Raw genomic sequence first — 62,794 nt, 5'->3', positions numbered from 1 at the left:
AAGCCAAATTAATTTTGATTAACTCTTTAACGCATTTAATAATACGCCTCGATGTCTGGTCCGTTGCTTAGCAGGTGAATTGAAAAAACTCAGGCCTCAATGGATCGCGAAGCGATCGGTCGAGGCCCGAAGGGTGGCGCTTCGGGAGAAGAAGTCAAAGTCATCGCCCCTCCAAGGATGGGCAACGACTCCGAGGGGCTACTGTTGGGGGCGCCAACTTCGGCCATCGACCGAGGGCCCGCGCGCAATTTGAATGCAACGACAAGGTCTTCTGTCGGCTCGGCAAGCCGAGCTGTCGAAGGGCCTCAAGCTTCGGGCGAAGAGTGGCGAAGACCAAGGCGCCTACGGCGAAGACCGAGGCGCCAAAGGCGAAGTCGAAGATAAGCGAAGAGTGGCGAAGACCAAGGCGCAAACGGCGAAGATCGAGGCGCCAAAGGCGAAGACAATGATAAGCGAAGAGATGCGAAGACCAAGGCGCCTACGGCGAAGACCAGGGCGCAAATTGCGAAGTCGAAGACCAGGAAAGGAAGGCATCGGAGAGTAAGCACTTCAGAAGCCGTGAAGGGAATCTTGTTCACCGAATGGTGATGAGTGAGTCTGAGCCCAATGGGCTGTAATGGGCCCAATAGGCAGAAGAGGTTCGGATGTAATTTACCTAAGGATGTAAAAATACGGTTGTACCCCGGGAATATTCCGGGAATATAGTTGTTAGGGGGCATTACTGTATAATAACGGAGGGTGGTAGGTGAACCGTCACCTATAAATACCCGACCCTTGTACATTGATGGGAGAGATTGGAATACAGAGAGAGAATCCTTCTTACTGTGCGAAGCCCTGTTTCCGATTTGGAGTTGTTCTCTTCGACTGGTGCGCTCTTACCTCACTGTTGTGGTGTTTGTCTGTTCTGGAGGCACTCTCCACCAACAGATGTTGCTGGGTTCTAGGCGCATGCAACCACCGGTCGATTGCCTGTGAAGAGTGGAGCCATCGTTTCCAGTTGAAGCTGTGCATCTCTGATAGACGTTTTAATTGTTGTAAGTCTCTTTTACGTGACATTGTTGCTCATTATGTCATTATGACATCACTATATGTATGGAACTTGATTCTGAGATACATTTAGTTATGGATTCGGTTTTCTTTTAAAAACCGGGTGTGACATGCCCTGCTGGAGACTAAGAAAGCGGGAGTCTTTCTTGATGTAGTGCTTGAAATGTTGCGTGTCTTTTCATTTGTTGTACTTTTCATGTAAGGTGTAATAACTCTAATTTAGATCAAATTAATAGAAAAATTGTATTGTTTTGTAAGTTTAAGGTATGTGTGAGGTGACATACGGCAAGATCTTACTGTTTTACTTTTTTTGCATTATTGTTCAATTTTTCTCAAGTCTTCATTTTGTACTTGAAATGTATGTTTTTTCCTTCTTCTGTCTAGTTGGATTATTTGCTGATGGTTATTATGTTTTTGTCCATTTATTTTAGTTCCAACCCTACTTATACCTTAGAGATTTGCATATGTGATTCTTTAATTTTGCATCAGTTGCTTTATTTCCCAAGCTTCTTATAGCGGCATAGCACTTCTGCTGGGCCAGTTGTCAGGGCTAAGCTTCTTATTTGCATATGTGATTTTTGTTTAGCCGATCGATTCACTTCACCCAGTTTTCTATCTGCATACTGCCAGGCAGTCCCACATTATGCATGGAAGTGACCAAATAAACAAAAAAACACTCGAATCTTAGTCAGTCCCGAGTAATTATTTCACCGTCTGCTGCGGAGTGTTTCATCATCTTCTTGGAAGCCTAGTTCTGCCAAAGCAGCCCAACTTGCGGTCACCCAAGTGGAGAGAATTATCGAGTCCCACTTGGTAGACAGCTCCTGATGCTGCCAAATGGTAATTGACGTTGAAGAGCAATAGTACAAGCTTCTCGACCACAGAAGGGGACTCAAGTTGATGAATGAAGAACCTGAGTAGTAAAAAGGTTCTAATCTATTATCTTATTATTTGGCCAACAAACGGAGCCTTCACGTTTACTTTCAAGGTCTAGAAATTCCCACATTAATTAGAGAGAAAAAAAGAAAAATTAAAATTACCGACCACTGCCATTACAAATAAATTAGCCTAAAATACCCATATACATATTTATAAATTACTCACCACCAGTGCCACTAAAATAAATTTATAAATATAAATATATCCATTGTTTTGCATATTAAGCTACATATCATGAATACCTATATGATACTAACTGCATAAACAATTAATATGTTTTACCACATGTATATCTTATTATGTTACAAAAATTCCAAATGCACCTTCACGATTATATTATTATTAGTCAAAATAAATAAGATAATTCTAGGCTTTGCACTATATTAGACTACCACCCTTCAAAGGTTTGTTGCCGACATTGCGACAAGACACTACTGCACCTCACAATTAACATCACAAGTTAAAAAAAAATAAAACCACAATCAGATCAGGAATCAAGACAATATCGATCAGCCCATAATTGGTATAGTAATCTCATTAGGCTTGAACATGAACAAAGGTTGCTAAAAGTCTAAATGGAATCTTCTGCTCTACACTATTGAGATTTATTGGCTTTCAAAAAGCAAGAAACTTGCATCGATTATTCCTCAACAGAAACTAGGCCATGGAAGCATGGCGCCATACAACAGACGACAAAATTAAACATAATAGCAACAGACGACAAAATTAAACATAGTAGAGAATCATAAAGTAGGGAAGCTAGCAAGAAAACAACTGAGTCAGTTGAACTGAGCAGTGGGCAGCATTATTGCAAAGGCTGGCAGATAAGAAATATGTTACTACTACTACAACGAATGGTAGTAGCTAAGATCGAGAAGATAGGCAGTCGTGACAGGATTAGGATTCTGTGTTTGCCATGCGGCCACATCACTGACAAAGAAAGATGTAGACAAAAAGAGCCACCACTGCACTAGCAGTAGAGAAGCACTATTGATTACTGAAGCAAGTAGCATATGATGAGAAATATTTAATTTTATGAATAATAATTAAATTAAAAAATTTAAAATATATTTAGAATATCAATACTAGCCGCGCAAATATGCGGTTCACCTCACTAGTTAATCACCAAACAAGCTGCAATGACCAAAGAGACATCGTCCTTGCATACAGTGCTCAGTACAAACCTAGATGGTGAGGCAGCAACCAATTCCGATCCTCGGTAACATGCATAGGTAGGATCAATTAATTGGCAGCCACTTGCTACTGCCTTCCACCAATAGATGGCGATACTATGTGCATTCTATGATTTATAAGTTCATGAAGAAACTTCTTATTTGAGATACGCTATTTGTTACTTCCATGACTCTTGGTGCACTGAACTCTTACTCGGATTGACCTCTTTGGTACCTATCCACATGCTACTTGTTGTTCCATTGACCCAATGGCCGTGCCCTCAAAATAACATGCAATTCTGATCAATGAATTAGACGGAAGAACTGAACAAGTAATATACCCTGCTTTCTGCATAGTGTTTCACGCATCTGCCGTGTCTTCACAGAAACCTGGTTAACGTTGTGGTTGAGGAACGAGAGTACTCTATCCTGCTTGTGATGAGTGAATTGTCAACCGTGCAGTGTGATCGTGCACTTGGTCTTTTGATTGCAGGTACACGGGCGTCGAGTGTCGACGGGGAGCTGCCGTGGAGGTGCTGTGACTGATGGACCGTGCGGTGGGCGGCGGTGAAGGGCAGTCGGGACCGGAGCTCGGACCGTGCGGCAGCTGTGGCGTCCACTCCTGGATCGAGGGCGCAAGCGGTGATGGAAGCCGGGTTTCATGGTTTGCGCCATAAAACCAAGTAGGAGGACGGCAGTTGAAGACGCCAAGTCGTGGAAGCACGGGCGTCGGTCTCGAGACTGAAGGAGGCGACGGGCGTCGACGGCGTCTAGGGCCTCGCTGTGGGCGAGAAGGTGACGGGCGTCGGGCGGCGTCTAGGGCCGTCAGAAGGCCGAGGCGGGAACGGCATCTAGGGCCATGGCGTGGAGGCGGGAATCTTACTGCGCGTGAGGTTTTGGCGGTTTTCTCAAAACCGGCGACCTACCCGGGTTTCGCGGACCCCCCAAAACCGCGGATTGGATCTTCATCAAGACGGCGGCATCGCGGAGAAGACTTCGTTTTGAAGAAAGAACCTCGGCCGTCGGATGAGATCGTGTACAGGGGGTGCTGCAGGCCAACCGGTCTGACCGGTCTAACCAACCGGTCTGACCGGTCCAGCGTACCGGTCTGACCGGTCCCGCAGGTATAAATACCCCTTCACTTGTATTAGGTCAAGTGCGGCTTTTAGAACTTGTCTGTGAATTTTCTGCTTCTCCAGGCCGCCGCCCCTGCGTCTCCCTCCCTCTGTTCCTCTCTTTAGAGTAGGTTTTGATTATGGATTTGTGAGACTTTGTATTAGATTTGATTGGGAAAGGAGACCCCATCCTCCTTGTGCCCTCTGGGCTTTTGAATCAATCTAATTCCCTAGTTTTTGTGCCCTTGTGTGATGGATTTCTATTTCGTTTTTGGTGCTCATGATTGCTAGGATTCTACGAGCTCTTTGTTGTGATTCTCGTGCTTCTGATTCTGTCCCAAATCCTCTGGAATCACGAGCTCTTTTGAATTGGATTTCTTGAGTTTTTGAGAAAACGCCAATCCTACTTGATCTCCCCTCGAATTCTCGAGATTCTTTGATCTTTAGGACGAGATCTTTTGGGGATATGTTCACGGGGCAGGGGCGAAGCAATCCCCCAAGTTTCATCGATTTTCGTGGTCGTTTTGTCGAGATTCATCGTTTGAATCCAAGTTTTCAGGGGTTTTCTGGGTGCCACCGGTCAGACCGGTAGGCAAGACCGGTCAGACCGGTCTGCTAGTTTTTGAACAGACTCGACCGGTCAGACCGGTCCTGTGCACCAGTCAGACCGGTCCTGACAGATCAGTTCTGCAGCTTTCTCAATTCACTTCTGATTTACTTCGTGGTTTCGCTCGCTCGTTCGAGGCCTTTTGTGTTGGTTTAGCTTTTCCATAGCTACTCCATACTTTGGTCAGAACGTTTGAGGGTTTGGGTGATTTTCTGGATATTGGCCGACGATTCAAATTTCGAAGAAATTTTGATCGGCTCCCATTCACCCCCCTCTGGTCGCCGGCTTCGGTCCCACAATTGGTATCAGAGCTTGGTTGAGATTTTCAGTACCTTAACCGGTTCGAAAACCACTCGGCGACCATGGCGAGTCTTGGTAAGATCCCGGTGTTTTTCGGTGAGGACTATGCCTACTGGAAGGTTCGCATGAGAGCCTTCCTGCAGAGCATGGGAGCCGATGTCTGGGAGATTACCCCGAACTAGCTTTACGAGGTGCTTGCTGTTCGGACCACACCTCTCCAGGTGACCCAGGACGAGGCTAACGCCAAGGCCGTCAATGCCTTGTTCGCTGGTGTTTCTCGTGCGGAGTTCTCACGCATCCAGGGTTTTCAGGAAGCCCACAAGATCTGGACGTGCCTTGAGAACTACCACGAGGGTACACCTCAGGTGAAGGCCAGACTGTTCGAGACTCACCGGCGTGAGTACGAGAACTTCACACAGGAGCCGGGTGAGAGCATTGACTTGATGTTCAGTCGTTTTCAGTCGATTGTGAACAAAGTCAATGCGAACAGATCTGCTGGTGCCCTTGAGTACACAGAGCACGAGAAGGCTCTCAAGTTGCTCTACGCACTTGACCGCTCTGTGTGGGATCTCAAGGTGAACACGATCATTGAGTCTGCAGGCTATGAGACTCTGACCGTGAATGAGTTTTTCAGCAAGCTCAAGGCCACGGAGATGGATAACCAGACACGAGCCAAGCTCAATGGTGCCCCTCCTTCCAAGAGCGTCGCTCTTGTGACTGGCCCAGGTGCATCGAGCTCTAATGCTAACTCTGCTCTTGGCATTTCTCTTGCCTCTTTGCCTTCTGTTTCAGATGAGCAGCTGGAGACGCTGGGTGACGACGACTTGTGCGTCCTCATCAACAAGTTCCAGCGCGTCTACCACAACAGGCAGAGGAAGAAGAACCCCGGGTGCTACAACTGCGGCGATCTGAACCACTTCATCGCCGATTGCCCCAAGAAGTCCGGCGGTGGCCCGAACAACTCCTTCGACTACTACCGCCACCGCGACCGTGACGAGGGAGGCTCCAACAAGGAGCGTCGGCGCCACAAGCACCGCAGTCGTGACCGGGGAGGACGCTTCGACAAGAAGTCACTCAAGAAGCGCTTCCAGTACAAGGCCAAGAAGCGGGAGAAGGCCTTCCTGGCGCAGCTCAGCGACCTCGACAAGAGCTCCGACACCGACCGCTCTTCTTCACCGACCTCCGACGACGACGACAAGAAGAAGAAGAAGCGGGACAAGGAAGCCACCGGCTTCATCGGCCTTTGCTTGGCGGCCGGTTGGCGCAAGAGCTTCTGCACCATGGCGGGCCAAGCCGATGGTGCTCGTGCGTCTTTAGGTGAACATGCTACACCGACGCACTCCGGCTCTTCTCCTGGATCCGAGAGCGATTCAGAGGTAAACTCCACGATCCACCTGCTTGATACAGAGGTTAGGGAGTTGTACGCCGCTCTCGACAACCAGAAGAGGCTGCTTAAGGAAGCAGCTAGAGAGCTTAGAAAGCTTAGGGCTGAGCTGGCTAGTGCTTGGGAGAAATCTAGTGAGGATGAGTGCGCTGGCTGCATATCTCATATGAATGATCTTGTTGCTCTCTGTGCCAAGCATGATGATAACGTCGCGAACTTAGATGTTGCTAAGATTTCGCTTGCTGACGTGTCTCACAAGCTAGCCAAGGACAAGCATGAGCTTGAACTTGTCAAGGACGCTCCCATTGTTAGTGATGTACTTGAATGCGATGAGTGTCCTATCTTCAAGTCTGATCTAGCTTCTTTGCAGTCCAAGTTTGCTACTGTTGTTTGTAAACTAGAGGAGCTTAGATCTAGGCCTGCTTTGTTTGGCGCTTGTAAGCTTTGTCCCACGCTTAGGTTGGAGCTAGAGGAGAAGAACGCCTTGATCCAGTCTTTTGGAAAGACTAAGGTCGTAGAGTCTAGCCCACCTATTGACAGCTCTGTTTGCCCTGGTTTGATCTCTGATTTGGATAATCTTGCAGTAGAGAAAGCCAACCAGGAGAATGAGAATACCTATATTAGGGCGATTCTTAGTTGGATTTCTGCTAGTGAGCCGAAGTTGGGCATGATGATCAAGCAGTTCAAGCGTGGTGATGGGTTTGGGGTCGGTTACACATACACGAAATCAGACTTTGACAGGTTGTATGGTAAGATTGGCAAGGCTGCTGGAAACACTGCTAGCACGAGCACGCAGCCTTCGCTTGTTGACCCCGCGGATGGTGTGCTTAAAGAACCACCGAAAGCACCTCCGCAGAAGCAGATTTAGGTTCCAAAGCCCAATGTGCTGAGGAATCCCCTCGACACGCTCCCTGCTGCCACAGCCCAGGTTGCCCAGAAGAAGAGGGCTGCTCCTTCCCGTCCGCAAGCTAGGCCTCCACCTCCCAAGCATGAGGTGAGGTACCACTGCGAGTTTTGTGACAAGGAAGGTCACCTGGAGGAGTTTTGCTTCAGGAGGAAGCGGGCTGTGAGGAAAGAGCAGGAGAGACGGAACGCGGACATGTACTCTGCTCGGGTGCATGGTCCTTCTCGGCGTGGTGGTAGGCAAGATGCTAGGGCGCGCCGTGTAGGTGGAGGTCAGGGAGACGGTGGTGGTCATCGTGCTCCAGCGGGTGCTCGCTTTGCCGGTCGTGTTCCTGGTCGTTTTCAGTACGGCTATGGACCACGGGATCGAGGCTTTGGAGGAGGTTTTGAGGCTCCACGCTTTCCTCGCGGTGATGTTCGTCAGTCACGCGGTAGACGGGACGGGGGATACGCTTTGTCTGGTTTTGCTAACCCTTCTGTAGAGCAAATGGCTCGACACTGGTTTGCTTCTCACTTTGCTAACCCCAGTGTTGAGACATTTGCTCACCCTTTGTCTCACTACTAATGTGCAGGTTGGAGGCTTGGAGAACAGGTGGATCATGGACTCCGGTTGTACACGCCACATGACCGGAAATGACAAATGGTTCTCCAGCCTCACCCCGATGCGCTCAAAGGAGTACATTGTGTTCGGGGACAATGGAAGAGGAAAGGTACGTGGACTTGGCGCTGTTCGAGTTTCTGATCGCTTTACCCTGAGAGAAGTTGCTTTGGTTTCGAATCTTGGCTTTAATTTGCTCTCTGTCTTGCAACTTCTTGATGAGGGGTTTGAGGTTCGCTTCAAGGAGGGTTGCTCGCGTGTTTTGGATTCCAGGGGAGATTTGGTTTGCCGGATTACACCTCGCGATCGAGTTTTCTTGGTTGACTTCTCTGGAACTCCTTTTGGCCCTTCTCATTGCTTGATGGCTGGTCCTTCTTCTAATCTGTGGAAGTGGCATAGGAGACTTTTGCAGTGATCAAGGGCTTGAACACCAGTATTCTTCTCCCTACACTCCACAGCAGAATGGAGTTGTAGAATGGAAGAATCGGACGCTGGTTGAGATGGCGAGGACTCCCCTCGAATTCTCGACATTCTTTGATCTTTAGGACGAGATCTTTTGGGGATATGTTCACGGGGTAGGGGCAAAGCAATCCCCCAAGTTTCATCGATTTTCGTGGTCGTTTTGTCGAGATTCAGCGTTTGAATCCAAGTTTTCGGGGGTTTTCTGGGTGCCACCGGTCAGACCGGTAGGCAAGACCGGTCAGACCGGTCTGCTAGTTTTTGAACAGACTCGACCGGTCAGACCGGTCCTGTGCACCGGTCAGACCGGTCCTGGCAGATCAGTTCTGCAGCTTTCTCAATTCGCTTCCGATTTATTTCGTAGTTTCGCTCGCTCGTTCGAGGCCTTTTGTGTTGGTTTAGTTTTTCCATAGCTACTCCATACTTTGGTCAGAACGTTTGAGGGTTTGCGTGATTTTCGGGATATTGGCCGACGATTCAAATTTCGAAGAAATTTTGATCGGCTCCCATTCACCCCCTCTGGTCGCCGGCTTCGGTCCCACAGTGGTCACCCAACTGTTGATAATTACTGAGCAACATTATCATGTCCCATTTTGTACACAGCTCCTTGTGCTGCCAAATGGTGATTGACGTTGAAGAGCTACAAGGTAGCGTTTGATTTAGTCTTCCCGACCATAGAACGAGGGCACTCAAAATATTTTTCTTCTTTGCTGCCAAGGGATGTCACACATCCATGTTCTTTTCAATGCCCATAAATGCTGTTGAAATTTATAGCTAGAAGGCAGCTGCGTTGTCTGTGTGTGGGTAGAGTGCAAGGACCAAGTGGCGAGGAAATGATGGGTATGTATGGGGTCGTATTTCATCGAGTATCGATAACTGCAGCTACCTGCAAATACTGTGTGTGGGCACATCAATTCCAGGTTGTACCCAAGTATAACAACGTCTGAAATAAAAGAGGTAGAAATGAAATGTGAGTAGCAGCACCAGTTAGGCAGAGCATCTCTCGATCTATGCTTTCATGTTCAAGCAGAATGACGTACTTACACAGTTACACGCTGAAGACCTCAAATCTTCAGAGTTCAGACTACTATGTAAAGAGGATTGTCACTTGAAACTTGCCATTGGATTCTCTTGCCCTGCCTACTATTTATTCTGGCCACCTCCCATTGTTTCCATGCCACCCCAGTACCCCACCTCAGTCGCCATCTTCTTCCCTGAATCGATCACCCTTCGTTCCTCGACTCAAGCAGCCGAGCGAAGCCACTGCAGCCACCCGATTCATGGCTAGCTACGGCGGCTTTCCTCACTAACCACCTAAAGTTCAAACTACAAATCCGTTTCAACGAACCACACCGGCATCGGCTCCGGCTGTTGCCCAACTCGCCAGCCTCCAGGTCTGTTTCCATGACCGTTATTTGAGCAAATTTTCATGCATAGGCTCTACCTCTTCGCTCTTGCTGTTTAAATAGGGCTAGGATAAACCAGTCGATCGCTACAGGTTTATTTTATTCCAGTTATTTAAAGCACCAAACTGCAAGTTGCGACCAATTTTTTAGCGTTGGATTGTAGCTGCTACTTTTGTACTCGCATGGTCATTTTGATAAATCTAGATATATAGTTTTTGCTATATATTTAGAAATAATCTAATATACATCTAGGTGTATAGAAAAAATAATGTCTCTAGAAAACCTAAAACAACCTAAAGTTTGGAACGAAGGGACTATGGTATAAGAATATGCAATCAGAAAACATTTTGCTGCAAGCTGAACTCTGGATAGTCTATTTAATGGCCTAACCGTTCTGATATCTGTTCTAATTTTGTTACAGCTAAAAACAAAACTTACTAGCTGCCATTCATGGCGGGGGTCTTGGATGCTTTGGCATCCTACATCCAGAACATGCTTACTCATGAGATGGCAAAGGATGAGGTGCATATGCTGCTTAGGGTTTCCGGAGAGATTGAAAAAATGGACATCAAGCTCAAGGACCTCATGAACTTTCTCCTGGATGCTGACAAGCGGAGCATCACCGACGAGAGTGTGCATGCATGGGTACTAGAGCTTAGAGAGGCTATGTATGATGCCACCAACATCCTCGACATCTCTCAGCTCAAGGCCAGGGAGCAGGGTCCAAGCCACGATGCAGTGTGCTTCAACGCCCTACTGTTCTGCATGCGGAATCCCATCCACGCCCACAAGATTGGTAGCCGCATCAAGAACCTTAACCAGAGGCTAGAAGATATCAAGAACCGTAGCTTGGACTTCAACTTCATCAACATCAATTCGTATGAGAATCATAGCAAGAGGGTGGCTTCCTCTCGTCTTGGTAGTCGTGAGACATCGTGTGAGCTTGATGAGTCAAGTTTGGTCGGTGAGAATATTGAGGAGGACACAAGAAATTTGGTGGAGATGCTGACAACAGCGGAGCTATCAAAATGTGAGAACAACAAAATTTTGGTTTTTGCTATTGTGGGAGTTGGCGGTATTGGTAACACTACACTGGCCAAGAAGATCTTCAATCATGAGATTATCCAACAAGAATTCACAAAGAAAATATGGTTGAGTGTGAACCGGGACTTCAGTGAGATTGAGCTGCTGAGAAGAGCTATCATCGAAGCTGGGGGTGACTACCAATCTGCTCGAAATACAAGAGGCGCGCTTGAGCGAGCTCTTAAGGAAGTCTTGAATGGACAAAAGATCTTATTGGTAATGGATGATGTTTGGAACCATCAAGCATGGGAGGATGTGCTCGAAACTCCCTTGGTCACTGCTACGCTAACTCATGGTAGTTGTGTCCTCGTCACCACAAGGCATGACACAGTCGCGAGAGGGATGATGGCAACAAAGCCCTACCACCATATCAATAAACTTGATCCTGAAGATGCATGGTCACTGCTCAAGAAGAAGGTTTGTAACTCATAAACAAAAAAATCATTGTTTTTAGTTCACTCATCTTGCAGCTGCATCACACTAATGCTGCCGCATTAGTTTTTTCTGTTGCGCATATCAATTTCTACATCAGTAATGTTAAAGTTTTAGGGGGGTTATCGTAGATTAGTTTCGTAATGATAGAGGTGGATAATTATTTTTTTAGCAAAAGTGTGGGACACAAATGGGCGACCCGAGGGGTTTTAAAATTCTCCAAAAGAATAAGGCCTATGTCCCGACTTCAATCCGAAATACCTCTCTTCTAACCGCCAAGATGACACAACCTAACACGTGACGAGTTCACCCTAGGAACGATGCAAAGTGGAAGCAAAGATTAAGCAACGCCAAAAGCTCGACACAAAACGATAGTGAATATAAAGCGATCTTCTCGAGCAGAGCTACCAATAAATCTACTTAACAAAGCATGCAATGATTCAACAGTGATTAGCACAGCTTAAAATCAAGTGGAAGCAAAGTTTAACAAAAAGCCGATCATAAGACTCACAAAAAGATCCGAAATTTCAAATACAAAGAACTCCCTCAATACTCCATGGAATCAAATGAAATTTGAGCCAAAGATGCGCAACCAGTAAACCTAAACAGATCAAAGAAGAATTTTGCGAAACGATTGAGTAGAGCTCGTGAATCGAAAATTGCAAGAAAAAACCCAAAAATGCTTAAAAAGAAAAATGCACGGGATGAAGAAAAAAAGCACGGGAGAATACAAGACAAAAAGCACACAAAAATTACAGTGAACAAAATGAATCGAAACCCCAGAGGGCAAAAGGAGGATTCGGCCTCCATTCCTCGATGATCCACAATCCAAAAACTCATATCTCCATCTCTTGATTTCTAAACCTAGGTACAGAAGGGAAAAGGGGAAAGGATAAGTGAGGGAGAGGGTGAGCTGGCATAGGATGGCTGCCCCCTCTTCTCTTATTTTCCATCAATCCTCTGCCGAAAGACGGTTTTACCCCTACACTACTAATTATGCCTATTACACGCTTAGGAGCATTTTTGTCCAACTTTTTATAGAAGCATCGGACGGACACACCGCCTTCACGACTCTGCTTTGCTTCGATGCAAGCTTCGTGATGACATCAAGTGCCCTCTGCAACCACCATCTGACCGCACCGGGCGCGCCGCTGGTTTTGAGACCCAAACCGGTAAACCTACCTCCGCTCGCTTTTGAGGCCCAAACCGGTAAACCTGCCACCTCCAATGTCGACGCGTGTCCGACCTCCCGCCAAGTCCATCAGCATGAACCTTTCGCTTGACCTTCATCACATACCATCGACCGTCACGTCGCATCCTACGCCTGCACATCGTGGGCCAAGAGATATATCAAATACACATAATATTGTCAATCACAACATTGTTCCACCTTTGAACTTATACATTATATTTTCATCAAAGAGTTGACATTGTGAACCATGGGTGATACAATTTTGTGAATAGACTTGTTCATAAGTAAACATACACTAGTACAGAAAAAGGGGTTTGGTTAATACATTTAGTCCAGGCATAGTTGGACCTGGGACTAATCTAGGCATTAATCATGGATCCAACGGCTTGGTGCGGGGGCTCTTTAGTCCCGGTTGGTAGCTCTAACCGGGACTAAAAGTCCAAATATTTAGTCCCGGTTGGTACCAACCCAGACTAAAGGATCACCCTTTAATACCGGTTGGTGTTACCAACCCAGACTAAAGGGTTCTCCACGGGTTAGTTCAAAAAGATAGCATCCCTACTAGAGTTAAATGTGCTGCATAGATGGGGTGTGGTAAGGAAGATATGCGTGAGACAAGAGGTCTCAAGTTCGAGTTCTAGGTGCGGAGTGATTTTTCCATAATCGGGATTAAAGGGGTTACAAACCGGGACTACTAGCCGATTATGTACCAGTGATTAAAAGGGATTAACATTGGTGGACAGTGATATGGTATTATGGATGGGGATTTCAGTAATACGTTTGCTAACATGTAGTAGACCTAACACTACCGCATATTAATAGCTATGTGTAGGTGTGTGCGTGGTCAAGACACATTGTTATCATTTAATAGTCGTGAGCTGGTAGCGATATGCAAACTGCCACTAAGCTACTCAAACATGTTAGTTACTTTTGACATAATTAACTGACTTCTATGAGTATACGGTCAAAATTATGTTATTTTTCTCTTGGAATGGATGTCCTTACCATTTTGTTTCCTTGTTAACATATATCTGTACACAGTCACAAACTCAGGCTCCATGTATTTATTTTATTTGTAACAAAGGAATATCGTGATACTCTGGCATAAGTGATATATTACAAATTACTAATTGGCATGGGCTACCATGCAGGTAATTGGAAACGGAAATGACGAAGACCAGATTGAACTGCTCACGATATTGGAATGGAAATTATAACAAAATGTGATTATTTACCACTTGCTGTCAAAGTAATGGGAGGTCTCCTGCGTCAAAAAACAGCAAGGAGACGGGAGTGGGAAAATGTCCTAAATGACTCGATATGGTCAGTATGCCAAATGCCTGAAGAGCTGAACTATGCAATATATCTTAGCTACGAAGATATGAGTCCCAATTTGAAGCCTTGCTTTCTTCACTACTCCATCCTTCCCAAGAGCACAATGTTCTTGGCCAGTGACATTGTTGCCATGTGGATTAGCGAGGGATTTGTTCATGGAACCTCTCGTGATTTATAGGAAATAGGAAAAGAGTACTATGATGAGTTGATACAAAGGAACCTTATTGAGCCTGTTATGGGGTCTATTGAACAAATACATTGCAATATCCATGATGTTGTCCGCTCATTTGCTCAATACATGGCTAGAAATGAAGCACTAGTAGCACAGAACAAGGAAACTGATATTGCTGACAAAATCAATTCACATAAGTTTTTTCGCTTATCTTTGGAAACAAGAGGCTCAGAATTAGATGAGTTAGAGTGTTATTCAATACAAGCACAGACATCGTTGAGAACACTATTATCAGTTGGGCCTATAAAAACCAAGCCTGGTGATTCACTCCTTGCTTTTTCAAATTTATGGACACTACATGTAGAAGATGCAAATTTTGATGCATTAGTTGAATCTTTGAATCAACTCAAACACTTGAGGTATTTATCCATAGCAAGAACCAACACATCTACGCTGCCAGAAAACATTGGTAAAATGAAACTCTTGCAATATATTAACCTTTGCGGTTGCAAGAGTTTGGTTAATCTTCCAAGTTCCATTGTAATGCTGCAACACTTGAGGTTTCTTAACATTGCTGGGACAGGAATAAGTAACATACCCAAAGGTTTTCATGGACTAGCTAATCTGAGGAATTTATATATGTTTCCAGTTCAGATGGATGGTGATTGGTGTAGCCTTGAGGAACTGGGACCTCTCTCTCAGCTCACTAGGCTTCATATAAGTGGTCTGGATAATGTGTCTTCCCCCTCATTTGCAACAAAGGCCAGGATTGGTGAAAAGGTGCGGCTTAGGTATCTGTCCTTAGAATGCACATGTAGAATTGGACATGATGGTCAGTTGGTAATAAAAGATGAAGAAGGCATTCCTGAGTTGCAGCAGCAACAACTAATTGAAGAGGTACTTAATGAGTTCCACCCTCCACTTGGCTTAGAAAACCTCGAAATCATATGGTACTTTGGTCAGCGGCTCCCAAGGTGGATGATGTCGACAGCAGTTGTGCCGCTTGGAAGCTTGAGGATTCTATCGATGGAAGATCTGGCCTACTGCATGGAGCTTCCAAATGTCTTGTGTCAGCTCCCCTGCTTGGAATTCCTACAGATCATTCATGCCCCAGCGATCAAGCGTGTTGGGCCTGAATTCCTACAACCAAACCATCATTGTCTCAACAATTCCCACGTAAGGGTTTCATTTCCCAGACTGAATACACTGAATTTTAATGGCCTGGTCGAGTGGGAGGAATGGGAGTGGGAGCTACAAGTGAAAGCCACGCCCATCTTGGAGAAGCTTATACTCCAGAAGTGCAGGCTGAGGCACATGCCTCCTGGCCTTGCTTTCCACGCAAGAGCTTTGAAGAAACTATACATAAATGATATGAAGCATCTAAGTTCTTTGGAGAACTTTACTTCCGTCGTTCACCTTGACGTGTTTAGAAATGCTGACCTGGAGAGGATTAGTAATCTACCAAAACTACAGAAGCTCATCATCATCATGTGCCCAAAGATGAAGGTATTGGAGGGTCTGCCTGCACTACAGAGACTCGACCTGGAGGATTATGACATGGAAACAGTTCCTCGATATCTGCAAGATTTAAGGATATAAGGCACTTGCTGCTAAACTGCAGCTTATCGCTGCTCACTTCCGTAGCAGCAGGGAAAACTAGTCCTGAGTGGGACAAATTCAGCCATATCCAACAAGTCAAGGCATATGCAAATGATGCAGGGATTTTGAGGAAATGGTATGTGCTGTACACACGGGATCCTTTCCACTTTGAGACAAATATCAGCCGTTCCGTCATTGCCCGAGGTAAATTAACACTGCAGCTGCTTCATCAAATATATTTTATCTTCTAATACTCCGGTCGATTAAGGTCTTGTTTAGTTCGCGAAAAATTTTAGGTTTTGGTACTATAGCATTTTCGTTGTTATTTTGCAATTAATATCTAATCATGGACTAATTAGGCTTAAAAAATTTATCTCGTCGTTTATAGATAACCCGTGTAATTAGTTATTTTTTTAACTGCATTCGATGTTTCATATATGTATCTGAAGATTCGATGTGATGGAGAAAACTTTTGGAACTAAACATGCCCTAAATCTATTATCCACAGCCCGCAACAAGTGCAAGTGGCTTGCTTACAGGACCACATGCACCATTGAAGACGAGCGGCCGGTGGGACGACGTGCGTCTACCGACAAACATCAGCCCCTGTGCCAACGCTTCAGGTAAATTTGCCTCACTTGTTGTTCCGTTAATTTCAGTTGACTGCATGTGTCAATTCAAGTGATTCTCATGTGTAACGAAACATGGCACCGTTTATGCCATTTCGAGTGAATATGGTGATCGAATGACAACGCAATCAATGGGACTAATGGTATTGTTAAGTTAACATTTCTAGATCCCAGGGATAAAGTAAAAAGGTCATGCAAAGCAAAACACGAAGAAAGAACTCAAAGAAACGTTGAATTGGACGAGTTCTACTGAAATCAGTAGCACCGGTTGAACCGATGCTAAGCATCGGTGCATCCGATGGTTGTCGGATGATTCGACGCCCTGATGTTTGTAAGGCATCGGTGCATTGGGCATACTGTGTTCCATAGACGATGTCAAGTGTCCAGGAGAAGATCCTTCAGCACCGGATGAACCGGTGACGCATCGGATCAAAGCGCCGGTGTAATGACGTCAGCAGAAGAGAAGAAGGCCAACGGCTAGATAAATGCTGTGAGTGACCGGTTTAACCGACGGGCAAGCATCGGTTCAACCGGTGATCACTGTGTCAGCTGTCAGAAGTTCAACGGCTACTTCGGGTCTTAGAGTGACCGGATGAACCGACGCTACCCCTGCCAGAGGCATCGGTTCATCCGATGATACGCAGATTTCTGCTGACCGTTGGAGCAACGGCTCCACGACTTGGAGGCCTATATATATGGCATCCCCCGGCCATTTGAAGATTGCTGGTGTTGCTAGAAGTCACACACACACCCAAGATCATCTCTAAGCCATACAAGAGCATCAAGATCATATCCTTAGCCCTTAGCACACTTTGAGAGTGTTGTGTAAAGGATTAGCTCTTAGTCAGTGAGATTGCAAGGCTTCGAGCCTTTGTGCTGTGGTTCATTAGCGAACAAAAAGAAGAGTTTGGTGCGTCGGCCCCTTGGAGCTGTGAAGATCGCCGGCAACGTCATCGACCCTCCAACTTGGTGTGGAGCGGCGACGACACTTTGTGCGGGGGACGTGGAGACCCCCATCCTTTATGGAGAAGCTCCTTAGTGGAACCCGGGGCCAAGGTGACCGTGATTGTGTTCACGGAAGAGACTTGGTGGCCGAGTAGCAATACTCTTAGTGAGTGCTACAACAACGTGGTTGTAGGTGTGACTTTGTGGCTAACCGAACCACGGGATAAACACCGGCGTCAAGAGTTTGCTATCTCATATCCCACTCATTAAGCTTCCGTATTTCATCCTAGCAATTTGTATGTCTTTACTTTCATAGAGTAGTTTCTTGATAGGAAATGCTATAGGTTGCTAAACTCTTTTGGGATAGGGGTTTCACACTAGAACACCCATTGTTATCAAAAACTTTATGCAAACTTGTTGGAACAATAGGTCTAAGATTTTAGAGTGTCTAATTCACCCCCTCCCCCTCTTATACTAGAGCACCCGATTCTTTCAAGTGGTATCAGAGCCTAATTCAACCTCTCTCACAAAGAAAGCCAATTCCATTGGCAAATTTGTGTTTACCAGCTCACTTGATCGGTTAGGCTTCACCGCCTAGTGAGTTAGCTCTTTTAGGGGAAGGGATGGATTCTCTAGGACCTCCTCCACGTTTTGATGGCACGGGTTTCCAACGATGAAAGATTTTGATGCAATCACACCTCCAAGCTAAGGGCCTAAATATTTGGAGAGTAACAAGTGAAGGAATTAAAAGCAATAGTCAACAAGAAAAGCAATATGATGATATAGTCAAGTGTGCTATTTTAAACTCTCTTGATGAAAATGTGTTCAACCGTATATTTGCTTGCGAAAATGCTAAAATTTTATGGAAAACTATTAGTGATAACCATGAAGGCACAAAAGATGTTGCAAATGAAAGATATCATGTTCTTATTGATAAACTTAATAGCTTCAAGCAACTTGATCATGAAAATGCCGAAACTATGTATTCACGGTTGAATATTCTTGTGAATGAGATTAACTCTTTAGATGTGAAGAAAATTGAAGATTTGGAACTCATTCGCAAGATCCTTCACTCACTTCGAAGGCCGGACTATGATTGGTGACCACAATTGTATATGAAAAAGATATCAACACAATGACAGCAAATCAAGTCCTAAACAAGGTGATCGCCCATGAGCTACGTCATGATATCAAGCCAAGAGCGTCACCTTCTTCACCAACATATAGTGCACTTGCATGCAAGCAAGTCAAAAAGTTGAAGAAGATGGCCATCAAAGATAGCTCAAGTGAAGAGGAAGAAGAGGAGGCATGCCAAAGCTCCTCAAGTGATGATCAAGAGCCAATGAACCCCTACCTTTACAAGCAAGTAAAGAAGATTAACAAATGCTTGAAGGAAATCAACTCTATGGGGTATATGGTCTTCCTCAAAGATGGGCCTCACCATCAACTTATGAAGGTTGAGAAGAAGTTCAAAAAGAACAAGCAAAAGAAGGAGAAGAAGCCCAAGCATGAATCATTTGCTATATTTGGTGAATGGGTTAGCGGTGGTGAAGAATCAAATTCAAGTGATGAATCAAACAAGAAATTCACCACTCGCATGGAATCATCATCCAACATTTGCTTTATGGCCAAAGGTATGGATAGCGATGTAAGTGATGATGACTCCGACTCTCCTTCAATTGATGAACTTCTTGATCTTATTCATGAGCACTAAAAACTCATTAAGAAACAATCAAAAGAAATTAAAAACCTTAGTGCTCTCAAAGATCTAAATGCTTCTCTTGCTACAAATTTTGAAGATTTAATGTGCAAATTCAAATTGCTTAGCAAGGAGCATGAAGAGCTCAAATTAAAATTTGAGAGCATTAATGATACTAATGACTCTTTGGAAATGAAGCAAACTATCCCTTGTGCAATTCCTATCTCTAGGGTAGATGATTCAACTTCTTGCATTGATTTAATTGACGATTCTTGCTCTAACCCTTGCAATGAGAAATACAATGAGAATGTTGTTGTAGAATCATGTGATGATCTCATTGCCAAGGAGAATGATGAGCTCAAGCAAGAAGTGGAAAGGCTCATGAAGGGCTTGTATAGATTGAAGGGCAAAGACATAAAGAGCAATGTCCAACCTTTTCAAGATAACCGTGAAGACATGGTGAAGAAGCTTAAGAAGGGGTCCACTGTGACTTGCTCAAAGTGCCACAAAGAAGGCCACAAGTCCAACAAGTGTCCTCAACCAAGGAAGAAGCTTTCAGATGAGAAGAACAAGAAGAAGCTAACAATCAAGAGTTCTCTCATCTACACCAAGCCCAAGAGCAATAGCACCACCTATATGATCAAGAAGAAAACAAATGGTAAGGTGGTTGCTCACAAGGTTGGGAAGCAAGAAAGGAATTGGAATCACTCCATTTGGGTGCTCAAGAATGTCATAACCAATATGAAGGGGCCTCAAATGGTGTGGGTTCCAAAGGAGACTTGAAGCCCAAGAATGGCTTCGAGAGATTTGGAGGTTTAGCTTACAAGTTGAAGTAAAGGTTCAAGCCAAAATAAACTAAGCTCACAACTTGGACTTTTGTTGCCCAAGTCCCACATAAGGTAATGGTAGCTAGATTTTAAATTCAAGCATCATGTAGCTCCATTGCTCTTGCTAGGAAGTTTGCATGTTTTGCATCTTCTAGTGCTATATATGGTGGGTTGCTTGTGCCATGACTCTAACCCATGAGTAACCTACATGGTTTGATAAGTGTGTAGAAAGCTATACAAGGTTACCCTTCATGGTACATGGACTTCATGAGGTATGTATTTCATATGTGTACCATGAACACAAGCTATAGGGTAAACTTCCCAATTATGTCAAAATCAATGTGCATACATTTGCTTGGTGATTCAAACACTAAATGCACACATTTAGGGGGAGTTCATCCTATGGTTTGTGATTTTGAGACTAATATGTTTCCAAGTTTATCTTTTGTAGTCTCACCGTGGAGTTAACACTCTAAGAGAATGTTTCTCACAATCAATGTGAACAAACAACTCTATAAGAGTGATTAGATAATTTGTGCTTTCATGCATATTGAGCCATGCTCTATTGAAATTAAATACTCATATCTAAGTTCATAGGCTATGTGCTCATACATTTGCTTAACCTTGGTGTACCAAGTGCTTATCTTCAAAAAAGACTTACAAGTGGTATCTTTTCCAAGTCACTTTCTTTTGGTACATGCAAAGTAAACAACTACCCCTGGAGGTATGCAAGGTTCTAACTTCCTCACAAGTGGTATCATTGTCAAAACCTTTCTTTTTTAGAGCTATCTCCGTGCATGATATGATCTAAGTTTTCTAGTTATAACATCTAATTGTGCACTTGATTTTCACATCATCTTTTTGTGCACACACTTATGGAAAGTTTAGCTCATGTCATGCTAGTTTCGTGATTTTTGTGATCCACCATAGTGAAGTTTTCAATTGGTATCTTCATTGATATCATACAATTGGATCATAAGTCATGGAACTAACTCCCTAGGCTAATAATCTTCTCTTGAGCTATATTGTTTTGCAAGACCTTTTTAGGAGCAAGACCGTTTAGGTGATTCTATTCCAAAGGGGGAGAAATGTGGATCAAAGAAAGGTATTTTCTCAAGGGGAAGAAGCATATCTCAAAGGGAGAGAAATACCTAAGTGAATCAAGTCATGAGGGAGAAGTAGCAAGATAGGGGGAGGAACAAAGGGGGAAATCATGGTTTTAGGGGGAGCCCAAGGCATCATTGGATGGTGGTAAGCATCCAAGCAAGTGTAAGTGGTTTCAATTGGTTTAAATTGATATCAAGCAATTAAATTTGTCAATTTTTGGAAATATTATGCTTGTTTTGATTGTGTTGTCATCAATCACCAAAAAGGGGGAGATTGTAACGAACATGGCACCGTTTATGCCATTTCGAGTGATTTTGGTGATCGAATGACAACGCAATCAATGGGACTAATGGTATTGTTAAGTTAACATTTCTAGGTCCCAGTGATGAAGTAAAAAGGCCATGCAAAGCAAAACACGAAGAAAGAACTCAAAGAAACGCTGAATTGGACGAGTTCTACTAAAATCAGTAGCACCGGTTGAACCGATGTCTAAGCATTGGTGCATCCGATGGTTATCGGATGATCCGACGCCATGATGTTTGTAAGGTATCGGTGCATTGGGCATACTGTGTTCCAGAGACAATGTCAAGTGTCCAGGAGAAGATTCTTCAGCACCAGATGAACCGGTGACGCATCGGATCAAAGCGCCGGTGTAATGATGTCAGCAGAAGAGAAGAAGGCCAATGGCTAGATAAATGCTATGAGTGACCGGTTTAACCGACGGGCAAGCATTGGTTCAACCGGTGATCACTGTGTCAGCTGTCAGGAGTTCAACGGCTACTTCGGGTCTTAGAGTGACCGGATGAACCGACGCTACCCCTGCCAGAGGCATCGGTTCATCTGATGATACGTAGATTTCTGCTGACCGTTGGAACAACGGCTCCACGACTTGAAGGTCTATATATATGGCATCCCCCGGCCATTTGAAGATTGCTGGAGTTGCTAGAAGTCACATACACACCCAAGATCATCTCCAAGCCATACAAGAGCATCAAGATCATATCCTTAGCCCTTAGCACACTTTGAGAGTGTTGTGTAAAGGATTAGCTCTTAGTGAGTGAGATTGCAAGGCTTCGAGCCTTTGTGCTGTGGTTCATTAGCGAACAAAAAGAAGAGCTTGGTGCGCCGGCCCCTTGAAGCTGTGAAGCTCGCCGGCAACGTCATCGACCCTCCGACTTGGTGTGGAGCGGCGACGACACTTTGTGCGGGGGACGTGGAGACCCCCATCCTTTGTGGATAAGCTCCTTAGTGGAACCCGGGGCCAAGGTGACCGTGATTGTGTTCACGGAAGAGACTTGGTGGCCGAGTAGCAATACTCTTAGTGAGTGCTACAACAACGTGGATGTAGGTGTGCCTTTGTGGCTAACCGAACCACGGGATAAACACTCGCATCAAGAGTTTGCTATCTCCTATCCCACTCATTAAGCTTCCGCATTTCATACTAGCAATTTGTATGCCTTTACTTTCATAGAGTAGTTTATTGATAGGAAAAGATATATGTTGCTAAACTCATTTGGGATAGGGGATTCTCAAAAAAAAAACTCTTTTGGGATAGGGGTTTCACACTAGAACACCCATTGTTGTCAAAAACTTTGTGCAAACTAGTTGGAGCCATATGTCTAAGATTTTAGAGTGTCTAATTCACCCCGTCCCCCCTCTTCCATTGTTGTCAAAAACTTTGTGCAAATTAATTGGAGCCATATGTCTAAGATTTTAGAGTGTCTAATTCACCCCCTCCCCCCTCTTAGGCTAGAGCACCCGATCCTTTCATCATGGATAGTGTGCCTGTTCATCCAGGGTAACATATTTGGGCATTGCATATATGTGCAGGTGCAATGCTTATCGCCATTTAATTCTCTGGTTGCGCCGAGAGTGCCTGCACTGCAATGAGGTTGACGACCTCGCCATCTCATCAGACCAATGGACCGAAACAGTGGTATATTCAGCGTGCACACGACTTGTAGGAGGCAGATATAACAGACAATAGCGAAAAATGAACCATCAAGGATGTAATGTCAAAGTTCAGGTTCCTCGAAAAAAATGTCAACGTGCCTTTGTGTGCTCTGCATTTGTGCTAGCGTTAAGTGGATGCAATTTTCACATCAGACAATTGAGATGACCGTATAAGCTGTGGCAGTTCCAGTCATTAGATGCAAGGAGTCCAGACTTGCACTTTCTGCTAGCTGCCCATACAGAACAAGACTTGCTCTGTTCTCAGTTAATCTATGTGTTTACTCTGCTTTCCTTCCTTCTCTCCTTTTGATTACTGCTCTTCCTCCTATGTAGACTAGCAACAAAATTTCGTATGGAACATAGGGTTTATGTCATGATTATTGTAATGCATCTGCAGCGCTTTCCTTGATAGAAATGGCAGCCCTTTCGAATATTTTGTGTATACAGTGAATAATGGATGGTTCGGCTTTTCATAGATCGTGAAGACCATCATGGCTTTGGTCAACATTTTTTAGCGCCTAATGTTTGCAGTCTCTTCTTGCATCATGATTGTGAGGAGCCACCCAAATCATCTCGACTAAATCGGGTTATCATCCATTGATCAACCCAACTTAAGCGAAATAATCCTGGTAGTCCCGGTTATGCTATTTTTGGGTTTTCAGCTGAGTTGTTTGGCTTCAAGGTGGTTTCCTAAAATCCGGAAAAATCACCTAAATTCAATTCAATGTAGTATTTTATCAAAATAACTCCCAACAAAAGTTTCAATTGTATCAAAAATTCAAAGTCAAGTTCATGTTGCTTCTGAAAGCATGAGTTTCGATTGTATCAAAAATTCAAAGTTAAATACATGTTGCCTCTCAAAGCATGAGTTCAATTGTATCAAAAATTCTAAGCCAAATGCATGTTGCTTCTCAAAGCATGAGTTTCAATTGTATCAAAAATTCAAAGTAAAATTCAAATGCATTCAAATTAAGAATGCTCATGATGCAATGCTTAACATGATAATTACATTTGGGTCGTTACAAAGATGATGGCATTGGTCACCTGCTGTTTCTTTTGGGGAAAAAGGTTAGATTACTCAAACAGGAGGACAGGCGTGAGCTTCTGTTTCCAATTGAATTTGCTAATTGATCCATTTGTGTAAGAACTAAGAACCGATCAAATATAATTGTTCTATAGATGATACGCGCTGCCTCACTCCAAAGACATGGAACCCGATGTCAAAGTCAAGCTCAATGGGTGCAGAGTACTGTGTGCAGCATGTGTAGTGTAGTTTGCTAACTAAATTCGGCTGCGCTGGTTCTTAGTGGTTAACTAGTGGGGTTTCTTACGATAAAAAATATACTTTTATGTGGATTTAGCTACTTTTTCTTAAGATTTGTTTCTTATGTTGGTTTAGGTAATTTCATAAGCTTTTATTTTTATGCTGATTTAGCTAACTTCAGTTTTTATGGACCCAGCTGCAGCGAGCTATCTACCATATGGTTCTAGATCACATACGAGACGCAATTACTTTTATTGTTCAGAGACGAGCAAATGACTTTTTTAATGAACTCGTAGGGAGCTATCGATTACATAAAAAAAGTAAAACCCATACTAGGCAATACAACATCTCAACTAGACGAGTTTGTTTTTGGCGTGCACTTGCTGCATTTCTCTTTTACATGATGATGATGATTGAAAGTACCGGCAGTTGCAAAGTGGGCATAGCTGGCACAGTTTCTTGTGGTGTAATTTGTTCATCCAAATTCGAGTCCACGGCTCGACGTGGGTGCTTACATTTTTCTAAGTTTATTATTTCAAAAATTAACTGTCATTATTATTTTAACCACCACCACTATTCCAGTGGTTGGTGACGTACCCATTGAGACTAAGATACATATGATGACTTCGTCAATATTATGTAAAACAAACAAGCTCCTCGCATAGTTAGCATCCTTCCTAAGCCACGCGGCAAGTGAGGTAATAAGCACTCTTGATGTACTCATCAAATGAGAAAAATCAGCGCACCGTGTTAGTAGTTTTGACGGCGTGATAATTATTAAATAATTCCGCACCACACACGCTGTAAGGGCTCAGACTTGCAGACTCAATGACTTGCAGAAGCGCGTTAAACAGCAAGGCTATGCGGAAGAGCCCCGGCACCTCTCGCCCCCCAATCCATCGGTCCGTCGCAGAGCAACGAGCTGAAGACTCAGGAGGCCTCTGCAAATTGGTCAGGTGCATATGGAGCAACCCCTGTTCTCCCTCGATCTCGATCTTTTCTTCAATATCTCTCTCCCCCCTATTCTACGGGCATAGTTGCTAATTACGATTACAGGTGTAAAAGCTGCTAACAGGGATGCAAGTGGGTTCCTCCGCGAACCCGTATATAGGCTATTTTTTTCCTAGACTCCTGCAAAACCCACCAAAATAACCTATTTTTTCCTTGGTAAAATGTAATCCTATTCTTATATTAACACGGGACTAATGGTGTATTATTAGTTCTTTCCTGTTTGGTCTTTGAACCTACTTTTGCACAAGAGAAGACTGAATCTTTTTGAGAATATAGTAAAACTTTCTGGATCAATCTATCAATCATTTGTGTTCAGATGACTGCATGCATGGTGCAGATTATCATAGGTGTAAGCAATGGCATGTTGTACATGGATATATACTTACTTTACTTTTGTTGCTGCAGAAACCAAAGCTGACATTGATGGCGGTGGTCCTGGATGTCTTGGCATCCTATGTCCAGAACATGCTGACAGAGATGGTGAAAGAAGAGGTGCACATGCTGCTAGGGGTCTCTGGCGAGATCGATAAGATGTGCACCAAGCTCGGGGACCTCAAGAACTCCCTTGCAGATGCCGATCGGCGGAACATCACTGACCAGAGTGTGCAGGCATGGGTGAGAGAGCTTAAGGGCGCCATGTATGAGTCCAGCGACATCCTTGACTTATGTCACCTCAAGTCCATGGAGAGGCAGCCAGGCATGGATGCGGGGTGCTTCAACCCCTTGCTCTTTTGCATGCGGAATCCCCTCCATGCCCATGAAATCAGCAGCCGGATCAAGAACCTTAACAAGAGGTTAGATGGCATCAAGAACCGTGGCACTGCCTTCGACTTCATCAACCTTGGTTCGTATGAGGACCGCAACCGAATGTTGGCATCCTCTCATCTTTCAAAGCGGGAGACATCAGGGGAACTTGACATATCATGTGTGGTTGGTGAAAAGATAGAGGTGGACACAAGGAATCTAGTGCAGATGATGACACAGGGTAGGGGAACTAACTATGGTGACAAGAAAATTTTGATCTTTGCTATTGAGGGAGTTGGTGGGATCGGTAAAACCACTCTTGCCCAGAACATCTTCAACAACAACATCATACAACAAGAGTTCACAAAGAAAATATGGTTGAGCGTTAACCAAGAATTTGATAAGATTGAGCTGTTACGGAGAACCATCGCTGAAGCCGGAGGTGATCACCAAGCAGCTAGAAATACAAATACAAAGGGTGCACTTGAGCGAATACTTAAGAAAGTCTTGGATGGGCATAAGACCTTATTAGTGATGGATGATGTTTGGAACAACGAAGCATGGGAGTGTGTGCTCAAAACTCCCTTGGTCAACGTCCTTGCTTGTGGTAGCCGTGTAGTTGTCATGACAAGGGATATCAGAGTTGCTCGAGGGATGATGGCAGAGGAACCATACCACCATGTCAAGAAGTTAGAGCCTGAAGTTGCCTGGTCCTTGCTCAAGAATCAGGTTCGTGTAATCTTCAAATGTTCGTTGTTGTAGCCCACTAGTTCTTCCCCAATCTGAAAATTCCTCTACCCTTGGCATAACCATGAGCTATTCTATTATATTGCCACTATCTTTTTTTTTCTTTGCTAGGAACAGGAATGCAGGAAACATCCATAACAACCTGAGGGAAAACTGTGATTTAAAATAATGCCTCCTCCTTAACACATTAAACAATAATAAATCTAAAGTCATAATAAGTGTAAGGATATACCTAATTTTCTAAGTAAAAAAGAACAGGCAGTTGGTGAATGACTAAGTGTTTGTATGTGGTAGTATTTTCACAATGAGTCAATACCAAGAAAAAGAAAGAGATGACTAATCAAGACATAGGCAATGACCAAAATCCCCAGCTAAATCATATTTACTCAAGTGGCAACTAAATACAGAATGTTGTAAGACTACAGTCAAAGCTTTAGAATGGTGATCCCTAACAATATTGATGGCATGACAAGAATAGTTTCACATTTGTCTTGGAATAAACTTCCAAACTTTATTGAGTTATTCAATTGCACTTGTATATGCAAAATACGATCGTCAGAATCCTGTGCTGCTGGAGACTAAGAAAGCAGGAGTCTTTCTTGATGTAGTACTTAGGAAGATACATTAGTACTCACACTAGCTTTTTTTCAACTACTTACAGATAGTTGGGCATGAAAACAATGAACATCAGATTGATATGTTAAAGGATATTGGAATGGAAATTATAGAAAAATGTGATGGTTTGCCGCTTGCTGTCAAAGTAATGGCAGGCTTCCTGCGCCAGAAAAGGACAAGACGAGGTGACTGGGAAAATGTTCTGAATGATTCTATATGGTCAGTATCTCAAATGCCTGAAGAGCTCAACTATGCAATATACCTCAGCTACCAAGATTTGCACCCTAGTTTGAAGTCTTGCTTTCTACATTACTCCATCCTCCCCAAGAGCACATGTTTCTTTCTTGATGAAATTGTGGGAATGTGGATTAGTGAAGGATTTCTTCATGGAAACTCACATGATTTAGAAGAATTAGGAAGACAACACTATGAAGAGTTAATACTAAGGAATCTTATAGAGCCAGATAAAAAGTACATTGATCAACAAGTTTGCAGCATGCATGATGTTGTTCGCTCATTTGCCCAATATGTGGCTAGGAATGAAGCCCTTGTAGCTCACAGGATTGGAAGTGATATTATTGGTAAAATTAATTCACAGAAGCTTATTTGGTTATCAATAGAAACCACAGGATCAGAATCAGATGAGTTAGAATGGAGTTTTCTACAAGCACAGATATCAGTGAGAACACTCATATTAGTTGGGCATGTAAAATTCAAGCCTAGTGATTCATTCCATTCTTTTTCGTGTCTACGGATCCTGCATATACAGTCTGCAAAATTTGAAGCACTATCTGAATCTTTCTTTAGACTTAAACACTTGAGGTACTTGTCCATAAAACATTCAAACATATCTCGACTGCCAGAAAGCATTGGCAAGATGAAATTCTTGCAGTACATTTACCTTTTCCGCTGTGAAAGTCTGGTGAAGCTTCCTCATAGCATTGTAAAACTACGACAATTAAGGCTTCTTAACCTTAGTGGCACAAGTGTAAACCATATACCCAGAGGTTTTGGCATTCTAAATATTTGAGAAAATTATATGGATTTCCAGCCCAGATGGATGGTGACTGGTGCAGTTTGGAAGAATTGGGGCCTCTCTCATACCTTGGAGCTTCATATAAGGGGTCTGGAGAATGTACCTTCTTCCTCATTTGCTTCAAAGGCTAAACTTAGTGAAAAGGTGCGCCTAAGCTATCTCCGCTTAAGTTGCACAATTAGACATGGGGATGATGGTTTGGTAAAAGATGAAGGAATCTTTGAGCAAGAGCAGCGACTAATCGAGGAGGTGTTTGATGAGCTCTGTCCTCCTCCTTGTGTTGAGAACCTTCCAATCATAAGGTATTTTGGTCAGAGGCTCCCAAAATGGATGTTGTCGACATCAGTTATGCCTCTTGGGAACTTGAGGATTCTGACGATGATAGACTTGCCTTGTTGCAAGGAGCTCCCAGATGGCTTGTGTCAGCTCCCATGCTTGGAATTCCTCCAGGTTGATCGAGCCCCATCAATCAAGAATATTGGGCCAAAATTCCTACAGACATCCGATCAGGAGCACCTAGACCATCCGGAGAACTTAGGTTCTATTGTTGACCTTGAAGTGTTAGAAAGCCCTGAGCTGGAGAGAATCCGTAACCTCCCAAAATTACAGAGGCTTTGCATCTCCATGTGCCCAAAGATAAAGGGATTGGAGGGTCTGCCTGCACTGCAGATGCTCAAGCTGGAGGATTACGACATGAAAACGCTCCCTGGATACTTGCAGGATATAAAACTAAGGCATTTGCAGATAGACTGTAACAAATCTCTGCTCACTTCCATAGCCAAAGGTAAAATCTAGCCCTGAGTGGGATAAGTTCCATCACATCCAGCAAGTCACAGCATATGCAGAGGATGACATCGACCGCGTTGCAAGAAAATGGTATGTGTCGTACACAAGAGATCCTTTCAGCTTTGAGACAAACATCATCACTTTCAGTCCTTCTACCTTCTTTTCAGGTAAATTGACACAAAAGAAAAAAAAAACTGCTTGCATGCTTCTTGAGTGGTTTTTATATATGCTATTCAATTTTTGCTTGACTGTATCTGCTGCTTCAGGGGAAGGGGAGGAGACGCATGGAAGTGCATCACAAAGAGCAAGGAAGCCGCTGCCAAACATCAGGTGCCTTCGTCGCTTCCCCAGTGGACCAGAGAAGTGAAACCGCTCGTCCTCAGATCAAATTAGTTTCCCTGTAGTTCAGTCATCTTTTGCCAACTCACGGTACATAAAAAGCACCAATCTCGATATCTGATTGTTACTTTGTTACCTCTGTATGATTGTACATAACAAGATCCACCCCAATATCCCTCTTAATGAAATACGTGATCGAAATCCACCCCAATATCAGTTTAACCAAAGTCCCTATTATATTCATTTATTTTTTTATAACTAGTGCATCGACCCATTCCGCTCATGGCTTTGCAATTTTAAACATACAGTATGGGTGCTAAAAGTTTGCAAAAAAATTACTTTATAACTAGTGCATCGACCCAATACAATTTTTATTATTTTACATATGAACGATACACACATAGAAAAAAAGTTTGCGAAAAAATTACTTTGTGTGGGAAAGTTTTTTTTATATTGTAGGTTCAACTAAATAAATGTCAAACACATTTGCACGGTACAAAGTGAAAATAATATGTGGATGGAAAAGTGTATGGAAAAATTGTTAACTGTATAGTGTTAGAATATAAGCAAATTCTTTTATTTTACACAGAAGAAATTACTAATACTTATGTCTCTCAAAATTACAAGGCTAAGCCGTAGCATGGATTGATGATGGCTACAATGAACTTAGTAGGGGATGTATGGTAAGTAAATGGCAATGGTGGACAATTTTAAGTAAATTTTAATTGGCAGTTTGGTCTTTTGCAAAGCACAAGCTGTTAATAGATATGGAGGCAGCATGTGTTTTTTTTTTTGAACCAAGCAGGCAGGTTAAACCACCTGTCAATATTTTCTTCTCGAATTCGCTAGAGATCTGTGTATCTTTGTATTAAGATAGGAAGACAAAAGTCAGTTTGCACAACACGCCACGTCGCCACGACTTCGTGCGCTGGCCAGCCTAAATCTAGAATTATATGAATTAGACCGGGCCGGCCGGTAGTTTTACATAGGCGATTACTCACACAGCAAACAACCAAGCTTTGTTGCTCCGGCATCCATCCACGACTAAGCTTCTGTCCTGATGGTGGTGATCCGACTTAGAATTGCCTCTAAACACTCGTGCATTCCTTTCCTTCCAAATCTTCCAAGAGACGAGGGCAAACAGCGAGTCGAAACCTTTCCTCTTGCTGTCTTGGCATTTATGCCTGAGTTTTTTTTTTTAGCATCATTTATGCCTGAGTTGTGACCAGTGAGCGTGCGTTGACGGGAGGAGCAAGCCAAGTCAGATATATATTGATAGAAAAGATGGGGAATTGTTACAATCTATCTAGGTTAGAGACTGAAATTAAAGTTTAATAGATCAGATGATCAGAAAACGAGTGACAAAAAAAAAACTAAACCGCCTGGTCAAGCAATGGGGGAAATTCAGTCTACTGTGTGCAAGATTCTTCATTGCCAATCTTTATGTGTAGCTGAATCTGTCCTACTCAACACGCGCGCAAAATGTTGGGACTTTAGCCTGATCATCATCATGTCGCCGGCCCGAGCGGCCGCATGCGCACCCAGGCGGCGCTGCTGGGCACGCCGGCGTGCACCACGAACCACATGTAGTACCCCGGCGGCGCCAGCCCGGGCGTCGGCGGCGCGGCGACCTCGGCCTCGTACACCCCGACGTCCAGCTGCGCCACCCTCCCCACGGCGAGCTCCACCGCCCGCTGGTTCATCCCGAACGAGTGCGTCGCGAACGCCGGCGCCACCGCGGCCACCCGCACCTCCCCCGGGGCCGCCGCCGCCGCGCCGGAGGGCGCCGGCACCTCGAACCGCACGGCCGTCGCCTCGCCGTACCCGACCTCCCCCGGCGCCGCCAGCACCCGCGGCCGCGCGCCGTCCAGCCGCGCGTCCATGTAGGGCGGCAGGAACGCCTCCAGGCTCAGCTCCGTCGGGTACGTCGCGTTCGCGAACACGTACCCGACGTGCGGGTTGCTGCCGCCGACGAGCACCCGGCCGTACGTGTCCAGCGCCGCCGACGAGTGGTACATCCGCGGGATCGCCGACGCCGCCAGCGCCTCGAACCGCGCGCCGAGCTGCGCGTCCGGCCTGTACAGCACCGGCCGCGTGACGGGCCCCCGCCCCAGCTCCCACCCGGCGGTGCCGGCCGCCGCGCCGTTCACGATCAGCACGTCGCCGGTGGGGAGCAGCACCATGTCGCCCATGACCCTGGCCAGCGGCATCTCCTCGATCGCCCACGCGGGGTCCCGGTCCGTGGGCGCGATGCGGGCGCAGGTCCGGTCGGCGGGCACGAACGTGGCGTTGCGGAGCGCGAGGTGGTACGCGCCGCGCGGCGCGCCGCCGCAGACCAGCACCTCGGCGTGCTCGGGTGCGTCGGGGCGGAGCGGGAGGAGGACGGAGGACCCCGACGACGGGTAGTTCCTCGGCACGCCGCCCGGGACGGCGGGGAGGCGGCGGAGCGGCGCGCGGTTGTAGGGGTCGAAGACGACGGCGCGGTCGTTGGCGAAGACGAAGACCGTGCCGTCGGGGAGGAGGTGGAGGAACGGGTACAGGTTGTCCTCGGCGTCGAGCTCCGTGGTCTCGTCGAGGAACGGGAAGAACGTGAGCGCCGGCGCGGCGCCGTCGCGCGGGAAGAACTCGAAGTTGAACTGCCTCCGGCCGCCGAGGACGATCACGCGGCCGTCGGGGAGGATCATGTCGGTGGCGTACCAGCGGCGCGCGGCGAGGAAGGAGGGCAGCTCGACCCAGCCGGTCGCCGGGGAGAAGAGCCGCGCGACGCGGTCGCCGTTAGAGAAGCCGCCGGTCTGGAGCAGCGTGCCGTTGGGGAGCAGCGCCCCCGACGAGCACCACGGGTTGGTGGCGAGCGGGTACGGGTGGAGCACGTTGGAGCGGAGGTCGAGGAGCACCGAGTGCGCCGTGCAGTCGGCGCCGCCGTCGGCGGTGGCGGCGCACGGCGCCATCGCGGCGAGGGAGATGTTGGAGAGCCCCGTGTCGGTGCGGTCGAACATGAGGACGAAGTCGCCGGGGAGGACCTGCATGTGCATCGCCGACACGCCGATGCTCGCGTGGAGGAGCTGCCACTCGCCGGGGAACGAGGCGGGCGGAGCTTCCTGCTGCGCAGGCTCCTGCGGCAGTGGGACCTCGCCGGCGACGGCATTGGCGACGCAGGCGGTGGTGGCGATCAGGAGGAGAATGAAAGGTCTTGGCTTGGGCATGGCTGATTAGCATGCATGCATACAATCTTTAAGCTCTTTCATGCATCCTTGTGGTGTGATAAGGTAGCTATAGGTTTGTAATGTGTGTGTGCACTGAGTGTGTTTTGATGTGTTGGGTGGAGGGTGGAGGGTTGGTGAAGGGAAGGTTGGGGGATTACACATTTGGTTGATGCTTGGGACTCCAAATCAAGTGATGAACTTCCCTCAAGGCCTCAATGCACTAGTTGATTTTTTACAACTTTTTTGTATGAATTGTCTAGAATTACAATAGTCTAAAACAATGATCTAACGGAGATGGTGGATAACAACAACGAATATTATAGGGATAACCAGTTAGTCTTGGAAATTTGACAATAAGATTAATCCAAAGTTTAGATAAATTGCAGGGGTCCAAGTACCCTGTTTCCAAACAAATAACCAGACTGGCATGCGCATGGATGCCTTGGACTCGTATCAGTTTGGAGTTAGGGAAGGCCCATGACAAGCATGATGAGTTCACCCCTATCACGCCCTTAAGATGAAAGGAATTCATAGCCTCAAGAGTTATGTATAGGTAGGTCGCGTTAGGACAGTTGGGATACTGATAACATAGAAGAATGCATCAGGGTATTACTTTCTCACGTTCAAAATATGTCGCTTAGGATTACAGTACGATACTCCCACTAGCAATTTGTACCAGACTCTTTTTTTTTAATTGAAAACAGTAGGTTTTTTTATGCCTTACAGATGTATTCACTCTACAAACACGCACACCTCACTCACACCCTACATGTAGAAACAGAGCTACAATTACCCTCAGATCAAGAAATCGCGTCCATCTTGATATCACCGGATGACTCCGTAGACGACAAGCGCGTCGCAATCCCCCGTGCGGCTCCTCCTGGCAGATGACCACCAGCACCCGCGCGGGCTATCCACATGTGGCACCTAGCTCAGGCGCTATTGCCGTCTCGCCAACCCCCACCATCACTCCGACGGCCTCGCCGGTGCCCAGTCCGGCGGTCTCTGTTGGGCCGCACCCGGTAGCCTCATTAGTGCTCAACCCGGCAGCCCCTACAGGCCTGGGTCGCTCCCGGTGGCCTCGCCGATGCCCCGCTCGGCGATCTCGACATCGCACCGGCAGTCTCGCCGATGCCTCGCTCGGCGGCCTCGACGTCGCACCCGGCAGCCTCGCTGGTGCCCAGCCCGGCTGCCACGCCGGCTCCTTCGCCCCGATCAGGCGCCCCTGCTGCCCCCAGCAGGGGCCCTCCGTCATGCCCCCAGCAGAGATCCGACCTCTGCTAGTCCATTCTCAACGGCAGATTGCGCCTCCTGCAAAGCCCCACCCTCTGCAGGTCTACTCCCGGCGGCGCCCTGCTTCACCTCAGGCCCCTAGCACGCCGCCTCTGCCCAAGGGTGTTGTGCCTGTCAAGCCCATCACCAACAAACACAACATGACAACTCGGGCCAAAGTCGGCCACTGCTTCCCCAGCATCTACAACAGCATGACGCTGTCCCCAGTACCTTACACATACCGCAGCGCCCTCGGCGACCCTAATTGGCGGGCTGCCATGGAAGACGAGTACTCTACTCTCATGTAGAACCACACCTGGTATCTCATTCCTCGGCCCTCTCACGCCAATGACCTCACTGGAAAGTGGCTTTTCCAGCACAAGTTCAGGGCTGACAGGTCCCTCGAGCGCTATGAGGCCCGTTCGGTCGCACGTGGCTTCACTCAGCACCCAGGAATTGACTTTGATGAAACCTTCAGACCTGTCGTGAAGCCCACCACCGTTCGGACAGTCCGGATGGCCAGTTCATCAACTTGACGTGAAGAATGCATTCCTTCATGGGACTTTATCGGAGACAGTTTTTGCTGCATAGCCTGCTGGTTTTGAGGATCTTGCTCATCCCAGATATGTTTGTCGTCTCAACAGTCCCTATATGGCTTCAAGCACGCTCCTCGGGCATGGTACAGTCGCTTCGCCACCTACCTTCTCTCCCTTGGTTTTTTGAATGCAAAGGCTGACACATCTCTGTTCGTGTTTCATCGAGGCACTGATACTGTCAACTTGCTGCTTTAAGTGGATGACATTATACTCACTGCCTCATCCTCGGAGGTCCTTTGTCAGATCATCTCTGCTCTACAGCATGAATTCAGTATGAAGGACCTTGGCAAGTTGCATCACTTTCTTGGGATGAAAGTTCAGCACCGAGATGGTTGCATGTTCCTGTCTCAGCAGCAGTACATGATGGAGACTCTGGACCGGGCTGGTATGGCTGAATGCAAACCCTACTCTACTCCTGTTGACACCAACCCAAAGGTCTCTACTGATGTTGGCCAACCAGTTCAGGATCCCACTTACTTTCGTAGTTTGGCTGGTGCGCTTCAGTATCTGACCTTCACTCGTCCAGAAATTGCTTATGTCGTCCAGTAAGTTTGTCTCCACGTGCACGATCCACGAGAACCACACTTGGCTGCTCTCAAGCGGATTCTTCGCTACATTCGCAGGACCCTCAATTTGTTCTTGGTACTTCGTCCCACCACACAACACGTGCTGGTCATCTATTCTGATGCTGATTGGGCAGGCTTTCGGACACTCGCAAGTCCACTTCGGGCTATGCGGTCTTCCTTGGTGACAACCTCATCTCCTGGTCCTCCAAGCAACAGAATATTGTTTCTCGCTCTCGTGCTAAGGCTGAATATCGCGTTGTTGCCATTGCTGTTGCTGAGGCATCCTGGCTTCATCAACTCCCCAGTGAGTTACAGTCTCCTCTACATCGTTCGACATTGGTCTACTGTGGCAACATCAGCACTGTCTATATGTCAGCCAACCCTGTCCAACATCAACACACCAAGCATATTGAGATTGATCTTCACTTTGTGCGGGAACGCATTGCTCTTGGTGATGTCCGTGTTCTTCCCATTCCCACATCATTTCAGTATGCAGATATCTTCACCAAAGGGCTGCCATCTTCGGTCTTCATGGAGTTTTGGTTCAGTCTGAACGTCCGTTGCACCAATGCTCTGTCTGCCGGGGGTGTTAGCATATTTAGTGTGCCTCTTTGGTTTTTGTTCTTGCTCCTTTAATTTGGCTCCTGTGCCTAGCGCATTGACTGCTGCCATGCGCATGCCTAGGTGTTCTCCTGGGCTTCTGTATTGAGTTATTAGGCAAGGGACTTCCTAGCTTGTATTCACACTATAGTCTCTTGAACTCCCTTGCCTATTTATATGTAACCCTCTTGTAATCCTTTGTTAAGCAATTCAATCACTCACAGTCTTAATGCAAAAGTGTTGATTTGATCTTGCCTAGAGCTTTGGTCAGTGGTACGGCAACACGGTTCTTTTGCATTCCTTTGCTCCGATCTAGTGTACTGTGCTGTCCTCAATTATTAGAAATCGTATGATCAGTAGCATAGAAGATGTGCTGGGGTTAATTGGTTATTCCCTTGCAACAATCAAGTGATCATGATCTGCATGTTTTAGCTTTATTTTCTACTAGCACTAGTTTAATCGTAGTGTTTTTACGAGCTTCGGACAGCTGCAAGCTTCTAGCTTTCTTGTGCATCTCTGTTGTCTTTATTCAGAAGCAAATTAGATTGACAAGCTCAGGTAATGTTAATTTTGGGAAAGTTCTTTTCTTGCAATAATGAAAGTACTGCTTGGTCAAGGATATTACTTGTTTATCTTTTTATTTGGTTCTCACAAATGATTGTAAAAGCATGTGGTTAGTCATTTCTTTGGTTCTGTTAATTTGTGTTTATCTTCTTATTTGGTTCTCATGTTCTTTAGTTAATTATGGTAAGAACAACTTTTTTGCAGTTTATTATCTCAAACCATACTGAAATTTAGTGTTAGCAATAATCCACTGTCATTTTTTTACCTGACTACATCATTAAGTCAAAGCATCTTTATTGTTTTCCATTTATACTGTCATCTATGCCTGAGTTTGCTAGCTCATGCAACAACGCGGCGATTTCTTATAGTTTCAGTAGTTTCCATCGCAAATATTGCCCTCTTGATTAATATTTGGCAATGTGGTCTTTCATGTTAGGATGAAATGGAATAAGCAACAAATAGTGAGATGAGATTGAAATTTGAAGGCAAATGAAACAAGGATGATCTTTTATTATTTTAAGATCTTGTGCTAAATTAAAACTTAAGTAGACTATGGGCTTGATTTTTTGTACTGTGAGTTTAATTCTAGAGAATTAGGTACCATATTTGAACGACAATTCTGGTAAATTGGATGATAAATTTTGTATGTCTTGTGTGCTGAATTGATTATTTTGATAAATAGGCTGAATTTCCTTGGACTTGTAAGATTGGCTATTTAATGGGGTTTTAATCTTGGAATTATAGTAGGCTGAAAAATGGCCCATCAAGCGGCCCAATTCCGAATGGACCCAATAACAAATGGGTCAGACGCTCTAAAAAAACGCCACGTCATTATCCATGTTGGCCGCTACGTCAGATGTCACGTTAATGTCCATGTCATTAATGGTTGAATACATGACATCATATGTGACAACATCTGTGACATTTATTTTTGTCATAGATACTGAGTTTGGGTTGGACTAAGTGGACTTCGGGTTGTTCTGTGACGGTTTAGAAACATCATAGATCGTGCTAATCTATGATGTTTACGTAAAAAACATCGATCAATTTAATTTATGACACTCATTCCATGACGTTATGCAAAATCGTTACGAAATTGTCATAGGCACTACTTTGCGATGTTTTTTCAATAATTTGGTAATGAATTTAGTTCATCATAGATTGAATGATTTTTTTTATAGTGATGGCACGTGGCTGGACAAGCTGCGCGCGGGCGAGGCCGGCGCGCCCGGTGACGACATGAAGGCATTCCGCTACACCATGTTCTGCCTCCTTGTCAGGCAAGAGGCACGCGGCGGCCCGTGGCTGGAGCTGCGGCTAGAGGTGGTAAAAGATCCTAAATTTTAGTCTAGAAAATCTAAAAAACGAATTAAAAAAAGAACTCTAATTTTATATAATTTTAAATTAAAAATTTATGGATCATGTTGGAGTGCGGAGAGGCCACCGGGACCATGCCCGTTACCACGCCCAGCTGTGGCCGTGACTGTTCCTAGAAGAACCATGGTGAAAATGACAAAGCGGCGACCATGGCTGCGGCTCGGGCGCGCGGCGGCTGGCGGCCCGCGGCTGGAGCTGCGGTCGTGACTGTGCCTCCGACGACCGTGACTGGCTCCGGCGCGCGGTGGCCCGCGGTTCCTAGAAGGACCATGGTGAAGATGGCAAACCGGCGACCATGGCTGCGGCTCCGGCGCGCGGCGGCCGGCGGCCGGCGGTTCGTAGAAGAAGCATGGCGAAAGTGGCAAACCGGGGAGACGGAACAATGGGGCAGCGACGGGACGCCGCGGCCGGCGGCTGCAACACCGGCCCGCCGCCCGCACGGAAGATGGACGCGTAGCGCGGAGTAGAAAACGAACAGACGCAAATGCTAAACTCGATTTGGTAGAAGAACCAGCGAGAAAAGGAAGGAGAAGGATCGGAGGACCATGGGGAGGCAGCTGTCCAAATCTAGAAAGGGACGTGAGATAAGAATGGAACTAAAGCTCGGAGCAGGGAAAAGCAACCGTGTCCGTGAGGAACAGTAGAGGAAGCAAAGCTTACCTTAGAAGCTAAGAAGAAGGGGACGGGGGAGAAAGCAAAGGAAGAGGATGACTCAGGAAGCCGGACCACCGACGCAAGGCAGAGCTGAGGACCAAGAAGCTTCTAGCCAACAGAAATTAAGCACGCGCAAGGCATTGTACAGTAGCGAGAACGAAGATTTTTTGTCCACGGCGAGGGCATTTCGCTGACGTTTGTTTTGGTAGCGACGGCGCAGATTTTTTTTGACCGACGTGGAGGCCCTGGCTGGCCGCAGCCTCGGGGCTCTCATAATTAGAAAAAGAAAGAAAAATAAAAATATGATGTCATTAAAAAAGTTGATGATGTGATAAGACAATTAAGAAGAAGAGATGAAAAAATTGGTTCTTATATAAGAAAATATGTCTACACATGAACTAAAAAAACAAAGAAGAGATTGGGTGAGAAGGGAGAAAGAAAAACATGGCAAGTATGGAAACTACTCGTAGTTTCTCCCATTACGGCTGCCCTTGCGCACGCCCTAGAAAATATCAAAATTGACCAACCGACATTACATTTAAAGCGTTGAAGTCGATGCTTGTGGACTTGGTGCGTGCTCACAAAAAGGCCATAATTGGACTAGGTACGCGGTGATAGAGACATGTGTCTGTTTAGGGCTTGAGGCTAACGCTGCATAAGGGGTATTTGCATGGTTACTCTCGTTTTGAGGTCTAATTGTTAGTTATCTCTTATTTTTTCTAACTTTTGCATTGTGCCCCTGCTATTATCAAATTGTTGCACCATGGCCTCTAATATTTGCATATTTGCCCCAATTTTTAAAGAAAAGTAGGGGCAAATGGGGTAATAATGCAAACAATTTGAGAATAGCAGGGGCAACAATACAAAGTCAAAAAAAGAGGGCAAACTCACAATTAGAATTCCAAGTGGGACGGCACCGGACGGAGTCGGGCGACACGAGCGGAGGATGGCGTCTGATGGATTCGGGCAGCACGGGCGGAGGGCGGCGCTGGACGGAGGTGGGGTGGCGGAGCGTGGGCGGAAGGCGGCGCCAGACGGAGTCGGGCAGCACAGGTGAAGGCCGGCTTTGGCTCCAGAAGCTACAGATCTGGCCGAGGAAGAGAGACGGCAGCAGAAGCGGGCGACGACAGCGGTGTGCCTCGATAGGGCCAGGCGAGGAGGACAGCGGAGCAGGTGAGGGCACCGGCGAGTAGGATAGAGAGATTCGCACGCACGCGGGAGGGAGAGACAGGCGCAGGAGGTAGTTGCGGAGATGGGGCCATGTGCTACAGTTGGGGGGCAATTTTGGTGCCTACTTATTTTGGGGGCTATCCTCATTTTTTGACCTGAGCCCCCAAAATGCTTATATGGGCTGTGAGTAGGAGCCTGCTTGAGATGCTCTTACTTCCTTGTAATCTAGGCATCTACTAGTCAGTTGATAAGACCGTGAGAGTAGATGAGTTGTTGTAGTTTATTTGTAATTTTGTAAGAGCATCTCCAACACTGACCAAAATTTACTCCCAAAAGATAATTTTGGATACGAATGATTAAAACACAGCTCCAACAGTAGCCCAAACCAGTGCCCAATATTCCCGCGCGCCCAATTCCTGTAGCCAACCGAGCCATATTTGTGCCCCTCGCTTGGGGAAGGATCCAAGACCCTTGGTTCCAAAGTGCCTTGCATTGTTGAAGAGAATCTCCTTGTGCAAGTATTCTCCTCTTATCACATTGAACATGCACTTGGTCAAGCTTTGCAGCTCCTCCTCAAGTTCTCTTTCCCTATCATGGTTAGTCTTGGAAGAACTAGGGATATCATGATTAGTGAAAGATTTGGAAGACTCCACATGTGTTTCTCAAGAAGTTGATACATTGATGAGTTACTTGTTAGAGTCTCTACTACCTCATTGTGTCTAACAAGTAACTCATCATGTGAAGACTTAAGCTCAAAATGCACATTTTTAAATACTTGAGTTTGGACTTAAGCTTCTTGATCATGTCATTATATTCATCTAGAAGAGCCTTAAGATCACTAGGAGATAACTCATTATCACTATCATCATCACTAGAGCATGAGTCATCGGAATTCACCTTGGAGTTACCTCTAGCCATGAGGCACATGGGTGGTGGAGGTAGCGGTGGTTCATCATCATGGATGGCGATCCCCACAATGACGTTCTTGGAGTCATTGATCTTCTCTTTCTTCTTGAAAGACCTCTTCTTGTACTCTTTCTTGTCATAGTCTTTCTTGTGATCATGATCTTTCTTGTGCCTTGGTTGATTATCCTAATCTTGCTTTTTGTTAGATTCTTGAGGGCAATCATAAGAGAGATGACCGTACTTGCCACAAACATAGCATATCTTCTTGAGATTATCTTTGGGCTTCCTTGTACAGAACTTGTTTTTCTTGGGGTCGATGTTGTACCCCTTCTTGTTCAACCTTGACATGAGCTTTATGGCCTTCTTCATGAGGAGAGCAAACTTGGTGTCTTCATCATCATCCTCATCACTTGAGTCATCGTTTGCTTCACTTGAACTTGACATAGGTGCCTTGCCCTTGCTTTTCTTGCTTGATTTGTTCTCGCCTTTAGCTTTAAGGGCAAGACCACCTTTGGCTTGAGGAGGATCAATTTCACCCAAGAGAAACATCTCATGTGACCGAATTTTCCCAACCACTTCACTCACTAGCAATGTTGAAAGATCTTTCTCATATAGCAAGGATGTCACAATGTTGTACTTGGGCTTGTGCAATGGGTGAAGAATCTTCCGGATGATGTCACTAGAAGACAAAGGAGAAATTTCAAGTGCATTAATGTCTTCAATAAGAACATTCAACCTAGCATACATTTGTTCAACTAGTTCACTAGGATGCATCTTGAATTTATTGAGTTTTTCCTTAAGCACTTGGTACTTCTCCTCACGGAGCTTCTTAGACCCAACATGAATGGTCTCAAGCTCTTTCCACACTTCATGAGCGGTTTTCTTGCTATGCACGCGTGCAAAGATATCTTGGCTAATAGCATCAAACATAGCATTTTTGGCTCTAGCATTACATTTTGTTTGGTCCTCATCCATAACATCCATAGCTTTGTCGGTAACCTCCCAAGCAAGAGGATTAAGAGCCTCAAGGTAACCCTCCATGCGGGCTTTTCAATAGCTATAGTTTCGTCCATCGAGCTTGGGTGGTACCCTACTCCCCGGGGCCATTTCTCTAGGTTGTTAGACCCTAAAAAGAGAGCCTAGGCTCTGATACCAATTGAAAAGATCGTGGCCCAAGAAGGGGGGATGAATTGGGACTTTTTAAATTTCTACCAAGTCCTTAGCCTATCACTAGTGTTGCCCAAGCCTATAGTTCAAAGACCTAAAGTCTATAGCACACTAACATGATGAAACTAAGTAGGTAACCACACTAACAAAGCCATTTTCCTAGGAGGGATCACACTAACATGCAAAGGCTAGCCCAATTGAAGCAAACTAATAAGGCAAGTCCTAGTCTCAACAAACAAGCAAAGAGCAAGAACTGAAAAACAACTAAGTAAATTGCTTAAAAATAAATAAGAATGGACAAGAGACAACCGGATTTTTTCCCGTGGTATCGAGGAGTTGACGCTCCCCCCTAGTCCACGTTGGAGCACCCACAAAGGGTATCGCTCCCTTGCATCACGAAGAGCAAGTATCCACTAAGAATACCCTTTCTCCATCTCCGGAACGGCGGGTTTCAAACCGTGTACGACTTCTTCTTCTTGGGGCTCCCACAAACTCCAAGAGCCCACCAAGAGCCTCCGATCACCAAGACCGGCTAGGTGTCGTCAAACACCAAGAGTAACAAGCTCTAAGCCTTCACTTGACCATCACTCAGTTGGCCCTAAGGTTCTGGCACACTTGCACTCTTGCAATGGATTGATTTCTTGTTGAATTGCTTGATCTCAAGTTGTGGATGTGTTCACTCAGCTCATGGGGTGGCCTCTGATGTCCAAGGGTTCAAAAGGCAAGACCCGAGGTACCCCCTTAAATAAGCTAGAGATCACCAAAGTGGCCGTTGCAAACTTTTTGAAAAAGCTGATTAGGTCGGATAAACTGAACTGGTAGGGTCGGATCATCCGATCCAACTAGGTTTTCCAGTTTAGCCGTTATAGTTTAAACTCCTGCTGATGTCATTCATCCGATGTGTTTGTCCGACGCCTTTTGATCAATTCATCGGATAATCCGGCTCTGTTAAGATTTGAATTCAAAAGCCAATGTTCACTGATCATTACTCCTAAATATTACTCCGACGCTCTGAGTGGAACACATCGGATCATCCGGTCCCACAGACACAAAAAAACCAGCTGAAAACATGCTCTCTGAAGAATCACCCGAAGGTTTGTCCGACGTCCAATTCTTTAAGGGTCGGATAATCCGAACCCATTGTGATTTTTCTCCCCTTGGAAACATGCTCTCTGGTACATGCTACTCAAACTCCGAAGTGTATTGTATAGGGTCAGATAATCCGGCTTCTTTAAAGTGTTTATCCGACTCTACTGATTCGGATAATCCGAACCCACTATCTTTTTCATGTTTCTGATTTTCAGACTTGGAGTTGATTTGAGTCTCGAGACTTTCCACTTCCAAATGTTTTTATGAGTTTCTTTGCTTGTCTTGGGCTGGTCTTGGGCAAGTGTGCATGAAATCTAAGGCCAACTCTTGAATGGTCAAGCTACTCACTTAGAACCCCCCTTAATAGTACGGTCATGAACTAAAAACTATAAAACCTGTACTAAATCAAGTGTCCTTCATCTCCTTGGTACACTTGAGTCTAGAAAGGTCCTTAGCCTTGTGAATTTGAGTCCATGACTTTGAATGTTGATTTTGAGGGGTCTCCATTCATTTGCGACTTTAACGCTTAAACAATAATCGCTACAAGACACACGTTAGTCACAAACGTCGTCACTAATCACTGAAACTTACCAATTAGCATCTACGGGCCTAGATGCTTTCAGCCAGCCGGAAGTTCGGGACTGACTCGTTCTTGTGCCACGGGACTCAGCTTCCATTGCTTCGGCGTTATTGGGGTCGCCACCGTTCTTGCGCCACCGCGGGTGCGGCCAGGTGATGTCAGCTTCTTGGTTGTGGTGCGGCGTGTGATGCTCCTGCATGCGCAGCTAGCCCCCCAACGTGTCCCTGCTTCTTCTATGGTCCTTGTTCTCCATCATTGGCATCCTGCTTTTGTCGTAAGTGATTTCTGCATTATGTTATTTATGGTTGTACGCTCCATATGGGCAATGCCCACACCACGATCTCCATCAAGCCCCATGAATCCTCCGGGTCATGCTATTCATCCAGGATCTCAGCTGTCCACCGCACTGAATCTGGGAGGTATGTGTTTCAGATGGATCCTAATGTGGGGAGCAGCTCGCTGCATGATGGGCTCAGTTCAGAAGCTTATTCCTGCTGGTACCTCCTGAACTGGTCGATGAATCGACTGATGAACTCACCATCAACATTCGCATCAACAAAGATCAAGTGTGTCATGCATCACTGATCATTGACGTGGTGGCAAAACGTGGTGACCTTAGACTATTGATCTTATAGCAACTAGACTGGATGCTGCTGCTCTCTTATCTAATGTTGTAGGTAGAAGTTACCAGAGTTAGGAGCCATATACAAAGTTATTTCTGTGACAGCAGAGATTATTTGTTCTGAATGTTTGCTCTATAACTATAGTGAATTGATATGCGTTGCATGTAATGTACTGTATGGCAGATTTGCAAGGAAATAGCTTAGTATGAAGCAAACTCTTGCTATTCTTGTTCCTTTTTCTGGATGAATACCAACAATCGCCATTTTCATTTACTTTGGCTTTGATTCAAACTGTGTGTAATGAACATGGCACCATTTATGCCATTTCGAGTGATTTTGGTGATTGTATGACAACGCAATCAATGGGACTAATGTTTTTGTTGAGTGAACGTTTCTTGATCCCAGGGATGAAGTAAAAAGACCATATAAAGCAAAACACGAAGAAAGAACTCAAAGAAACGCTAAATTAGATGAGTTCTGCAGAAACCAATAGCACCGGAAGAACCGATGTCTAAGCATCGGTGCATTCGATGGTTGTCGGAAGAACCGACGCCCTGGCTTTGGTGCAAGACTAAGCGCTTCTGGAGATCAAGTGAAGAAAGAGCGTAGCACCGGTTGAACCGACGCTGTCAAGTCAAGCATCGGTGCAATCAATTTACTATATTCCAGAGACGATGTCAAGCGTGAAGCAGCCAGCCCTTCAGCACCGGAAGAACCGACGCCCACCGGAGTATAGTGTCGAAGCAATGATGTCAGCAAGAGCAACGGCTACATGAAGATCAAGTGTCACTGAAAGTTCCGATGCTATAGCATCGGTTCATCCGATGGTCCCTGAAGTTGCTGCAGCTGTGTCAGAGAGTCCAACGGCTACTTCAGAGCATAGAGTGACCGGAAGAACCGATGCCCGAGCACCGGAAGTTCCGATGCCTACGCAGAAATGTGCCCAACGGCTCCAAACGGCTAGTTCAAGTGTGTGTCCTATACATATGTGCTCCCCCGGCCATTTGAAGATTGCTAGAGTTGCTGGACATCCCACACACACCCAAGAAAACCTCCAAGCCATACAAGAGCTTATTGATCTTATACTTAGGTTTTAACACTAGCTTTGTAATGTGTGAGTGCTAGATTAGCTCTTGAGTGAGTGAACAAGCAAGGTTGAGATCCTTGTGGCTGGTTCTAGAGTGAACCACACTTGTATTACGGTGCGCCGGCCCCTGGGAGCATTTGGTGGCTCGCCGGCAAGTCTACGACCCTCCGACTTGGTGTGGAGCGGTGTTGACGCTCACTAATGATCATTTTCAGGTGTCAACTTGATCAGAAAATCATGAGAGTTTGCATTTCTTACACGCATCCTTATCCAATAAAGTCCCCAAACCACACATTACCTTTTTGAATATGCAAGTTGTGTTTTCAAGTTAATATGCAGGTTACAAGCACACTTTGGCCCGACATAAAATCACAGAAATTATCAAAGCACCGATTCAGGCTCAGATAGACCAAAAGTGATGCAAGAACCCAATTCAAATAAGTCAAGATAGGCCAACCCCAGCGTAGATCAGACAAAGAGGCCCAAGACATCCCACCAGAAGAAGTTGGGGGCGGTTGGTCGCCCGGGCAGGCCGACTGACCTACCTGGTCGGCCGACCTGGCCCGTGGGCCCCACCGCCTCAACCAGGGCACGTGGCGCTTCCCCATTGGTCCCCTACGTCGGTTGTGCTGGCTTCACCCCATGGCTCCCTGCTATAAATACAAGGGGGGGTGGAGAATAGGACACACACGACACACCACTCACCTCTCCTCTCTTGCATTCCTTGCATACTCTTTAGGCTTAGTGGAGTTTAGGAGAAGTCTAGGACTCATCGAGTCGCCGGTGTTGCTCGAGAGTCTGGTATGGGTTCATCTTTAGCTCTCTCTTGTAATATTCAGTTGTTTGTAATAGAATTAGACTATGGTTACCGATATCTGCTTGAAGTATATTCTGAGTTATCGAGTATATGCTTCTTGTCATGGTTGCGTTATCATTCTATGCTTGCATTGTATGATCACTCTATGTTGGAGATGGTTAGTCTTTTGTTCATAGAACTCTATCAACTGCTCCAGTATTCGTATGATTGCTCTAGTGGGATTTTTGTCCATCCGGAGGGTGGGGGCTCCGCGCGGGACACTAGAGTATCCCTTACTAGTGTAGACATGGTGTCTAGATTAGCTAAGTATTGCTGGATGTCAACTATACCCACGGTTTGTAGAGGTAGCCGGCAAGTGGTGATAGCCCTGTCCGAGCCTTTTAATAATCCTCCATGTTCGGTATGGGGGGGTAGGAGGTACATAAAGTCGCCGGGGTGTACGGGCTCCTCCCGTCACTTCGATAGCGATCTCCCTGTTGTGTAGTTTAGTCTCTGACAAGCTAACCAATGAGAAAGTGTAGATATAGCTAGCCTAGCACAGCTGACTCGAGCTCTGACTTTTACCTTGCTCCCGGCCTAAAGCATCTTTTATCTTTCTTTTATTTATTTATCCAAGAGGGTAGTTTGTGTGTGTGTCACACTACATCCTACCATGTTATTATCTTACCCCTGTTTATGCATGAGAATATCCAATCTAGATAGAGTTCACCCACTAATCTATATATTCTCTTACTCACCGCTTTCCTTGCGGAAATATAAATGACACCCCGGTATACTCCTGGGTAAAATGCCACAACGGTATTCCGTGTGCTTGCGGATTCATTCGTGGTTCATGAAATACTACACCCCCAAATTGGCGTCTGCGGGCGTCATCGCTGGTGACGTTGGTAGGCGCCAACAAGCATTTTTGGCGCCGTTGCCGGGGAAGTCACAGAGTGAAATATATAGATAAAAGTTGTGAACAAAATCGAAATTGGTATTCGCTTGCTAAACAGGCTAACTTGGCTTTGTTTTCTTGTCTTTGTTGATATGAAAACAGGGTAGTGTATGACCGGTTTCGATCTGCCGCAAAACTTTCATTCCGATCCAGAGTCACTTTTGAGAAGAGTTCGACCTCGTATCGTACCTCCTCAGATCTCACTCTCGGCAATCAATCCAGTCATCGCATCATCGTCAGCTCCTAGAGCTATGGCCCAGAAGACACTCTGTGATTACTCTGCTCCATCTGCTAATCAGGTCCCTACCGGGCCCGAGGTTAACACCGGAGGAGAAAATTTCGAGATCAAGACGGGTCTCATTACGATGGTGCAGGCCAGCCCATTATGTGGCAAGGCCAATGAGGATGCCAGCGCTCATCTCCAGCAGTTCCTGGAGCTCTGCAGTACTTTTGTTATCAAGGGTGTATCGCAAGATGCTATCCGGCTCCGTCTGTTTCGGTTCTCTCTCTTGGGGAGAGCGAAGCAATGGTTTTATGCTAACAAGGCTGCGGTGGATACTTGGGACAAATGTGCCAAGGCGTTCCTCTCGAAGTTCTTCCTGACGGGAAAAACTAATGCTCTTCGTGGTCGGATTTCGAACTTCCAGCAGGCGTCAAATGAGTCAATTCCGGAGGCTTGGGAGAGGCTTCAGGAGTACATTCTAGCGTGTCCGCACCATGGAATGGATAATTGGCTCATTCTACAGAACTTCTACAATGGGTTGACACAGTCATCCCATGATCATGTGGATGCCGCTGCAGGTGGAGCTTTCTTCTCGCTAACCATTGAAAGAGCTACATCATTGATCGAGAAGATGGTTTCCAACCAAGGTTGGAGCGATGATCGCCTCCAACCGCGCCAGCGAGGTATGCACTCCGTTAAGGAGGCCGACATGCTCGCTATGAAGATTGATCTCCTCCTAAAGAAATTTGAGGATTATTCTCAAGATAAGGCTCAATTGCAAACACTTCAAGCCTTGGAAACTTGTATGACGTGAGAGGTCTGCGGGAATGTTGGACATTCGGGCGATAATTGCCCAAAAACCCAAGAAGAAGCTCTATTCCTCAATGGCAGCAATGGGTTTCGTCCACAAGGAGGTCAGGGGTGGAATCAACCATGCCCATACTACCAAGGAGATAATGGGAATTCAAATTCTTTCGGTCCTAACCAGCCTACCTTGAGATATCTTGTCTACGGCCAAGCGAAGATCAATGAGTCCCTTCATAAGAAGTTGGCCGTTATAGACAAATCTATGGAGACTATCCATGCCAAGATGGATGGATTCTCCACGGCTATGAAGAACCAGCTGAGTTTCTATAATGCGCTAGAAACTCAATTGGCTCAATTAGCTGCTGCTACACCTGCTGCTGAACTAGGGTAGATTCCAGGGCAACCCGAATCAACTCTAGAGAGCGTAATTGTCATCAATGCTATGTGGAAAGAGTCACTTAGCAGGACACCCCTCAGCTATGCAGAAAAGCTCACACACCCAAGAAGAGGTGCGTGGGGCGAGTTAGCAGCCACAATAAGAGAAGATCCCGGAACCCTAGTGATCAGTTGCTCAATCTTTGACTATGAATTTGATCATGCCCTTTGTGACCTTGGAGCCAGCATCAATATCATGCCCAAGGTAACTTTCGAGAAGCTAGGCTATCCATCAATTTCCCCTACCACTATGTGTGTTCAGCTGGCGGATTCCACGATAATATATCCAGAAGGAGTTGTGGAAATGTTAATGGTAAAGGTCAAGAATACCTACATATTAGTGGTCTTTGTAGTCCTTGATATGGAAGGAGATCTTGGAATTCCGCTCATACTTGGGCGACCATTCCTCAAGGATATAAATGCCAGAATTGATGTGGGGACAGGAAGAATCAGCCTCCGTATCATGGGAAAGACCATGAAATTCAAGTTCCAGAACAAAAGGGAGGTATTCCTGATTCATGAGGATAGTGAGAAACAAGGGCTATGGGCATAGCCAGGTTGGGATGATCAAGATTATCATCCCCCTTCCAAATCAGCTTGGGAGGATTGGGAAATTCATACTCCACCAACTGAGCCAGTAGAAGACGACCAGAAGATCCCTGACTTCATCACCAACACAGTACGGGAAGATCTAGAAATTGTCTATCTTGCATCCGAGGATCCTGTTCCTGCGCCGCCTATGCCACTAAAGAAGACCAAGAAGGTGTGGCGCAAGAAGAACAAGACATCATCGACCGCTACTACTTCTCTAGGTACGGACGAAACGACCTCAACCTAATCAGGTATGGAGAAAGGTCTTGCTTTTTGGACCCTAAACCAAGAGCTAGCTTGGGGGAGGTTCCCTCCCCTAAGTCAACTGTATCCTTTTATTTGGTTTCAATAAAATTTGATAAAAAAACCTTTCAAAAACAAAATAAAAAAATTTACTGCTTTATTTCCCTTTTTCATGATGCGCGGTAAGAATGTTTTATCTCATTTTGATAAGTTGAAAGGATGAGTTTTGCTTTGCTCTATCTTGTCTGTTGTGTCTGGTTTGAAAATAAGAGTTTGTAGCGAAAATGGCCTCTCATGCCATATTTCAATATAATGTTTTGGCGATTGATGACACACACAACACTTGGACTAATATGATTGTTAAGATGACCATTCTCAGGCTTTTAGGTTCAAGTGATGACAAAGAGAAGATAGGCGTAGCTAGGCCTGAAGGGCCGCCCCTACGTGGGTCTCAGGGCAGCGCCCTGAAAGCTCTTCGGTCCAAGGGACAAGAATCGAAGAGACTGTGAAGAAAACCAAGTCAAAGAAATCAAGACAGAGACATTTCGCTATCACCGGTTAAACTGATGTTGGGCAAAATGAACTCACCGGTGCAATCACAGAGAAGGCCTGCGGGCTAGGGTTTGGCACCGGATTAACCGGCGTTGGGTGTTTTACACTCGTCGGTGCATTGACTTGGAGTACACCAGGCTAGGGTCTTACACCGGTTGAACCGACGCTAAAGAAATTGCATACGTCGGTGCATTGACAGATGAAGACAGAGGAAATCCTATACACCGGTTAAACCGACAATTAGATATTGGTGAACGTCGGTGCAGTTGTCCAGAGAGTTAGTTTTTCAGCAACTACACTCACCGGTTAAACCGATGCTGCATCGGTTGATTACGTCGGTCGATTGAGGTAGCCATTGAAGTATAACGGCTAGTTGGAAAATGCACTCACCGGTTAAACCGGTGATGACAAAAACGGGAGCATCGGTTTAACCGGTGATAGCGCTTTTTGTCAGCCTTTTTCCAACGGCTAGTTTGGGGTGTGTGGGCTATATATATGCCACCCCACGGCTCATTTGAGAGTGCTGGTGACCAAGGAAGTATACAAGAGCCAAAGATCATCTCCAACCACCATAGAGCTTCATTGTACATCATATAGGCTTAAGCACACTTGTGAGAGTGCTTAGTGCTTGTAATAGGGATTAGTTCTTGCGAGAGCTCCCTTGAGAGAAGCCTTGCTGTGCAAGCATCTTGTGATCCGTCGTGTGACCCTACGACTTGGTGTGGAGAGGCAACGACACTTTGTGCGGGGGAAGAGGAGACCCCCTCCTTGGTGGAGAAGCTCCGTAGTGGATTTCGGCCGGGTGACCGAGAGAGACGGTGGTGGTGCACTAGACTCGGTGTCTTGTGCGCACTTGCCTTTGCTTGCCGGCATCGCCTTGGTGGCGTAGTGCAAGACGGTGATCGGAAGAGCCTCGGTGTCCCTTGGACGTAGGCGTTTGTGCCGAACCACGTTACATGACCGTGTCTACTCGGGAGTTTGCATCCCTCTTACACTTACCTCTTTACTTACCGTATTACGTTTCCGCTTTTACTCTATCTTGCGTACCTTTACTTTCCTAGTTGATTTGATTAGGGTTGGCTAGGTTGCAAGTCTTTTAGGGGTAAGTAGAGAGTAGCATAGATAAACCTTAGTCATAACTAGCATGTGTAGGACGTATTAGGTTTATCTTATGCAAGTAGTTTGAGCCCTAGGTTAAAAAGCGATTAGCGACCTATTCACCCCCTCCCCCTCTAGGGTCGGACATCCCGGTGATCCTTACAATTGGTATCAGAGCTTGGTCTCACACCTCTTACGAGGATTAGCCAATTCTATTGGTAAATTTGTGAGAAAGCTCGTAAGTGACCCGTCGACTTCACCGTCGAGTGAGTTTTATGTTCGGGGAAGGGATGAGTACCGATAGAGCTCCTTTTTTCGATGGCACGGGTTTTCCACGGTGGAAAGTGCTTATGCAAGCACATCTCCAAGCCCGCGGGCTTGATGTTTGGCGTGTCACCGAAGTGGACATGAAAAATGAGAATAAGGCCGAGAGACAATATGATGCCATTGCAAAATCAATTCTATTGCCTTCTCTATGTGACAGTGTGTTTAATCGTGTTTTTGCAAATGAAAATGCTCATAAGCTATGGAAGCTTAGTAGCTTTAAGCAACTTCAAAATGAAAATTCTCATGACATATACTCACGATTAAATACTCTTGTCAATGAAATTAATGCCTTAGGTCTCAATCAAGTCAAAGATGAGGAAATTAACCGCAAGATCCTCCGAAGCCTTTGCAAGCCCGATTATGACATCATCAACACACTCTTGCAAAAAGAAGACTTGGTCAAGCTTACACCCAACCAAGTCATCAATCAAATCATTACCCATGAATATAGTATGAGGATGACAAAGAAAAAAGAGCAAGAGTCCACCTCTTCTTCAAGCAAAAAGAGTCTCGCCGCCAAGCACTCATGCAAGCACCAACCAAGGCGACAAGACTCATCAAGCTCAAGTGAAGAAGAAGAAGAGGATGGGAGTGATGATGAATCAAGTTCAAGTGATGAAGAATATCCAAGGGCCGTGCTATACCATCACCGCAAGATTGCCGAGCATGTACATGACCTCTATGAGCTTGGGTACAAAACACTCATTAGAGGGAGTGTGGTTGGGATGGAGAAGATGGCGAAGAAAAAGAACAAGTCAAAACCCCAAGCTCTCTCCGCCATCTACAAGCCCAAGAAAAGTGGTGAAAGCTCAAGTCACAAGAAAAATTCCAAGAGCTCCACCACCCATCGCCCTCGGAGATTATCACCACCACCCATGTGTCTTATGGGACTAGGTAATAATGATGTAAGTGATGACTCCTCCTCTAATGATGAATCCGATGTTGAAACCGATGAAATTAGTGAGATGATGACACTCCTCCATAATCAACAAGAATATCTCACTAAACAAAATGAGGAAATCAAAACTCTCAAGACAAAAGAAAAACTTCATGCTTCATTTGTCTCAAGATATGAGAACTTGCTAAACAAATTCAATTTGTTAGATAATGAGCATAAAGAACTTAAAATGAAATATGAGTCTTGAATCTAAAAGTGAATCATCATCAGATAAATCATTTCCATGCAATATTCCTTGTGCTATCTCTATTGACAAGGTAGATGTGTCTACCTCTTGTGATCTAACCCCTTGCAATGAGAATGTGATTGTAGAAACATGTGATGATCTCATTGCTAAGGAAAATGATGAGCTTAAATAAGAGGTAGAAAGGCTAATGGCGGACTTGAGTCGGCTCAAAGGAAAGTACACTCAAGAGCAAGTCCAACCTTCTCAAGATAACACCTCCGCGGGCGTATAGAAGCTTGAGAAGGGAGAAACCGTGACTTGCTTCAAGTGTTGCAAAGAAGGCCACAAGTCCTACCAATGCAAGGAGAAAGAGGGCAAGGCAAAGGGCAAAGAAAATAGCAAGCCCAAGAACTTGAATAAGAGCAAGAAGGGACACAAAAAAGCAAAGGAGATCAAGAAAAACACATCTCCATACTTGAAGGCTTCATACATGTACACCAAGCCCACCCACAAGAACAAGCAAAAGAACAACCACTACATACTTGAAAAGAAGATGAATGGCAAGGTGGTAGCTCATGTCATGGGGTGGAGAACATATGGATGGAACCGGCCTATTTGGGTGCCCAAGGATATTATTCATACCATGGATGGATCTCAAAAGGTTTGGGTCCCTAAGACTTAGGCACCAAACAAGTGCGACGGGGAATTTGGAGGCTTGACAAGGTTTGGGGTGCATGAGTAGGGATGCATCATGCAAAGATGAAGTAAGGCCAAGTTGTGGATTAAAGATTAGTGACCCAAATTCCCCTCCCATACATATGAGGTAATGAGCAAGGTAAAAGGATGATCTCAATTCATTTGATATCCTTCATGCATCTTTGTAGCTCAATGCCTCTCTAGGAATGCATAATCTCATCTTTACAATTAGTATTTACAATTGGTATCTTTTTTTTATATGCCTTCCTAGAAATTTCATATGGTAGGTTGTTTTAGTACTAACTTCTTATCTAGTGCAACCTACATGGGCGAAAACCGTTGCTTCTTCATGACACATATTTTCGAAAGAAAATACCAAAGTCTACAATTGGTATCAATCCTATTTTTTTTGGTATTCATTTGGTGTCATGTTTTCAAGTTGTAGAGTTTGATCCCCATTATGTGAAATACAAGTGCATACATTTGATTAAAGTGATTCAAACACTAATGCACACATATAGGGGGAGCTAACTCTATAGCTTGTGTTTTTGTGACTAACATGCTTTTCAAAGTGATATTTGTTGTAGTCACACTCCCTTAGTCCATATGGTAATACACTCAATCCTTCGATATCAAGATGATGCACATTGCAATTAACCTTACAATTGGTATCAATTGATCAAGAAAGATTGGACAAGGGAAGAAGAAGAGCAAGCCATAACTCCCAAAGGTTAAAGAGATAAAAGAGATAGGGAGGCATGGCTAGTCACCTAGAGCTATCTCCATGAGTTCAATTTCTTTTGAACACTACCCCTACAAGTCACAATTGGTATCACAATGGATGTCAAGATAGGAGGTGCCACAAGCTTTGAAAAAGGGGGAGCTTGTTCAAACAAAGGGAGATATGCCGAATTTAGTTGGTATAACACTCTATCACTAGTGAATTTCTTTTTGCTACTAATGCTCCTTGTTGCTAGTGGTGATGAAGCTTTTAGGTGTTTGATGACAAAGGGGGAGAAATGTACCCTAAAAGCAAGCAAATAGTTTGGAGTAAATGATGCCATTAGCAAAGGGGAGGAATGGAAAATGCAATGCAAAAGGATGCATGGTGATAGGGGGAGGTACTTAGTCAATGTGGGGGAGAAGTGCAATTTGATGATCCCATGGACTAAGGTACAATAATTTTTTCATTGCTCATATGGTTCAAACCTCACACAAGCCATTGTTCTACAATTTTTTTTCTACAATTGGTATCAAGGGCTTTTAAAATGAGCATTGAAATGTAATCCAAGCAAGCTAAGTAGTTTCTAACTTTTCAAATTGGTATCAATTTCATATTCTTGCAATTCATCTTGCTTGCTTTGGTTGTGTTGTCATCAATCACCAAAAAGGGGGAGATTGTAGCGAAAATGGACTCTCATACCATATTTCAATATAATGTTTTGGCGATTGATGACACACACAACACTTGGACTAATATGATTGTTAAGATGATCATTCTCAGGCTTTTAGGTTCAAGTGATGACAAAGAGAAGATAGGCGTAGCTAGGCCCGAAGGGCCGCCCCTATGGGGGTTCCTTCCCTACGCGGGTCTTAGGGCAGCTCCCTGAAAGCTCTTCGGTCCAAGGGACAAGAATCGAAGAGACCGTGAAGAAAACCAAGTCAAAGAAATCAAGACAGAGACATTTTGCTATCACCGGTTAAACCAACGTATGGCAAAATGAACTCACCGGTGCAATCACAGAGAAGGCCTGCGGGCTAGGGTTTGGCACCGGATTAACCGGCGTTGGGTGTTTTACACTCGTCGGTGCATTGACTTGGAGTACACCAGGCTAGGGTCTTACACCGGTTGAACCGACGCTAAAGAAATTGCATACGTCGGTGCATTGACAGATGAAGACAGTGGAAATTCTATACACCGGTTAAACCGACGATTAGATATTGGTGAACGTCGGTGCAGTTGTCCAGAGAGTTAGTTTTTCAGCAACTACACTCACCGGTTAAACCGACGCTGCATTGGTTGATTACGTCGGTCAATTGAGGTAGCCGTTGAAGTATAACGGCTAGTTGGAAAATGCACTCACCGGTTAAACCGGTGATGACAAAAACGGGAGCATCGGTTTAACCGGTGATAGCGCTTTTTGTCAGCCTTTTTCCAACGGCTAGTCTGGGGTGTGTGGGCTATATATATGCCACCCCACGGCTCATTTGAGAGTGCTAGAGACCAAGGAAGTATACAAGAGCCAAAGATCATCTCCAACCACCATAGAGCTTCATTGTACATCATATAGGCTTAAGCACACTTGTGAGAGTGGTTAGTGCTTGTAATAGGGATTAGTTCTTGTGAGAGCTCCCTTGAGAGAAGCCTTGCTGCGGCAAGCATCTTGTGATCCGTCGTGCGACCCTCCGACTTGGTGTGGAGAGGCAACGACACTTTGTGCGGGGGAAGAGGAGACCCTCTCCTTGGTGGAGAAGCTCCGTAGTGGATTTTGGCCGGGTGACCGAGAGAGACGGTGGCGGTGCACTAGACTCGGTGTCTTATGCACACTTGCCTTTGCTTGCCGGCATCGCCTTGGTGGCACAGTGGAAGACGGTGATCGGAAGAGCCTCGGTGTCCCGTGGACGTAGGCGTTTCTGCCGAACCACATTACATGACCGTGTCTACTCGGGAGTTTGCATCCCTCTTGCACTTACCTCTTTACTTACTGTATTACGTTTTCGCTTTTACTCTATCTTGCGTACCTTTACTTTCCTAGTTGATTTGATTAGGGTTGGCTAGGTTGCAAGTCTTTTAGGGGTAAGTAGAGAGTAGCATAGATAAACCTTAGTCATAACTAGCATGTGTAGGACGTATTAGGTTTATCTTATGCAAGTAGTTTGAGCCCTAGGTTAAAAAGCGATTAGCGACCCTATTCACCCCCTCCCCCTCTAGGGTCGGACACCCCGGTGATCCTTACAGAGTTCTCTTGAGTTTAAATCTGCTGGTTATGCAAATATCTTGTCAATGAACCTGAAAATTCCGTGGGTTGCGTATGCTTGATTCAAGTCTAAATTGTTACGAGTTTAGATATGGTAAATAAGGTTGTGCAAGCTTGTTCTAGTGATGCTTGAAGTCTGGAGTTGTTTTTAAAAAAAATTAAAGAGGCAAGTTCCCCAGCGTATGCAAAGTCCTACCAGAGCCATATGTCATATTCCATGAAAAACCCTTTGCACATATGCTGCTTGATATTCTGTTGAGTTTTGTCAAATTATGTGACCCTATAGAGATGCTTTTCATGCTTCCTCGATCATAAGCACGCACACGTCCCATCCAATTGCTACATTCCTACACTGGGAATTGGTACCACCACCCATTCATTCCACATAATAAGTGCTCCATGTCTTGGTGATCTCTCTCATAGAACATCCCTGAAATAAAATAAAGTCAGATTATGGTTGCCCCAAAAAAGAGAAAAGATGGCATGCCAAAGAAGCATGACCCAAAAAAAAGAGAAAGAGAAAAAGGGGTAGTCATGTCTCAAAAAAAAGAGAAGAAAGAGACATAGGGATGATTCGAGAGATAAAAGCCATTAAGAGTAAGTCATATCCATCCATCCATCCACTCATACACTTGCACCTTTAGATCGAGATTGCATGACTTGTTTCTCCATGGATCCTCGCTTTGACTTTACAATAAATAGAATACAAGTGTGCCCTGTTCTTATCCTACCTTGAGCTCCATAAAGGCTTGTAGTAGTAGGGAAGATCAAAGGCAGATACTGCCCTGGTAAGGAAATACAAGATGAGTGCCTCGAGAGAGTTATCCTGGGAGCTTTGCCATGTTTTCAAAATTCTTTCAAAAAGTATCTCTAGATGGATTGCGGATCTATGAACAAGTAAGTATCACTCTATGCACCGTTCTGACTTTCAACAGCCCAAGACAAGGAGATAGCTAAAAAGCCCCATGAAGGAGTAAGGTAATTGAGCCAAGGTATGCTAACCGACTTATTTAACCTTATAGATGAATCCCATTGCTTCAGACTATGACATGACAGGTAAGGTATGAGTCAAAGTGATTTTCTGATCAACAACCTGATTTGTCCTACTTTGCTCAGGACGAGCAAAGGACAGCTTGAGGGATCTTGTTGACGCTCACAAATGATCATTTCCAGGCGTCAGCTTGATCAGAAAATCATGAGAGTTTGCATTTCTTACATGCATCATTATCCAATAAAGTCCCTAAACCACACTTTACCTTTTAGAATATGCAAGTTGTGTTTTCAAGCTAATATGCAAGTTACAAGCACACTTTGGCCCGACATAAAATCATAGAAATTATCAGAGCACCGATTCAGGCTCAGATGGACCAAAAGTGATGCAAGAACCCAATTCAAACAAGTCAACACAAGCCAACCCCAGCGTAGATCAGACAAAGAGGCCCAAAACAGCCCACCAGAAGAAGTTGGGGCGGTTGGTGGCCCGGGCAGGCCGACCGACCTACCTGGTCGGCCGACCTGGCCCGTGGGCCCCACCGCCTCAACCAGGCCACGTGGCGCTTCCCCATTGGTCCCATACGTCGGTTGTGCTGGCTTCACCCCGTGGCTCCCTGCTATAAATACAAGGGGGGTCGAGAATAGGACACACACACACCACACACCACTCACCTCTCCTCTCTTGCATTCCTTGCATAGTCTTTAGACTTAGTGGAGTTTAGGAGAAGTCTAGGAGTCATCGAGTCGCCAGTGTTGCTCGAGAGTCTGGTATGGGTTCATCTTTAGCTCTCTCTTGTAATATTTGGTTGTTTGTAATAGAATTAGACTATGGTTACCGATATCTGCTTGAAGTATATTCTGAGTTATCGAGTATATGCTTCTTGTCATGGTTGCGTTATCATTCTATGCTTGCATTGTATGATCGCCCTGTGCTGGAGATGGTTAGTCTTTTGTTCTTAGAACTCTATCAACTGCTCCAGTATTCGTATGATTGCTCTAGTGTGATGTCTGTCCATCCGGAGGGTGGGGGCTCCGCGCGGAACACTGGAGTATCCCTTACTAGTGTAGACATGGTGTCTAGATTAGCTAAGTGTTGCTGGATGTCAACTATACCCACAGTTTGTAGAGGTAGCCGGCAGATGGTGACAGCCCTGTACAAGCCTTTTAGTAATCCTACACATTCGGTATGGGGGGTAGGTGGTACATAAAGTCGCCGGGGTGTACGGGCTCCTCCCGTCGCTTCGATAGCGATCTCCCTGTTGTGTAGTTTAATCTCTGACGAGCTAACCAATGAGAAAGTGTAGATATAGCTAGCCTAGCACAGCTGACTCGAGCTTTGACTTTTACCTTGCTCCCAGCCTAAAGCATCTTTTATCTTTCTTATATCTTTCTTTTATTTATTTATCCAAGAGGGTAGTTTGTGTGTGTGTCACACTACCTCCTACCATGTTATTATCTTACCCATGTTCATGCATGAGAATATCCAATCTAGATAGAGTTCACCCACTAATCTATATATTCTCTCACTCACCACCTTCCCTGCGGAAATATAAATGACACCCTGGTATACTTCCGGGTAAAATGCTACAGCGGTATTCCGTGCGCTTGCGGATTCATTCGTGGTTCATGAAATACTGCCACCCCAAATTGGCGTCTGCGGGCGTCATTGCTGGTGATGTTGGTAGGCGCCAACAAGCGGCGTCGACAACTTTGTGCGTGGAACGGAGACCCCTCCTTTGTGGGCAATCTCCCTTAGTGAAGATCGGGATCAAGGTGACCGTGATTGTGTTCACGGAAGAGACTTGATTGCCGGGAAGCGATACTCTTCGTGAGTGCTTCAACAACGTGAACGTAGGGGCGCCTTTGTGGCAATCCGAACCACGGGATAAATCCTCGTGTCGAGAGTTCGCTTCCTCTCATCTCTCTCTTTAAGCTTTCGTATTTCATATTGCAACTTGTGTGCTTTTACTTTCTTAGTGTAGTATCTTGCTAGGATTGGCTATAGGTTGCAAAACTCTTTTGGGATGAGGGTTTTACACTAAGGTGAACCGTAGTTGTACATCTAGATAGCTTGATCTAGTTTAAGTTTTGTGCAAACTAGTTGGAGCCATAGGTTAAGGTTTTAGTAGTGCCTAATTCACCCCCTCCCCCTCTTAGGCTAGGGCACCCGATCGCTTTCAATTGGTATCAGAGCAGGGACTCACTTATCTCACAAAGAAAGCCAATTCCATTGGCAAATTTGTGTTAACTGGCTCATTAGATCGGTAGGCTTCACCACCTAGTGAGTTAGCTCTTAGGGGGAAAGGATGGATCCTTTTAGACCCGATCCATGGTTCGACGGCACGGACTTCCAATAATGGAAAATTTTAATGCAAGCGCATCTCCAAGCAACGGGGTTGAATGTTTGGAGAGTTGAGAGTGAAGGTGTAAAAAATAATGGTCAACAAGAAAAGCAACATGATGTCACCGCTAAATGCATAATCTTGTCTTCTCTTAGTGATAATGTGTTCAATCGTGTTTATTCTTGTGAAAATGCTAAATTGCTATGGAAGACTATCATTGAGAACCATGAGGGCACGGAGGATGTTGCCAATGAAAGATATAATGTTCTCATTGATAAGCTTAATAGCTTTAAGCAACTTGATGATGAGAATGCCGAATCCATGTACTCACGATTGAATACTCTTGTGAATGAGATTAATTCTTTAGGTGTGAAACAAATTGAAGATGTGGAACTCATTCGCAAGATCATTCACTCACTCCGAAAGCCGGACTATGATTTGGTGGCCACAATTCTATATGAGAAAGTGCTCAACACGTTGACACCAAATCAAGTTCTCAACAAGATGATCAACCATGAGCTATGCAATGACATCAAGACAAAGGCGCCATCTTCTTCACCAACACATAGCGCACTTGCATGCAAGCAACTCAAGAAGTTAAAGAAGATGGCCATCAAAGGTAGCTCAAGTGATGAGAAAGAAGAGGATGCAAGAAGCTCCTCAAGTGATGATAAAAAGCCAATGAATCCCAATCTCTACAAGCAAGTAAAGAAGATGAACAAATGTTTGAAGAACATCAACTCAATTGGGTAAATGGTCTTCCTAAAAGATGGGCCTCACCATCAACTTATGAAGGTTGAGAAGAAGTTCAAGAAGAACAAGAAAAAGAAGGAGAAGAAGCCCAAGCATGAATCATATGCCATATTTGGTGAATGGGTAAGCGGTGGTGAAGAATCAAGTGTAAGTTCAAGTGATGAATCAAACAAGAAATTCACCACCCGCAATGGATCATCATCCAACACTTGCTTTATGGCCAAAGGTATGGATAGTGATATAAGTGATGATGACTCCGACTCTCCTTCAATTGATGAACTTCTTGACTTAGTTCCTGAGCACCAAAAAGTCATTAAGAAGCAATCAAAGGAAATCAAAAACCTTAATGCTTTCAATGATCTAAATGCATCTCTTGCTACAAATTATGAAAATTTGTTGTGCAAATTCAAATTGATTAGCAAAGAGCATGAAGAGCTCAAATTAAAATTTGAGAGCATTAATGATACTAATGATTCTTTGGAAATGAAGCAAACTATCCCTTGTGAAATTCCAATCTCTAGGGTAGATGCTTCAACTTCTTGCATCGATTTAATTGATGAATCTTGCTCTGACCCTTGCAATGAGAAATGCTATGAGAATGTTGTTGTAAAATCATGTGATGATCTCATTGCCAAAGAAAATGATGAGCTCAAGCAAGAAGTGAAAAGGATCATTAAGGACTTGTATAGATTAAAGGACAAAGGCATAGAGAGCAATGTCCAACCTTTTCAAGATAACCGTGAAGACATGGTGAAAAAGCTTGAGAAGGGGTCCACCGTGACTTGCTCTAAGTGCCACAAACAAGGCCACAAGTCCAACAAGTGTCCTCAACCAAGGAAGAAGCTTCCGGATGAGAAGAACAAGAAGAAGCTCACAATCAAGAGTTCTCTCATCTACACCAAGCCCAACCGGAGGAACAAAAGCAATAGAACCTCCTATGTGATCAAAAAGAAGACCAATGGCAAAGTAGTTGCTTGCAAAGTTGGGTAGAAGGAAAGGAGTTGGAACTACTCCATTTGGGTGCCCAAGGACATCATCACCAACTTGAAGGGGCCTCAAATGGTGTGGGTTCTAAAGGAGACTTAAAACCAAGAACGGCTTCGGGGGATTTGGAGGCTTAGCTCACAAGTTGAAGTGAAGTTTCAAGCCAAAGAAGCTAAGCTCACAACTTGGACATTTGTTGCCCTAGTCCTCCATATTAAGGTAATGGTAGCTAGATTTCAATTCAAACATCATGTAGCTCCATTGCTTTTGCTAGGATGTTTGCATATATTGCATCTCCTAATGTTATATATGGTGGGTTGCTTGTGTCATGATTCTAACCCATGAGTAACCTACATGGTTTGATAAGTTTGTAGAAAGCTACACAAGATTACCCTTCATGGTACATTGACCTCATGAGGTATGTATTTCATATGTGTCCTATGAACACAAGTTATAGGGTAAACTTTCCAATTGTGCCAAAATCAATGTGCATACATTTGCTTGGTGATTCAAACACTAAATGCACACATTTAGGGGGAGTTCATCCTATGGTTTGTGATTTTGAGACTAACATATTTGCAAGTTTATCTTTTGTAGTCTCATGATGGAGTTAACACTCTAAGAGAATGTTATTCACAATCAATGTGAACAAACAACTCTATAAGAGTGATTAAATAAATTGTGCTTTCATGCATATTAAGCCATGCTCTATTGAACTTAAATGCTCATATCTAAGTTCATAGGCTATGTGCTCATACATTTTCTTAATCTTGGTGTACCAAGTGCTCATCTTCTAAAGACTTCAATTGTGGCAAGTCACTTTTAATTGGTACATGCAAGGTAAACAAAGAACCCCCGGAGGTATGCAAGATTCTAATTTCATTCAATTGGTATCTTTGTCAAATCCTTGTTTTTATAGAGCTACCTCTTATCTTTGTCAAATCCTTGTTTTTATAGAGCTACCTCCAAGTTTAGATCATATCATGCTAGTTTTGTGATTTTGTGATCCACCGTAGTAATTTTTCAATTAGTATCTTCATTGAGATCATACAATTGGATCATAAGTCATGGAACTAACTCCCTAGGCTACTAATCTTCTGTTGTTTGCAAGACTTTTTAGGTGCAAGATTTTTTAGGCGATTTGATTCCAAAGGGGGAGAAATGTGGATCAAAGAAAAGTATTTTCTCAAGGAGGACAAGTATATCCCAAAGGGGGAGAAATGCCTAAGTAAATCAAATCAATTTATGAGGAAGGAGTAGCAAGATAGGGGGAGCATCAAAGGGGGAATCATGGTTTTAGGGGGAGACCAAACCGTCATTGGATGATGGTAAGCATCCAAGCAAGTGTAAGTAGTTCAATTTTTCAATTTTTGCAAATCTTATGCTTGTTTTGATTGTGTTGTCATCAATCACCAAAACTGGGGAGATTGTAACGAACATGGTACCATTTATGCCATTTCGAGTGATTTTGGTGATCGTATGACAACGCAATCAATGGGACTAATGTTTTTGTTGAGTGAACATTTCTAGATCCTAGGGATGAAGTAAAAAGGTCATACAAAGCAAAACATGAAGAAAGAACTCAAAAAAATGCTAAATTGGATGAGTTCTATAGAAACCAATAACACCAGAAGAACCGATGCCTAAGCATCGGTGCATCTGATGGTTGTCGAAAGAACCGACGCCCTCGCTTTGGTGCAAGACTGAGCGCTTCTGGAGATCAAGTGAAGAAAGAGTGTAGCACCGGTTGAACCGACGCTGTCCAGTCAAGCATCGGTGCAATAAGTGTACTATGTTCCAGAGACGATGTCAAGCGTGAAGCAGCCAGCCCTTCAGCACTGGAAGAACCGACGCCCACCGGAGTATATCATCGGAGTAATGACGTCAGCAAGAGCAACAGCTACATGAAGATCAAGTGTCACCGGAAGTTCCGACGCTATAGCATCGGTTCATCCGATGGTCCCTGAAGTTGCTGCACCTGTGTCAGAGAGTCCA

The 62,794-nt window shown here is 45.0% G+C and overlaps 3 protein-coding genes and 2 pseudogenes across 3 annotated transcripts; 3 read left to right on the top strand and 2 right to left on the bottom strand.

Annotated features, from left to right (window-relative positions):
* Positions 1-9,707: 9,707 nt before the first annotated feature.
* On the top strand, positions 9,708-23,378 carry LOC120685888 (annotated as a pseudogene).
* Positions 23,379-24,982: 1,604 nt separating this feature from the next.
* Positions 24,983-29,688, top strand: LOC120686501 (annotated as a pseudogene).
* Positions 29,689-30,705: 1,017 nt separating this feature from the next.
* Positions 30,706-33,618, bottom strand: LOC120684585 (aldehyde oxidase GLOX-like). Its single transcript, XM_039966441.1, has one exon. The coding sequence runs from the start codon at positions 32,646-32,648 to the stop codon at positions 30,954-30,956; it is 1,695 nt and encodes a 564-aa protein (XP_039822375.1). The 5' UTR covers positions 32,649-33,618; the 3' UTR covers positions 30,706-30,953.
* Positions 33,619-34,571: 953 nt separating this feature from the next.
* On the top strand, positions 34,572-37,593 carry LOC120684698 (uncharacterized mitochondrial protein AtMg00810-like). Its single transcript, XM_039966595.1, has 4 exons — positions 34,572-34,599; positions 34,713-35,061; positions 35,217-35,657; positions 37,428-37,593. The coding sequence occupies exons 1-4, from the start codon at positions 34,572-34,574 to the stop codon at positions 37,591-37,593; spliced, it is 984 nt and encodes a 327-aa protein (XP_039822529.1).
* Positions 37,594-39,803: 2,210 nt separating this feature from the next.
* LOC120684696 lies at positions 39,804-41,394 on the bottom strand. The gene is made up of 3 exons (XM_039966594.1): positions 40,606-41,394; positions 40,223-40,539; positions 39,804-40,059 (listed from the first exon to the last, which is right to left on the bottom strand). The coding sequence occupies exons 1-3, from the start codon at positions 41,392-41,394 to the stop codon at positions 39,804-39,806; spliced, it is 1,362 nt and encodes a 453-aa protein (XP_039822528.1).
* Between the last annotated feature and the right edge of the window lie 21,400 nt (positions 41,395-62,794).

This window comes from Panicum virgatum, chromosome 8N, assembly GCF_016808335.1.
Source record: "Panicum virgatum strain AP13 chromosome 8N, P.virgatum_v5, whole genome shotgun sequence".
NCBI classification, from domain to species: domain Eukaryota; kingdom Viridiplantae; phylum Streptophyta; class Magnoliopsida; order Poales; family Poaceae; genus Panicum; species Panicum virgatum.
The sequence above is the reverse complement of the archived record's forward strand: the minus strand, read 5'-3'. Positions and strand labels throughout refer to the sequence as shown.

What these genes read in the sequence shown, in the direction of transcription:
- LOC120684585 (XM_039966441.1), bottom strand. Translation starts at nt 32,648, where the DNA reads ATGCCCAAGCCAAGACCTTTCATTCTCCTCCTGATCGCCACCACCGCC.
- LOC120684698 (XM_039966595.1), top strand. Translation starts at nt 34,572, where the DNA reads ATGGCTTCAAGCACGCTCCTCGGGCATG. An exon ending in AAGCACGCTCCTCGGGCATG is followed by an intron (nt 34,600 to 34,712) that starts GTACAGTCGCTT and finishes TGCTGCTTTAAG; the next exon opens with TGGATGACATTATACTCACT. An exon ending in GAAATTGCTTATGTCGTCCA is followed by an intron (nt 35,062 to 35,216) that starts GTAAGTTTGTCT and finishes CTGATTGGGCAG; the next exon opens with GCTTTCGGACACTCGCAAGT.
- LOC120684696 (XM_039966594.1), bottom strand. Translation starts at nt 41,394, where the DNA reads ATGGAGGGTTACCTTGAGGCTCTTAATCCTCTTGCTTGGGAGGTTACC. An exon ending in ATCTCAAGAAGATATGCTAT is followed by an intron (nt 40,540 to 40,605) that starts GTTTGTGGCAAG and finishes AAGCAAGATTAG; the next exon opens with GATAATCAACCAAGGCACAA. An exon ending in AAGCTTAAGTCCAAACTCAA is followed by an intron (nt 40,060 to 40,222) that starts GTATTTAAAAAT and finishes TGATATCCCTAG; the next exon opens with TTCTTCCAAGACTAACCATG.